General features: G+C 41.6%; 4 protein-coding genes across 9 annotated transcripts; 1 reads left to right on the forward strand and 3 right to left on the reverse strand.

Annotated features, from left to right (window-relative positions):
- The first annotated feature begins 280 nt into the window (after positions 1 to 280).
- Positions 281 to 7,486, forward strand: LOC138205908 (low choriolytic enzyme-like). Its single transcript, XM_069162266.1, has 8 exons — positions 281 to 364; positions 2,955 to 3,167; positions 3,634 to 3,724; positions 4,854 to 5,009; positions 5,456 to 5,573; positions 5,701 to 5,879; positions 6,775 to 6,856; positions 7,357 to 7,486. Exons 1-8 carry the CDS (start codon positions 281 to 283, stop codon positions 7,484 to 7,486), a joined length of 1,053 nt encoding a protein of 350 aa, XP_069018367.1.
- An 846-nt stretch (positions 7,487 to 8,332) lies between these two features.
- Positions 8,333 to 14,430, reverse strand: LOC138206119 (high choriolytic enzyme 1-like). The gene is made up of 8 exons (XM_069162624.1): positions 14,354 to 14,430; positions 13,186 to 13,231; positions 11,234 to 11,386; positions 10,661 to 10,778; positions 9,774 to 9,952; positions 9,363 to 9,444; positions 8,890 to 9,019; positions 8,333 to 8,428 (listed from the first exon to the last, which is right to left on the reverse strand). Exons 1-7 carry the CDS (start codon positions 14,426 to 14,428, stop codon positions 8,893 to 8,895), a joined length of 780 nt encoding a protein of 259 aa, XP_069018725.1. The 5' UTR covers positions 14,429 to 14,430; the 3' UTR covers positions 8,333 to 8,428; positions 8,890 to 8,892.
- A 701-nt stretch (positions 14,431 to 15,131) lies between these two features.
- On the reverse strand, positions 15,132 to 26,849 carry gtse1 (G-2 and S-phase expressed 1). Of its 6 annotated transcripts, none has more exons than XM_069163465.1 (12): positions 26,763 to 26,849; positions 26,471 to 26,531; positions 26,303 to 26,363; positions 23,288 to 23,927; positions 21,655 to 21,816; positions 19,520 to 19,658; positions 18,570 to 18,932; positions 18,087 to 18,135; positions 17,605 to 17,829; positions 17,246 to 17,471; positions 16,884 to 17,000; positions 15,132 to 16,051 (listed from the first exon to the last, which is right to left on the reverse strand). In XM_069163465.1, the coding sequence occupies exons 2-12, from the start codon at positions 26,490 to 26,492 to the stop codon at positions 15,965 to 15,967; spliced, it is 2,091 nt and encodes a 696-aa protein (XP_069019566.1). In that variant the 5' UTR covers positions 26,493 to 26,531; positions 26,763 to 26,849; the 3' UTR covers positions 15,132 to 15,964. The 6 variants fall into 6 exon arrangements, with proteins under 6 accessions (XP_069019566.1, XP_069019564.1, XP_069019567.1 ...); XM_069163463.1 differs by having other exon boundaries at positions 15,132 to 16,054; XM_069163466.1 differs by having other exon boundaries at positions 18,570 to 18,935.
- Positions 26,850 to 29,534: 2,685 nt separating this feature from the next.
- LOC138206465 (plasma membrane calcium-transporting ATPase 1-like) lies at positions 29,535 to 56,149 on the reverse strand. Its single transcript, XM_069163197.1, has 21 exons — positions 55,558 to 56,149; positions 53,480 to 53,771; positions 49,070 to 49,267; positions 47,012 to 47,269; positions 46,021 to 46,146; positions 45,165 to 45,335; positions 44,639 to 44,665; positions 41,076 to 41,219; positions 39,088 to 39,302; positions 38,516 to 38,758; positions 37,678 to 37,919; positions 37,362 to 37,599; positions 36,934 to 37,113; positions 35,731 to 35,818; positions 35,264 to 35,370; positions 34,959 to 35,150; positions 33,411 to 33,624; positions 32,045 to 32,256; positions 31,835 to 31,942; positions 30,937 to 31,125; positions 29,535 to 30,274 (listed from the first exon to the last, which is right to left on the reverse strand). The coding sequence occupies exons 2-21, from the start codon at positions 53,673 to 53,675 to the stop codon at positions 29,909 to 29,911; spliced, it is 3,714 nt and encodes a 1,237-aa protein (XP_069019298.1). The 5' UTR covers positions 53,676 to 53,771; positions 55,558 to 56,149; the 3' UTR covers positions 29,535 to 29,908.
- Positions 56,150 to 56,889: the final 740 nt, after the last annotated feature.

The raw sequence follows: 56,889 nt of genomic DNA on the forward strand, positions 1-56,889 counted from the left end.
AGTTTTAATACCTGGTTTCTGAAAACTCTTTTCAGATTTGGTCCAATTCTTCCAGTTGTAAATTACTGTTGAAGCTTGAAACTTGAGGTGAACTTTTACATCAAGCTCAGTCAGAAGCCAAAGATCTTTAGTTTAACTGTTAAGAACTGATTTCCTTCTTCTGGCTAAATATTGTACAAGTCATGACAGATTAACAGTTTCTTTTTTCTTCAAGTGAAGCAGCTTTGTCTCACAGATGTTTAAAAGTAGATCGTCCAAAAGGCATGATGAAGTTGACACCATGGTGAAAGGCCTCATCACCAAGATGGCCGACAGGAAGGAGATGCAGCAGCTGGTGAAGTGGTGTGCTGAGACAGAGCTGCAGGCAACAAGCAGACCACCATGTAGGGGATGGTGGAGTTTAAGACCCCCCCAACAGCAGCTCTACTTCTGGAGGAGACTGGTTGACCTCTAACGCTGCATCACCCAGAGCGTCCTGCCTCATGCTGATGAAGACTGAATTTATCAAAAATGATAACAAAAAATAAATGAAAAAAAGAAATACAATGTTACTGCTTCATTGCACTGATTCATGTTTATCAAAGCACAGCATTCATCTTCTATGATGTAAGTTAAGAAGCTGGTAATATCACTTGTTTCCTTAAAAATCCAAAGAGTTCCTCTTAAATGTGACCAAAGAGGAATGAAGCCAAACGTTCTACTGCATCTACTCTTGATGATTTCAAAATTAATTCATGTTGTGAACACAAAAGATTTTATCAGAGCAGCTTTAAAGATATTGACCTTTAACAATGTTAAATGAATCCTTAAGATCCCTTTGAACTTATTTTGCGTGAAATAGAAGAACTTGAAATCCTCCCAGAAACCCTGAGGAGCTCTCAGAGGGTTGATGTTGGAGAATCTGGGCAGATTAGACTCAAGGTGAAACTGGAGCAGTTATCCAGAGGTGAGAGAACAATTCAGACTCCGACTCAGAGTCTGAACCTGCATCCTTCAAAGATGGACGTCGTCCTGGTGACAGAGGAGAGAAGTGCCACGAGACAGAAAGGACTGGTAGGAGATACAGCTCAGTCTGGTCTCAGTCACATCTACTGTGGCAGGAAGTGACCCCAGAAAATAAAAAGAATCTGTGTCGATAGTCACGAGTTTAATGATACGATGACAGATGTGAGAAATATTTGCTGCTTTTATATGTAAATATAAAGTAAATGTTTTTGGGTTTTGGAAAATTGGTTGGAAACAAACAAGAACTCTTGACAGATTATAATGATGATATTTTCCACGTTTTAAATGTTTCTTTCTATAAAACATTTAATCTGTCAATCAAGAAAAACATTTGGCAAATTATATCCAGGAACTGAGGACTTTTAATCGCCCCTAAATGTCTCATTACTGACTGTTTGCATATAACAACGTTTGCTCACATTGTAATTTTGGCTGAATTATATTAAAAAAAAAAAAAAAAAAAGATTATCTAGGAAAGTCACCGAATCACCCAACCTTCCACTACTTATTATTAAAACTTCCCTTTTAAAACCTGGAGCTAAATTCAGAGTGATGATCAAACTGTCTCCTGCTGCAGTTAAAAGTATTAGTTGATGGGCGTTTGAGCTGAGCTGGTTTAAAGTGTGTTACAGAAGGCAGAGTGCTAAAGAACATCAAAATCTTTTTCTAATAAGGCTTTTTAAGTCTGCAGTGTTGTTCGAGCCCTTTGGGATGTCCCAGCTCCTCACCGTGGACTACCTCAAACACTCTGACGCTTTGTGAAGGAAATTCCTTTCATCTGCTATCAATCTTCATCAAAATATTTAAACATATAAACATTATAAACATGCAAATATTTGTCCTCCCTTGACCACTGAGGTAATGTTACTCCAAAGTTAATTTTAGGAAGTATTTTATTTTTGCTGAATTAGTTGAGAAGATTGAAGTGTTTGTTCGAGATAATGCTCCAGCCAGAAGTCGTCTACCTTTGCAGTGTAAGAACGACATTTTGCAGTGGGCTGGCTCCTGAATATATAACCGACCACCTTCAACCCTACGAGCCTAAATACAACCCGAGATCCTCTGGTAGGTCGTTCCTGACCGTACCTCCAACTAACCTGAAAACTAAAGGCGGCCGGGCGTTTTCTGTTCAGGCCCCTCAGTACCTGCCAGAGGAGATCAGGGATGCTAACAGTGTCTTCTCTCAAGTCACTCTTTAAAAAAAATCATTTCAGACTTGCCTTTTGTTGACAGCATTTTTATTGATTGACTGTTTTATTATCTGTTATATTTTTGTTGTATTTTATCATAAAATGTTATTAACTGTTAGTTATTGTGTTTTTAAATGTATGCAAAGCGCTTTGTAACTTGTTTTTGAAAAGTACCTCCAGTCTCCAGTGGTTAACTGACAATCCCATCAAACCACTGTATGTTGTTTTTATAGCTGTTCAGGTGGGAGGAGCTTATTGTTGTTGGACTGTGCCAGGCTAACAGTTCCCACTTGTTTCCAGTCTGCATGCTAAGCTGCGCTAGCTGGCTTCCACTGTCACAACCAGCTCTGTGGCCATTTATTCATCAGATCCTCTGGATTGAGGACATGTAAATCATTCTTACATGTTCCCAGACAGTGCAAACTTACCGCAAACAGTTGGAACACTCAGTCAATATCAATATTTACCCCGGACACTATAACACCGCGGCTGCTTTCTTGGATTAGTGAGGTCATAAATCTTCTCAGGGTGGAGTCCAATGTCAGCCAGAAAGACAAGAAAAATGAGCCTTTCTATTATTCAGGTTGGAAATGTAAATATCATCCCTGTTTGCCAGATTAGAGAGGTAGTACTCTGCGTTCTGCTGAAGGTGGACCTCTGACCCGTTTACTGTAAAAGAGGATGGCCAGTTCCTTTTCAGAGCATTTTATTCCCCACTTTCCTGAAGCGAAGAGGTAAGTGTCTGATTCGCCCTGTCAGCTCCCAGTGCAGCTCTACCTGTACCTGTGCTGCTGTTTGTTGGTGTTTGACTGCCAGTGCATTTCAGCCTGCAGGTTGTTTGGTACCATGTCAGTGATGAAGAGCACTCTGAGTCTGCTGGCCCTGCTGGCAGCTTCAGCCTGGACCGAGGCCTTCAGCCGGAGCCTTCAGCTGGGCGAGTGGTCGTCGGGGCTCTCCAGTGACACATCAAAGGCAATGCCACTGGGAGAATTTGAATTTTTCTGAAACTTTTTATGGAACCTCACACCCTTCCTCTGCATAGAGTTTGCTCAGTTGTCACGGGAGTGTCGTTTTTATTTCTCTGATTGCTTTGCGAAGTGATATTGTATTGTTTAAGAATACCAACTAGGCGAGTTTGATGCCGGCTAGACAAATATTAAATAGATACACACAGATTATAGTCTTATCAGGACAACGACATCTATTAATCTAAATATAAAGACTTAATGGGGCATTTTGAGGCTCATGGATACACACCTAACTTCAAATATATAAATTATAAAAGAACATTTTTAGCAGCAGCAGTAGCTGTAACATCAGGGGCCCTGCGACATTTCCAGCCCGTCTAGAACCAAAACCTTTCTGTTCGGATGTCATTGCAACATTTTAGCTTCTTTGCTGGCTAAAAAAAAGAAACAGCGTCACCGTCTGTGTGCAGGGTGAAAAGAGAGCAAGCGGTGGCAGCATCGATGAAGACGAGGAAGACATGACGGTCACGGAGCGGCTGGAGAAAGCCAACAGGAATCTGAGTGAGGCACAGGGGACACATCACACATGAACAACTCACACTGAAGACAAAACCTCTTTCACAGAGTGGGACAAAACAAACAGCTGTTATTCATAGCATGTGCAAGGGCTTCATAGGTGTCCCTGTAATCCACGATGAGTCAGCATGTGTGATACCAGGACCGTGAAACTGAACCAGCTAAATGGAGTCAACGTTATTGTTTACAACTGTGTATTTTCTCCTTTTCTTACATTGGAAAATGTCTTGAAAAGACTCAGTTGAGAAAGATTTTGTGATATTTACATATCTCTTGGAAAGGCTAGGGTTGGAAAAATATTTTTTATCAAATTTGAAATTATCTTGGATGCATATCGTTTTGATTTAGGCTAAACTTTTAATTTTTTTAAAAAGATTTTAAAAGTAAATTAAATTAATTAGACTTGTTTTTCTTATATATTGCATCAGCCAACATTTTCCTGCAGTGTTTTGGGCATTCTTGATTCTTACCAAACACCAAGAGGGTAATTTGATTAGAAATGTGTCAGCAGTAGAGAGTATATAAATGACCTATTACACACTGTTATGAACATGAATTTTATTTTTATTTCTTGCGTTGCGTCTATTTGAATGTGTTTTCTCGATGCACTGCCCTGAGCTCACAGGGCCACTGGAGAATTGACACTTTAAAAAAAAATTAAACCAAGTTGGGGTTACTGGGACAAGAATTCTTAGACTGGGTGACATTGTCACACGGTGTTATCTAGTTAGTTAATAGGTTGAGTGTTATCTAGTTAGTTAATAGGTTGAGGTTTTCTGTATTTGCAAGCTGACGCCATGGTAAGTATGCTGTAGTAGTTATTAACAGTTTGCAATGGATTGCTTTGATACTAAAGAAAATATTACACTGTGATGATTCTCAGTGAAAATCTTGTTTCATTGAGTTCGAGGTGACACCACCGAATATATCACGTCTGCATGATCAGATGTGATTGAGTTATGACACAGAGAAGGAGCGCGATTTTTGACGATACAATTTGGTTTGTGCGTGGTGTCAAACAGACCATAATTGTTTCTGCACTCATCATACACTGTGATTTCTCGTTGGTTTTGCTGTCACTGCTCTTAGTTTTTTTTCCTCACACTCTCTGCAGAACATATCCACGATGGAATCCATGTTCACAGCGACATCGCCGTGTCTCGTCTGCCCACCCTAAGGACTGCGGACCTGTGCGTCCTGCGTGGATGTTTGTGGCCTAAAGCCTCCGATGGCAAAGTGTACATTCCCTACGTCATCGCTGACCACTACTGTAAGCACCTCCAAACATTCCCCTGTAGACAAAGTACGAGATGCTTTTGGTTTATGGCAGCAAGAGGTCGCTGTTGTTCTGATCATTTTTTACATTTTTATACCATTTTGGACCACATGCTATGTAAATATTATTTGTGATTCATTTTCATAAAGTGTTCTTGGCCTTCACATGGTCTTTGTCCTATGTCGGTTTGCACTTCCAGCCAATCACCTGTGGCAGGCACGGTACACAAAGCAGCTGCTTTCAGTATTTCCCATTGATTATTGCTTTATATCAATATATGCCACAGTTTGTGCTTGTAATTTGACCTGCCCCAAGACTCTTTGTTAAAAACTTAAAGTCACCGCTGTTCAAACTGAAATATTGTTTCAATAATCTCTGTGTACACTTGTGTATACTCGGTGTCTCTTTAAGAGTATTCGTCTTTGTGTTTCGACCTTCAGCCGATCAAGAACTGGATCTCATCAAAAGAGCCATCAACTCCTTTTCCTTCTCCACCTGCATCCGCTTCCTTCCCCGCACCGACCAGAGAGACTTTCTCTACATTCAGTCTCTCAGTGGGTACGTTGAACAGTATTTTATTCCCCATGTATCGGTTAGAACTTCAGTGCCTTGCTCAAGGGCACAGTTTAACACAGTTGAAGAGTTATTTTCCGCCTGATGGGTGACTCGTTGGACCTCGCTGCAGATGCTTCTCCCACGTGGGTCATCAAGGTAACAGCCAGACGGTGTCTCTGAAGAGTCAGGGCTGCATTCACTATGGAACAATCCAGCACGAGCTGCTCCACGCCCTGGGCTTCAACCACGAGCACTGCCGCTCCGACAGGGACCAGCACATACGGGTTCTGCTGCAGAACGTCATCACTGGTAGGCTGCACTGATCATTTATGTCAATATGATAGTGTTGAAGCTGAATTGCCTGTTTGTATTTATGGCAGACATCTCAGATGTTTTGTCACACCCTGCTCAGGTGGGTGGATGCTAGCAGGAACAGTGATAATGGAACTAGAGCAGTAAGTAAAAAAAGAATAAACACATTTTTTACAATGATCCCTCAAATGTGATTATCAAACACTGGTAATAGATATTCAGGCAGGATATTTTACAGTTCAGACTTTGTTGTCCAAAATGACACGAGTGCACCGAACATGTAAACTTTCAGTAAGAAAGTAAAAACAAGAATTTTTTTTTTTTTTTTTTTTTTTTACTGGCATCATGTTCTTTGTAAAAATGGTTTTATATTGCTGCATGTTTGACAACATATGTGCCAATACAGATGTATCTGTGATTGGTCAATATGGCTCTGAAAGGAACCAAACAAAGCAGCTGAACGCTTTGGGTCGAGGTGAGTCAGCAGTTATCTGTACCTGCAAGAGACACAGAAACAAGGCACAACCAAAAAGACCAAAGAACTGTAACACAAAGAAACTTCATGTTCTGCCTCTCTCATGGATTTTTTTTTTTTAATTTCTTTTCTTACATTTACATTTTGTGTAACTTTATCCCACCACAACGCAACCAGAGAGAAAGTGTACTGTTGCAGTAATTTGTTGTTTATTGATTCAGACTTTACATACAAAGTTTATGATCAGGTTATAATTTGATGCACTGTTATAAATTATTTGAATTAGCCCCAGCTTTACCTCAATAATAATGTTCCTTACATGTTGTCAGTAATAAATATCCAATCGTATACAGTTATATAGCATCATGTATGGGGCAGAATGCATAAAGTGAATACCTCTCCATTTCTCCACTGCAGGTAGGGAACATAACTTCAGGAAGGTGGACACTCTGAACCGGGGGACTCCTTACGACTACGGCTCCGTCATGCACTACGGCAGGTCAGGAAAACTATGAAGATGTGTTCATGGGTTTTATAATCCAAAAGACTGGACTGACACTTTAGCTGTTTATTTTTGGACCTTTTTCCTTTATGTTTTTGTTTTTACAGCTACATATATCCCAACATCTTTTCAGAAAAGGTTTCTGTTACTTTTTTTTCACTTTTCTGTCACACAACAGTCTGTGTTAGCATGTACCACTAGAACTAAAATTATACACCGGCGTCACATTGATAATTTAGGTTTACTTTAAAGGATAATTCTCGTGATATTCTTTAGTTTTGTAATCGTCAAAAATAACAATACATTAGTCCATTTTGCAATGCTTTCTGTCTTTACCATGTCTTCGGCTTCTACAGTGAGATTTTAAATAATAAGTAAAATATGGAATATCACCGCACTTATACTTTAAGCGCCAAAGTTCTGTTCTCTTTATAAGATTAAAGTTTGTGCGAAGTTTCAATTCAAAATAAGTGCTGTCATCTCGTTACTCCTTCCAGACTGGCTTTTTCCAAAGACAACAACCCCACCATGATGGCTGTTCTCAAACCCAACGCTGTCTTTGGCGTGGCCAAGAAGATGAGCCAGAATGACATCAAGCGCATCAACCTGCTCTACTGCAGGAACTAGCTACACGCTCATTTCTTTGATCGATATCAAACGTATCTAATGTGGTAGAAGGAGAAGATTGTTACGGCCATTGTGGTGGGTTATCACTCTTGGATGAATAGATTTAAAAAAAACACGCAGGTAATTAATTCTGTTCGATAAATCTCATGACAGACGGCTTTATGTAAACATTTTGCTTCATATTTTTCTTCCTTCACAAAAAAAGCTTGAATTTGAATGAGGATTTTTCCTGTTTGCTCAATCAATAAATATGAATTTAAAACATACTAGTTTTGTCTCCTTATTTGAAAACATTGATAGAAAAATGTGGTTTTTACTGTTTGCTTGAGCTCTTCGGTTGTTATTGGAAAAAATTCTGAAGTAAATGTAAGAAAGACACACAACTTCTAAAGCATGATGAAAATATCAATTTGGATTACAGAATTCAACCCCCCCCCCCCCACACACACACACACACCCCAAAATGTATGTGTTGTATGCAGTCTGATTGGATGCACGGCCACCGTGTATGAATTACAACCTTTTGTTTTATTGTGTGGATCATCATTTATCACTTATGTGAAAAAAATGATTTTGGCCCTAATCCCCCCCCCCCCCCCAAAAAAAACAACAAAAAAAACAACAAAAAAAAACAAAAACAAAACATAGTTAGCTAATGTGCGTCATGAAACATAAATTCATCACCAAATAAAAAGGTTATCCTCATACATTAGAAGTGGTCATTTGATGTTGTGTTAATATGTAAAAGATATGCAGCTTTATATTACACAAACTGAAATCAAAAATTCTGAATGCATCAACATTATATGAGATCTATAAGTGTACAAAGAACAAATAAGGCTTCAGTTAACAGCTCCATGAAGGTTTAATGTTAATACAACACTGAAAACAACTGGCCTGATGTTGGAATTGTCACCATGTTGTCAGGACTATAATCATCACCTATTGTAAAAAAAACAAAAAAAAAACACATTCAAAGGTAAGAAAGATACTTTTACATTTTCATATGGGTCACATTAGTTACATATATTTAGCAGCATATGTGTGGCATTAAGACTGTCCTCAAAGCAGCCTATATTGGTCAGAGTAATAATGACAGTGGGAGTCAGGTGAGGTAGTCATAGAGCTACAAAGTCTGTGTAGGGAGGAGGTCAGGGTGGCTGGACGGGTCAACAAAACATTTTAAAACCTCTAACAACTGTTTCAACATTGTGTCTTTAACCACGACTGCTCTATAACCTTAATCACATTCGGTATTATTGTGACCATGACGACGAAGGTCCTCAAATCTACCCAAACCTAACAAAACCATTTGCAGCATCGTCACATCAAGAGGTGAGTTCTTTACATTGGAGGACTTGTTGATAGTATGTTGTATATAAAACGTGTTGCATTTTTCTTACTGTTTAACATTTGTACAGCCTGTTCAGTCTGGTGATGTCATTCTGACTCATCTGGGAGCCCGTGCCGAATTCAACGTTGGCGTTGGGGATGGGCACCATGGTGGGCTTATTGTTCCCGGAGAAGGCATACCTGAAATTAATGCACAGCTTAAATTGCTTTTAGTTTGCGTTAAAGAAGAAAAGTAGAAACTATTGCTTTATTATTTAAAGGGGCAGTTTGTTCTCATACAAAAACAGTTTTGTCATTTGGCACTTATGATGTTATCATGATATTAATAAATATAAAGATAGACCTACCAGATGTACCAGATCTATTTCACAACTAAGGACATTGACTTTGTTTATAAATTTTGTCTCAATAAAAAAAAGTAAAGGTCATTTCCAGAATGAGGAGAGAAAGAAATGAATGAAATCAATCCCTGATGGTCTGAATAAACAAGTTCTAGATAAAAGTGATGGCGGTCTCTCCAAACCTGTGGTACTGCATCACAGAGTTGTAGTCATAGGGGGTGTTCAGGTTCAGAGTGTTGATCTTGTCGAAGGCGTACTCCCAACCTGAGAGGGAGAAAATCACACCAAGGGTCGGAAACCAACTTTTAGTGAGTCGTTTAAGACGATCAAACATTTGATCCATCGTCGTTACGGCTGGATTATGGCTGTTCTGGTCAGTAAGTACCGTGAGAACCGCACAGAGTGATGGATTTGCTAGTGAAGTTCAGGTGTTGGTCATTGATTGATAAGCTCCAGCGGTCTGGATCTTTACGATCAAGATTTTGGATTTGTGCTTGTGTGGTTCAACTTTTATCACGTTCAAATTTGTCATCAGGATTTGGAACAAAGTTTGGATTTATGTAGCAGCGAAGTTGAACGGATCGGGTTCTGACCAGACTGGATGTTCTCCCACAGGATGCGGATGTGCTGGTCCCTGTCGGAGCGACACTGCTCGTGGTTGAAGCCGAGGGCGTGGAGCAGCTCGTGCTGGACGGTGTTGTGGTAGAGGCAGCCCTGACGGCTCAGAGACAACGTCTGGGAGTAACCACGGCGACCGACGTAGGAGTAACAGCTGGGTTCAAAAACAATACTCATTAAAGCAGGCAGGGATGAAAGTTCAGATGACTGTAAGTACTTTTATGACAGATATTTGTTATTTTCATTTCTTGCTGACCTTTAGATTTAGGTTCGAGAGAGCTCAAATTAATACATTTGTTCTGATAATGAAACAGTATCCTTATGTTGTTGTTCCATATCCTCTCTTCGGCTATTGTTAGTTTAAATGAAGGACATTTATTTTATTTTTGTTAAATTGTTGGTATTTGCAGTGAGGAGTGTTACTTGGGATATTTGGTCTTTTTTTTATTTTTTTATTTTATTTTTTTACCTTTAACGTTTGGGAATCTTTGCCTTGTTAAATGCTGAAGGTACACACACACACAAAAAAAAATACATAATTTGGATGACCAGAGATTACTTCTTAGGGGTTAAAGAAATGTTAGAAGAAGGATCCAAAAGGGTTCAAAGACTCTAAATGTGTCTGAATGTGCAAGGGGAAAATTGCATCTAATAAAGCAAAATACATGTAAAGAGCGTTTCCATTTTGAGTTCATGGTGCAGGCATACAAAATTTGGTGATTTGACACGTTGCAGAATGCCACTTTTATCCAAGGGAAATCTAAGTAGATAAATAATGATTTAAGTTAAGTTTAAAAGGGCTAGCGATGCCTAAACACACACACACACACACACACACACACACACACACACACACAGTTACCCGTTGTTGGACTGGATGCTCAGGTAGTCTCTTTGGCTGGTTCTCTGGACGAAGCGAATGCAGGAGACGTCGTGGAATGAGAGGAGGCCGCGCTCGATGATGGAGCGCTCACGAGAAGCTGAGAGGACAAGAAACACGTACACACAATATACACTCACATATCTGAGGATATCTGCAAATGTACACACGTATTAAACATGTGGAGCTCTAGTGTTTTCAGTGCTTGTCCTTATGCTGATATGAATTCATTTTAAGGGTTTTTTCCATGGTAGGACAACAGGATAAATAAAAACAAAATAAAGAGAAAGAGAAAAAGGAAATTAGAGAGGACAACAGTTAAAATAAAAGAAAAAGGGCTGATTTGGAGATATCTAAATAAAAATCTGGACTTGCACTTGTTAAAATTATTTTGAACATTAACTTCTGAGTTACATAATGGCCGAGGGAAATTTAGGTCCCATTTTTATGCCCATAAAGCAAAAAAGAGAATGAAAATATCTTGCTATGTTTCATAACAAATATTTGCAACTCCATTTTTTGTATTTTATTCTTCAATATTGTTCAGTTACTTACAGTAATGTGTGGCAATGCTGTACGGCACGTAGATCCTTCCGTCGGCCGATTTTGGCCACATGCAGCTACTGGAGGTGCATTGATCAGCGTTCCTCTCATTTTCATTGTCGTAAGCAATGTCATCCATGACGAAGGGCTCCTCCTCGGTATGCACTGTCAAAGGAGGACATTTAACGTTCAGTCAGTCACTTCACCGTGCAGCCTACACTGTCGTGTGAAAATTTACCAAACAAGAGAAATAGGATTTTAAAGATAAACTTGCAGGTTGAATTTCAACCTTCACCAAATTCAAACTAAATATTTCTTTGAAAAGATAGATTAAAAGATGTATTGAGGATTTTAGGTTTTACGAGACAGGATATGGAACCGCAGTCTCAGATGCAATTTTTTGTCGCGTCTGATTACATCACAAAGAGGAGTCGTCTCTGAGCACTGAGTAATCAACCCAGTATCATACCAAAGCGTGTGAAACACCCGCCCGTCTAATAGAGAACAGCGTGTCAGAGTTACAGTTTAGTCTCGATAAGGCGTGACAAACCATGTGGTCGGACACAGGAAAAAAAACAAACACATGGTGACATGTAGAGAAACGAAAACGGTGTTGTTATGTTGGGGAGAGTCCTTAAAAGAAATCCACGTTGCTTTCTCCCAGACTCTGATCTCCTGGATGAACAGGACCTGTTTTATCCACTCAACCATCCCAAACTTCCTCCCTCCAAGGACTTCGGCACTTCACGTCAAGGCGAGGCCGACACCCGGACACGCTATCCTGTAGCGCACTGGCAAGTGTATCACACCCTCTGGCGTGCCAGTGCAGTAGATGGTAGTGAGTACAGGCGACTGTGATGAAGTGAGTTGTGTTTTTTTCCCTAGTTCTGCGTTACAATTCCCAATTTTTCATCCTCTGTTTGTTTCCTCACATGAAAGGGAAAAGAGGCCTTTTTCTGTGTCAGCTTGTTTTGTGCAGGTGAAGAGACTTTCTGTTTATTATTAACATAGAAATTAGTATTATATACTTATTATTTCTCCAAATCTCTTGTTTGTTCCTGGTCTTTTCGACACCTAGCAGGCTTATTGTCAAAACTACTGTTATGATCCATATTTTTCTGCTGCCACACTTGACCTGCTTGATTGTGTTCCCTTTTGTGTTCTGTTTTTTGAGGCAGGTGTAAAACTTTGTTACAAAAATGACACTAAATGTTATTGTGGAGCATCCGATATTTAGATATATTATCTTCAAAAATCTGCTTCAGTTTCCGATACATTAGTTGACTGGGTAGTTGACCTGCATGTTTCTTTTTAATGTATTTGTTAAAAGCCCAGTACTGTATGTAATAAAGGTTAAAAAAAAAAAAAAAAAAAAAAAAAAAAAATTACCCTTGCAATGAAGGGCTTTTTTATACTCTCCCCCTTGGTAATATTATTCACAGGGAGGGTGTCTGTTTTCACTCTTATGCAGCTATACATTCCAATGCAGCCCATCAACCCTGACACAACAGGTTCATTACTTTACAGCCTAGATGATGTTAACAGCTGGATATCTGCAACGTTTCTGCATCCAAGTTCAAATAAAACTGAATATATTATTACTGGCCAGCAGCAACGGACACCTAAAGTTGATTCTCTTTAGGAACCAGAAAATAGCAAAAAGTACCATGTCATCAGTTGGCATATATCTTTCATCAAAGGGGAAAGAAAACCCATGAAATAATGTGTTCGGTTGTCTTATGAAAAAAGACAAACACAATTAATTGTATTGAATTGAAAACAGAGAATTTGGGGGAGGAAGCAGTATGGTAAAAAAAAATAAAAAAAAAAATAAAAAAAAGTATTTCTCTTAGAAAAGTGGGTAACGCAGATTCATGAACCAGATGACCAGATCCACCAGATTCTTCTTCTAATAGTACAAACATGCTCCAAAATTAGGATTTAGATGTGTTAAAGTGTCTCACCAACATCCTTGTTGGCCTTCCACAGCAGCTCAGAGACGGAGAGATCCTGGATGAAGGAAATTACATAACTCATTAATATATTAATTTACAAAATAAAAAACGTTAATATCCAAGTGCTATAAGGGTTCTTTATGCCATACATAGTAATAAGCAGAACTTCACTAAAACATATTACTTATTGTCGGATACAAACTGTACATAAGTGCACATAGTGAAGAGAAGAGATTCGCTTGAACTGACTTGGGAGAGTGAGCAGGTGGTGACCTTTCTGATACAGTACTTCAGATAAAGTGGCTGTTTACATAACAGCACTATAGTGACTATTCAGCATTACTTATCAGTTGTGAAAGAATGGAAACTTACTCAATGCAGAAAAAGGGCCCTTGTAACATTAACATAACTTTTATCATTGATTATTAATGCTCATGTTCGCATTTTGCTGCTGTAGCGGGTTGAGATGTATATAATTACATAAATAAAAGAAAAAGCAACGCGTCCCTTAAATTTGAGATGTTTTAATTATGAAATATTTGACATTTCTTGAAAAATGACCAATTATCAATAGTTTCTAATGACTAATTAGTTCATCCACTAATTATTAAAATTCTTCTTGTCAATACTGCGCATAACAAAGTGTCTTCATATGATTTGAATTCAAAAATCTTGTGAAGTAAAACGTAAGTAAAGCCGCTTGATAAATGTAGTCAAGTAAAAATACAATGTTTTCCTTTTGAAATGCAGCACAACTTGAAAATAGCATTAAATGTAGTTACTGTAAAGCACAACCTTACATTTATACTTATTTGTAGTTACCAACAACCTAATGGTATCTTTTGTACTTAAATATTTAACCCTTTGGGTTTCCATACATGTAATATCTTTAGTTGATATTAAATATTATACCAGTATACTTTTATGTGCCACCATTAATTACAATTTTTCTGGAATCTACATATTCCCATCTAACTAAGCACCAGTTCTTTACTTGGGACAAAGATTAGAATTTAAGGTGCAATTACAAACAAGATTAAACAAAGTAAGTTTTAATCAAATGTCACGTAAAAAAAAAAAAAAAAAAAAAAAAAGTGGTAGAAAAGTGAACGTTCATTTCATGTTTATAATGATTTCTGTTGTAGAGTAAACCCACAGACATTACACACGTCCTCACCTTCTCTTCAGCCCAGCAGCCGTCGGAGACCACCAGGAGGATGAATAAACCGAGTGTATACGTGAAGGAAGCCATGTCAGCAGCCTGCAGGTGCACAGTGTTAACAGCTGGATCTCGCTGCAGCTCCTGTTTATATCCATCCATCCATTATCTATACCGGCTTTACCCTGAACAGGGTCACGGGTGGGGTGGGTGGTTGGGGGGGTTGGAAGCCCTCCCGTTTCTAACCTTCAGTATTTCTGCTCACTGGTAAAAAAAAAAAAAATACCACACTGCCTTGACAAGATTGACTCTTCCCACCTTAACTGAAGTAAATTCTGCTCGCAGCAGCACCTGTGAAGTGCGTGAGAGCGTCGGCCCTGAGGACACCTGCTTCATTTGGTTGGGTTTTTGTTATATTTCATACCAATATTACTGGTCATGGTCATCATTCTGAACAGGGAAAAAAAAACCCTGTTTAAATATAAGAAAAAAAGTTATCCGTTATAAAATATTCAGATTTCGGTGGAGACTTTCCCTTTCATTTTCTAAAATACACACTGCACAGTAAAATCAACAAATCTTCTATGGTCATAGTGAGAATAACTCCAGACAGTCTCGAGTCCACCGAAAATGTAAAACAATCTCTTAAAAATAAAGGTATATCAGAGTTCAAATATGAAATGCAATTAAATGTGTGCCAACAGTTAAGTAGTATCCATCATACAACATATTTTAATTTCACTTTCTGACAAAAAAAATCCCATTAAAGTCAGAAGTGTTTGTTACACTGTGACCATCGTTCTGAGTTAAAGTAAAAATGAAAAGACAAAATCTAGATAGTACATGAAGTTTTCTGCAAATTGTTTTTGCTAAGGGACCATCTAAAGTTGGGTTTATAAAGTGTAATTAAAATGATTCACTAATGGCATTGTCAAATAATCCAGTTACGCTTTATAGATCAGTTACAGAGAATTCATGAGAACAACTTTTTGGTTGTTAAATTGTGAAAAGCCCTCGTGGAGGATTTAATACCTACTTTAATTTTACAGGAAGAACAGTGTTGTTATTACAGTCTGACTGACAAATACTAGCTGGACGATTTCTTTTTTTTTTTAATCAGCCGATTTATGGGGGCGTGTCTGTTTGATTGACAGGCCTGCAGTGCAGTCAGGTTACAGCTATCGGTGGGCGGGACATGGTTTGAACAAGGGGAAAAAAAAATAAAAGGGAATTGAATTTTTTTTTTTTAAACACGAGCTGTGGTTCTGCTTCATCAGTTTGGACACATCTATGTCAACCATCCAATCAGAGATCAACATTATGGGACTGCACTGCTGAATCTGTGGAAGACGCTTTCTATCTTGTCACTTTTTAAAAAAATGTGTAAATATTAAGTCTTAAACGCAACACGAGCACGAATGTTTACATTATTGAATTCAACATTTATTCGGCCATTAATAAGAGCAGCGACACGGAGACAAATAAAAACACGGGTGCAGAAAATATTTTCATCATTTAAAACAATACTCTGCCAAAGTAAATACTTTCACTGATAAAACGAAAGCTGTTTCTGAAGACAGAAACCTGCTGAGTCCAGTTAACTGTGGAGATCCAGGTGTTCAGGGGGGGTCAGAAGGACAGGTTGATGAGCGGAGCGTTGGACTCCTTCTTGTCGTCTGGACTCCACTTTATAAGTGGTGAGCTCAAGTCAATCAGCTGCTGGACAACAAAATGAACAAGTTGAAAACATCAGAAAACTCATTTTAAACTTTTTATTTCAATATTCAGACACGTTTAAGATTTACTGTACAAAACATTTTCCTTCAGAAAAGCCAATGAATCTTTTAAAATTCTCAATCAAATCATCTTCAGAAAAAGCTCATACTTAACTGAAAAGCCAAATGTCAATGTATGTGCACTCGATATTTCAACATCACATTTATGGAATTGTGTAAGCTGAATTCAACTATGACCGACTGTAAACCAGCTGCTTACAAAATCCCTACATGGCCTTCAGCGGGTGAATGTGACCTCTATGTTATTCTGCAGTGAAGCTCAACTCAGTGGCAAGAAGAAAACACTTTTACATGAGGAGACTTTAAAGATCTGAACCAGGCAAAAATGAAAGACACGATTCTGATGTGATTCATGGCTCATTTCATATTTATATTGAAGTAAAAAAATTTTTTACTTCCACATTTGTTTTTTTTAGCTGCTCGTTTTTCATGTTAGAAAGTAATGTGGGCAATTATTTTAAATTTTTTTGAAGCTGCCAGCAAAAATCTGCTCCTACTCAGCCAAAGGACCAAAAGTGAGGTCCAATACAGTTCATCTAAAAGTACCATCAATTATCCCCTTAAAATCTATTTAAATAATTGGATTAGTATCTTTGGGAATAGGTAAATTAACTTGATTTTAAAAGGAGGTTAAGGTTGGAAGAACCCTAATTGTATAATAACAGACTCAGATCCATTTACTCTTATGCAGTACTATTAGAATATTATAAACATACCAAGGGTGGTAAGACGCAGGTAAAGGGATCAGTTACCTGAGTGGTGGTGCAGGTCTTACTACTGGTCCGGATCAGGTTGGGGGTGTTAGTCAAGTCGATGAGCAGTTTCTCTTGAGGCTGCGGTGTCGGAGCTGGAAGATCCAGCAGGAGAACCTGAGGAGAGAAAAGAGGGTGATGAAATCTGAAAAATATGATTGAATGGAGGAAGAGGAGGAGCGGAATGAAGCTCTTTCTGACTTTGGATGCAGATTTAGCTGAGAAACTGCTTTATTAACTTACAGGGAAATTCACCATGTGAAAAAATTCTAAAACAAATCTCCTCCAGAGATGGGCAGATAATGAAAAAAAAAAACAGACCAACTTAAAACTTGTGTTTGTGTATTTGTGTGACCTCTGACCTCTGGTGTCTTGCTGTTTTTCTCCTCTGTAGTCTCCAGTTCGATCAGGTTTCTGCTGGGCGTTGAGCTGACCTTACACAGTGCTTCAGGATCCATGCTCTCTGATTGGTCGGGCAGTTCAGTGTTTGTGGGCGGGGCGACAAGGGGCTCCTCCTCCTCCAGACAAAAGGGCTGGATGTCGGGGGCATCGATCTGCTCCTCCTCCTGTGCCTCTTTGGGGACTGGGCTACACAAACAACAGGCAAATGCAACAATAGTCATCATCAACCTGGCAGCAACTAGGAGCTCTGCAGTGGGTCCCGCCCCTCGGAGGTCAGAGCAGCTTTCCTATTGGCTGACTGCAGTTTAAAGCACCTCACCTGCAGCTGTGCTGTTCCCTAACTGAGGAGGGAGTGGGGACAGGCTGAGAGATGGCTGGTGAACTGAAAGTCCGGGTTTTGTTTGTAGGCGTGGGAGCAGGGATGGAGGACACCCTGCGCTTCACCGGGGTGGGGAGGGCGGAGGGGCGCCGAGCCTTCACCTGCAGTGACTTGCCGCTGGCAGCAGAGGGCGTCTGAGGACCCGAAGACGGCTTCTGAGGAAGACTATGAGAGGAAGGTGTTTCCGGATTAAATCACTAATCAGAAAGTAAGGTAGGTAGAATTTAACCCCAACAAAACTGACTTTAGACCAAAGACTGAGGCGGCACAGAAAAACAAGTGAATAAATTCATCAGTATCAGGAAATTGAGGTATTTTATTAAACATTAAAGATGACGGTTTATAACCAACAAACAAATACAGCTGGCTTCAGCATTTAGTGACGGTGGTGTAGTGAAGAAGTGGAGTGTGATGTCATCTACCTGTCAATGCTGCTAGTTGACATCAGCCTCTTCAACAGCTTTGGGACACCTGGAGACGACACACAGGATGAGAGGCGGACGGAGAATCCAATACTCAAACTGAAAACTCGCTTTAGTTTGACCCAAAGGATCAGAAGAGGGTACGAAACTCTCAAACTAAGTTTCTCTTTATTTAACAAAGACCCGCACCGAGGCTCTGTGTCCGCGACAGCTTCATGAATGCGGCCCGACTCATTTGTGTTGCCGCTGCGCCACCATGTGGAGCAGCTGACGGCTGCAGCGGCTTCATTCAAGGTTTCAGGAGCAGAACCCAAGTTTTTTTTAATCTGGAGTTTGGCCTGATGAAAGAATCCAAACTGTGTCACATCTGAACATAAACAACAGTTTTCTGAATAAACTCCAGGTTGGAACACACCGATGTAAAACTGATCTTATGACTGAGCGAACATTAAGTTGACAGCTCTGACATCATCGGCCTCTCACCATCGTTGTGGCGGACTCCTGCGCTGGGTGTCAGTAGAACCAGGGCCTCGGGTTTAGGTTTGGCCTTCAACTTGCTCTGCAGCGAGCCTGACGCAGTGGTGGTGATGGAGCTCTTGCAAGGTTTCTTGGCGGGTGTTGGCTGGAGGGGCGTGGCCTCGGCTCTCTTCAGCGGCGTGGACCTGGGCGCTTTGAGACGCTCCGCCTCGGACAGCCTCTTGGCGTTGGTGGACAGCGAGCGGCGACCCGCGGTGGAGGACGCCGGCTCTGCGGCGGAGTAGACGGTGGAGCGCCGCGGCCGGCTCTGACTGGCCGGTTTGGTGGGGGCGGGGCCAGTGGAGCTGCTCAGGCTCGGGTTCAGTTTACCTGCTAGGAGACCGAACACCTTTACTGCAGCAGGTTCTGATTGGATGATTGAAACAAGGGGTGGCGGGGTAGTTAGCTGACTAGTTCATAGTCAGTTGATTAGTTAACTGTTAATAAGTTTATGGTTGTTGAGTTTACATTTAGTTGCCCAGCAGCAGCTCAGAGTCTGATTACACATCAGATGGAAACTGAGTCAAGTCTGGAATTAATTTAGACATGATTGCAGGTTTGACTTCGGTCAGTTGGTTTTGAGCTTTGCTGTGTTGGTGAGGGAACACATTGGTAACATGTGAAATGTTTTAAAGAACACGTTATATATTTTTTGGTACATAGATTGATGGATAAAAGACCTTTTTTCCACTGCAGATATTTGGACTTGTCACAGGAGGGGAAGCTCAGGTGCTTTAAGTGTCCCAGTAAGTCACGACAGTGAACCAGCAGGCACAAAAGTGGAATACAGCTTTGATTATTCCCACCTGTAATTTTTCCAACCGTGACAAATCAAAGATGTTTGCCATGAAAAAGGTCGATCGTTGTCACTGTGTGCTTGATGCAGGTGCACCGTTGGCTCTTAGCTGTTAGCATACCTTTAGCAGGGGACAGAGACATGCTGGAGTTGAAGCTAGACACGGAGGATGAAGATGAGGACGTGTTCTTCCTCTCAGTCATCCTCCTGCTCTGAAGGGGCGGCGCTTTCATACCCGACAGGTTCCTCAACCCAACAGTCTGTAGGAGAAGATTAACAGTTATTTTTGCATCCTGTAGATGCGATGATATACACTGCGCAAAAAAATAAAAGGAACACTTAAACAACACAGTGTAACTCCAAGTCAATCACACTTCTGGGAAATCAACGTGTCCAGTTAGGAAACAACACTGATTGTGAATCAATTTCACCTGCTGTTGTACAAAGGAAACAGACAACAGGTGGAAATGAGGCAATTATCAAGACAACCCTTTAAAGGAACGGTTCTGCAGGTGGTGAACACAGACCATTTCTCTGTCCTCGTCCTTTCTGGATGATTCTTGGTCACTTTTGCATTTTTCCAGTGTCCTCACCACTAGAGGTAGCATGAGGCGGTGTCGTCAACCCACAGAAGTTGTTCATCCAGGATGGCACATCAACGCACGCTGTGGCAAGAAGGTTTGCTGTGTCTGTCAGCACAGTGTCAAGAGCACGGAGGAGATACCGGGAGACAGGCCGGTCCACCAGGAGACGTGGAGGGGGCTGTAGGAGGACAACAACCCAGCAGCAGGACCGCTATCTGCTCCTTTGTGCAAGGAGGAACAGGAGGAGCGCTGCCAGAGCTCTACAAAATGACCTCCAGCAGGCCACTAATGTGCATGTTTCTGCTCAAACTGTCAGCAACAGACTCCATGAGGGTGGTACGAGGGCCCGACGTCCACAAGTGGGGTCTGTGCTTACAGCCCAACACCGTGCAGGGCGATTGGCAGCTTCTCCGTCGGCGCCCTGTGCTCTTCACGGATGAGAGCAGTTTCACACTGAGCACATGTGACAGACGTGACAGAGTCCGGAGACGCCGTGGAGAACGTTCTGCTGCCTGCAACATCCTCCAGCGTGACCGGTTTGGCGGTGGGTCAGCGATGGTCTGGGGAGGCATTTTTTTGGAGGGCCGCACAGCCCTCCATGTGCTAGCCAGAGTTACCCTGACTGCCATTAGATACCGGGATAAGATCCTCAGACCCATTGTCAGACCATATACTGGTGCAGTGGGCCCTGGGTTCCTTCTGATGCATGACAATGCTCGGCCTCATGTGTCTGGAGTGTGTCAGCAGTTCCTGCATGATGAAGGCATTGATGCTATGGACTGGCCTGCCCGTTCCCCAGACCTGAATCCAATCCAGCACATCTGGGACATCATGTCTCGTTCCATCCACCGACGCCACGTCGCACCACGGACTGTCCAGGAGTTGACTGATGCTTTGATCCAGGTCTGGGAGGAGATCCCTCAGGAGAACATCCGTGGTCTCATCAGGAGCATGCCCGGGCGTTGTCGGGAGTGATACAGGCACGTGGAGGACACACACACTACGGAGCCTCATTTTGACTTGTCTTGAGGAATTTCCACAGAATTTGGATCAGCCTGTGATCTGATTTTTTCACTTTTATTTTGAGTATGATTCTGAATCTAGACCTCCATGGGATAATGATTTTGATTTCCATTGATCATTCTAATGTTATTTTGTTCTCAACACATTCCACTATGTAATGAATAAAGATTTTCAACTGGAATATTTCATTCATTGAGATCTAGGATGTGTTGTTTAAGTGTTCCCTGTATTTTTTTGAGCAGTGTACTTTTAAAAAAAATAAGAATTTTACTAACATCATTTTTCTATCCAGCAATGGCAGCAGCGCCACAGATGGTTATTACTCAATATCACAAATCTATCTGTACTATAATGCAAAGAATATGTGTCTGTCTCGATGAGTGGATTGCTGGGACCCGAGGGTGTGTACTGTTGAATTACTCCAAACTTTCATAAAAGGCGAACGCTTCATTGGCAAGCGGCGTCCTGTGCAGCAGCGTTGGCGAAGAGACCTCAAGGATACACGTAAGCTTCGGTGAGTAAAACTGAAAATAAGCTCGTTTCCAAGACAACTCCAAAGAAGACCCTGAAGGAGCCCTTTGATGCTGTTGCAGTTACTGGAAATGAACAAGCAGGCACTTGAGTGTTGGGGACAAACCCAACCTGTTACCTTGGTGGGCGGAGCCAGTGCACGTTTTCCCAGCAGGCTGGAGTTGATGGAGGAGTCGCTGATGTCGGAGGCCACGCTCGCCGAATCAGAAAGCAGATCTTCATTGGAGTCTGCCCTTCTGGAAAGACGAGAGGACGGGCTCTGCCTCTGACTCCCCACCGACTGAAACAGGAAATAGAAATGTCAGGTGACATCGCCACGTCGTCACTGACCTGTTAAAGCAGTGGACGGTTCCTTGCCCCAGTTCAGGAACCACCACCTCCGGTGAAACACCTGCAGGAGTCCTCCATGTTGGTTTTTTTCCCTGGAAAAGTCCTCGACCCGACTGACAGATTATAACAGCCGTCAGCAGTTTTCTGCAAGTACTTGTGCTATGCTAAGCTAATAGTAGCTACATATTTATTGTGTAAACTTAAAAGTGTCCCCCATCTTTGAATGCGTTCACACACACAAGCAAATAGGCATATTTATTAATAAGACATACAATTAATCATCTCAACTGCACTTTCTTTTATTTCTGCTTTGTTGTAAAGCACAACAGGTTTTTCCAAAGTGTTGTGTAAATAAACACTATGATGATGACTATGTAGATATGTCTGAAAGACTTCGGACCCCTGACATACTGCATTTAGGAAATAGTCTACTTTGGGTGAATAGTCTCACATTATTCCAAATGCATGGACGCAGCAAAGTCGTGTCGCACCAGATGGAGACAAATAACCATGAGGACAAATAACAGAGAATTAGGAGCGTCATGTTCAGATTGTATTCCTTCCATCATTTTGTGCAAAAACTACACAATGAAAGTTGAAACACATTCTTAACACTTAAGTGGGAACATTTTAATGGGGGCATACAGTTTGTCATTCTTAACCTGAATCCTGTTGGGCTTGACTCAATCGCTTCCGTTTAGGCTCCGATTATTTGGTGTTTTCATCGGGTTTAAGAGGGTCGGGGTCTGCGCTGCGCTGCGCTGGAGAAATGAACTGTTTTCGAGAGGGCGGCGTCAGAAATTACCAGATGAGGTCAAATAAAAACAAAAACACAGAGGGCTTTGGTAAAACATGCTTTTGGTAGCATTTCATCAGAAAGCAGCTGCTTTACAACCAACAGTTCAGTTTTCAGACTGGAAGTAAACCTCAGGAGGTCAGTGGAGTACGTGGTCTTTCAATGTGGCTCAGGACGTTCAACCTGCTAAAAGAATGTAACTGTATGCAGCCCAAAGCACCTCTGCATGTGATCCGAGTGCATCTCTGGTGCGTTCACTGCTGTACTTGTGGTTGGATCACCCAAGGTGCATACTAACGTCAGGTGTGAACAGAGCCTAGAGTTTTTCTTAAAAGGTTTTTTTTTTTATCACAACCAAACACTATTCACCGATCAAATATGGAATGAAAGCATTTATTGAACATATGTCGGAGTTTTAAACACATTTGAAGTACAAGTGTACCAAAGACTCACAAGGCTCTGTAAACTCCAGTTCTGAGAAGGACCAGATTAGTCTGATGAGCTCCTATAAGACATCTGTTCAAGGCAGCCACCAGGTGGCGATGCAGAGCCCATCATTATTTGGGTGTTTTGTAGATTGAATGTGTCATTTAAAAAGATTAAAATAATAATAATCCTTTCCTACCTTGCTCGGTGGTTGCAGTCTGCTTTTCTCCACTCTGCTCTTGCTGGCCGAACAGGAAGTTGTCGGGGCGACCGGTTTGCTCGGCAGCACTACGGCGATGCCGGGCACCGCTTTCCCACGCAGCGCCATCCTGGACTGAACCTTGGCCCTGGCCAAAGGGCTGGAAGTGCTGAGTCTGGCCGTGGAAGTGGGCCGACCGGATGGTGCTGCGGGGGCAGCGGGGCGGGTGGATGCCGCTGCTTTGGAGTTGCTCCTTGTCAGCAGGTGGCGCTGCACAGCAGGCGGCAGTTGCTTCATGGGACTGTCCTGCACACAGAAGGTCTGTCTTTTGACTGGGCTAAGCGCTCTGGCGGTCTGACCCAGCACACTTAGTTTGCTATCAGCGTCCTGAGCAAACTCCTCCCTCTCGGTCGGGGGGTCAGAGGGCGCGTCGGTGGCGTCGGCATCTCCGCTGCTCTGCAGCTGATTGGCTAACTTGAGGGCTTCCTGACACACAGCCTCCAGCTGATCTCCAGTCAGCGGACTCCAGCTCCCCCGCACACCACGACCGCCCTCCGGACAAGACGGCGCGCCAACAGAAGCACACCTCTCTTTATGGCTGATGGGACCCACAAACACCTCATCTTCATCACCGCTGGAACTGCAGAGCACAGACAGACATCATCATCATCATCATCATCAGTGACGGCACGGCTGAGAGGAACTCAAACAGCTCACAGCAGTGATGATTCACAAGAGTGACACGAAGAAGTCGACCCCACTTCACACCTCAATCTTTTAATAATGTAAAAGAAAAAGATGAAAGCAAAAGGGGCAAAATGCTGTTCGAACATAGATGTGAAATTCAGCAGCAACATTAAGGCATCTTATCATCTCAAAGTAGCTTGAATTAGAGATCTAATGCCTGAACAACCACAACCAACTGTCTGGTCTTCCCAAATAGACCATTAGATGACTCCAGCTCATTCTGTATTTCTCAACCATTACTCTCTTGTTTGTTTACACACAATTTAAAGCATTTCTTCATGTCTATTTATCTACCTAACAAATATTATTTTATTCTCTCTTAACTGACTTTGTCCCGTCTTTTTGCTCATTGTTTTTCAATGTCTTCAAATAATTTATTTGTTCCTGCAAAGCACTTTGTTCTGTTAATGAGCAGCTTTTAACTTTGCCTATTAGTTTCTATGCAATGCAGTACCAGAAAGTGACCAGCAGATGTCGCCGTCGGATCGTTAATTTTCTAATTCCACAATCCTGCTTTCATGAAGAGACCTGATACTTCACGCTAAATAATGTTGCAATCTAAACTTTTCTCCCACCCGAAGATGGATATTAACAGCATTTTCAAATGTATTTCAAGTCATTTTTAAGCAAACATTCAGTTAGCAGGACGTTTGTTCTTCAGGTATACTTTCTAAGTGCCATTACAGCTCAGAAAAAGCTCCACCAAATGATAAGATGCGTCTCAAATCTATTCTACCTACAAACTGTACAAAGTATGTAGAAATATTTTTTTTTGTAGTAAGTATAGACAGAATAAAATGCCAAGATACTTTGTACAAACAGATAATAATTAATTATGCATGGCAACAGACTACAAAACCACCTCCACGAAGCCACAAACATGTATTCCCAGATTTTAATCATCGGGGGTTTGGTGTGAACCGACCTGGTTTATGTTGGTGCCCCATCGGACACCTCAGCACTCATTGGTGCTTTGGGAATAAATCATAGGATCCTGTTTTTTCCTGTAACTCAGGTTTCATCATCAAAAAAAGGTTGTGTGTGATCTGTTCCTGTATTTTCACATCCTCAGCCTGCAACAAGCAGCACAGTCTGGAAACACTACATTTAACAGTTGGGTCTGCCTGAAGAAAACCTTCCGTTATCCTTGGCAGAATATAGATACCTACGATTTTTTTTTTTTTTTAATTGCTATGACGCGCTAATGCGCAAGTCATCAATCTCAGGGCATCACAAGGAGTGCGGAGGTCACAGACCAGGTTGGCAAAGCTTCTTTGAAAAGGGACGTTTTCCTGTTTTAGTCTGTATTAAAACATGTGGTTTTTCAACAGGCCTATAAAATACACAAGTATTCCAGGGTTTATCTGAAGCTTGTCAACCGATCAGCCACAACATTAAAATCACCTGTCGAGTACAGTCTGGTCCGCCTCCTGCCACCAAATCAGCTGACACGTCGAAAAAGATAAGTTTAAAGGCTCGTGTCCACTTTCAGTGCTTTCGGTGGCGGACGGGGTGAGATCAGCGTGGGCTTTCTGACCGTGTGCTCCGACACCTGTCGATCATGGCCAGCATTAAGGTTTTCAGCTGCAGTAGCTCTTCTGTGGGGTCAAACAACACCTTTTTGCCCACTACGTGTATCAGTCCTGGGCACCAACGACCCTGCCACCAGTTGGGTGTCCCTTCTCGGACCACATTAGGTAGGTTGTAACCACTGCGCACAGAGAACACCCCACAACACCTGTGGTTTTGGAGAGGCTCTGACCCACGAATCAAGTCATCCTCATTTGGCCCTTGTCAAAGCCACTCAGATCCTTATGGTGGCCCCTTTTTTTTTTTTTTTTTTTTCCCTGACTCCAGCACATCAACTTCAAGAACTGACTGTTCACTTGCTGCCTAAAACACAATTTCACCCATTGACAGGTACCAATATGAGGACAAAATCCAGACTATACTGGCTGACTGGTGTGCATCTTCACAGTGTTGCTGAGCAACAGTGGAGGGATGTACAAAACATCCATTCTTGTCTCAAGTGAACTTTGTCAAATTGAGGACCTGACTTGTGTTTGTAACTTTTCTCCAGTGAACACACCACAACAAATACAAAATAAACACCTGCCGAGAGGAAGTGGAGATTCTGGTACTTGGACTTTAGTAAATAAATGAAAGGGAAACTGAAGAACTATAAATCCTTCACAGCAGTGATAGTGAAACGTCGAGGTGTCTTTCTGCAGCACCTGAAACAACACGAACACAAACACAGTTTCTTACCTCGCCGGCGACAGAGAAACGTCGAAGTCAAACTTCTCATCTCGCAGGAGGAACAGATCATCTGAGACACAAACCACAGCTGATCAGATCATCTGAGACACAAACCACAGCTGATCAAACCGTTCTTACAAATCCGTCCAGAGCTGGTGACTGAGGCTGTAAACTTACCGCCGTCAGCTCGACCGTCCATCGCGATGTTTGTTTCACACCGGCAGCTTCACATCAGGGTCTGACATGAAACCACAATGAAGATATTTCACACCAAGACTTGACCAACAGCGGAGAGACTGACTTTCTAAACTCTGACGTTACCGTCATGCTAACGTTAGCATGCGTGAAGCTAAATCAAATGGTAAACTAATGACCCTTAAACTGTTCGTTTACGCGTTAATTTGGGGCTTACATGGCAACTCACGAGACTCTCACACAGTCTCCGTTTAATTAAAGTAAAAATACAAACCTCTGAGTCCTTTGGAAAACTCACAAATCCTTTCTGCTCCGCATTCAAACTGCGACACGAACACAAAACCTCACAATTCAAATCTGCTGCGCTGCTGGTCACGTGACTCAAAGCTCACAGCCATTGGTCGAAAGTGTTTACGGAAACATCGCGATGAGTTGTGGGGGTTGGAGTCTGTTCAAATCAATACCAGTTTCGCTTTTTTTCTTGAATGGGCTACCTTTAAATTCTACTTATAAAAAGGCAGATGTGAATGCAGCCTGTAAAGTGTGACCAACATCATGCAGCCACTTGAAAGGTGATGCGTTTCCAACTCTTCCACAACTACATCGATCATCAAATGTGTTCATGGTTACTTTGATCCTGGGATCACAATAATTAATGCATCTTCACACAGCCGCCCCAAATAGAGAAAAAAACAAAAACAGGATGGATAGTTGAAATAGCTGAAAGGATTTGTGTGGGAGATTTGCTGGCATCTAGTGGTGGGGTTGCAGATTGCAAACCAACTGAATGACGTGTGCCTTCACCTATTCAGGACTGCGTCCTCACTGGCAGCATGTCTAATGAGTGTTTGATTTGTTTGTAATGGACTACAGTAGAAACATGGCATTGCAACATGATATAGATATGATAAGATATGAAACAAGTTATTACTGGAAACATAATAAAAACACAATTATGAATATTGTTTTCCATTTCTGCCTATACATCCCTATGATGACTACTTGAAAAGCAATGCATTCATTGCTAACATTAAAAGTAATTAAACAAGTTACCTAAAAGTGAATAATAGCTAAGATTAATGGATAAATCCAGCTGGACTTCGATTTATTTGATAAGGTAACCAAACTCATCTGAAAACTTTAAATTCAAATGTGCAAAAAAAAAGATACTCTAACAATATTCCCCAAGAGCAAGCAGTACTGAGCCGGTGATTTTATTTGAGACCACTTTTAAATGATTAATAGTGTTTTAAAAAAAAACAACGAAAAACAGATTTAAAATCGGTTCTAATGACCACATGACAACAGGCTGGGTGACTCATCGATACATGTGGTTTTCTATCAGGACCAGTAAGTCAGACAAAAAAAAACCCCAACTCACTCATCGACATTAAAATGGTCACTGGTTGACTCGCGCTATTCACCACGAGGGAGAGCTGTTAGGCGGCTTTATTGGCTCTTGTTCATCACTGAAGTCAAACCGACAGCATATGGGTACAGTATGTTCACGGTCACTTTCACTCTGGATTTCATACAAGTGCGTCCATAAACACTGTTTTCAGTTCTAAAAGACGTTCGTCCAACCTCTGTGCCAACTCCATGACCTTGTTAGCTGATATGAAATATTAAAAATATCAAAAAATACTTAAAATAAAGATTTGACTCTATTCTTCCTTTTTATAGACATTTTCTCTCTCTCTCTGAATATTATGGTATTAAAATGTTTGAACAGTTTTCCTTGTAAAATGACAAAATGTCTTTGTTTGATCACAGATTTTTGTAATTGCACTATATGATTTTTTTTTTTTAACTATACAGAGATGACAATCTAATTCTAGAAACAGTTTTTTGTTCAGTAAATCACATTTATCCCTAAAATGTGTTCTTTAAATATTGAACAAGTTATTACTATCTTATAAGAAAAAAAAAGGCAAAACTATGACTTGAGTTTACATTAAATTGAAACTTTATCCTGACAATAACTAGAATTATCGCTGTGTGATTGTAAGCCTCTGACAACCAGTCAAATTGCAGTTAACATCAATATCTGTCCAGACTTATATATGTGTCATGGTTCTGGTCTGTTTGTCTCTGTTAAGCCTGGTTTGCAACCCACCGGAGGTCCTATTAGACATTTGTGTGAAATTTTGTCACAAGTGTATTAAATCTTGTGTTATGGCCAAAAATGTGTTTCGGCCACTGAAATCTAATCCGTTCATCCTCAAGTTCAAGTCAACGTTTGTACCAAATTTAACAAAGTTCTCCTCAGGCTTTCCTAAGAGCGAGATGAATGGGACAGACGTGAGGTCACGGTGACCTTTGACCTCCAAAATCAAATCAGTCTATCCTTAAAGCCAAGCAAATGTTTGCGCTAAATTTGAAGACGTTCCATTGAGGCATTCACGAGAACGGCACGGACAACCCGAAAACAAAATACAATAAAAGGCTGACTTTTTTTCAGAATACAATTTTTTTTCTCGTATTTTTTTGCAATTATGAAATCACACAATGTAATATTTTTAAACTTTTCTTCATGAAATTACAACTTGACTTTATTTTCTTGTAAAATGATGAGCTTTTTCGAGGGAGTTTCCATTTTATTCTGAAAATATCAGTTTTGTTCTTCATAAAATTACAACTGTATATGTAATTTGAGGAATATTTATTGATTTTATTTTGTACTGCCTGTTTATCAGATCCTTTAATGTTACAGTGTGAATGATTCCAGACACAGCCAGTGTGATCTGCAACTGGACAGCTGTCTGTGGATCTGTTAAAAAGTGTTTGAGTCAAGCCTCAAACTGAGGCTCTATAATGTCGTCATTTCATCATGAAGGATATTTTTTTCTTCACCCTGTGGAGGATGTCTTGAGTTATTTTAGACTTTTCATATATTTGTTGCAGCATTTGTTCTTCTGTCTGATGTGAAGCTGCATCACAAACATCTTCATCTGGAAGTTCTTCGAACATTTAATAACATCTTTTCAAAGAACAACACTGAACTAAAACATTTTTTAAAAAAAATACTAGAATAAAATCCTCTAAACATTTCAGTCACAGAACCGACACATAACTGGCCTGAACTCGTCACCATTAAAACGAGCTGACTACGTGAGTATTTACACATCAGAAACTGATTATTTATCAAACAACTCACAAACATTCTTCTCCTAAACAACAACTGAAGAGTTCATGTCTATTCAAGAAGGAAACATCAGCCTGTGTGAGCCAGCGTTGCTCACACAGACGGAAAACCACGAACACATCTGGAAACACTTCTGCTTCCTGGATCCTAAAGACCAGCAGGTGAACCCCTGACGAGAACCAATTAGACGAGTCTCTTTTCAAAATGTTTTTTTCAGAACTCTTGTCGAAACAAACCATAGTAACAGGGAAGTGGTCGGGATTGGGGGCGGGGCTTCAGAGTGATGTCTCCAGGCTGTGCAGGGGGCTGCTTGGACAGGGGGGCAGTCCTGCAGAGTTGGGCGGGATCATACCGGACCTGGGAATGTCCCTGTGCAGCAGGTTGTTGTGCTGGTTGGGTGAGGACGGGAGAGGCTGCATGTTGGACAGTCCGGTCAGCGGCGGAGGGATGTTGATGGAGTTTCTTTTGGTGGGGGGTTCGTCCTCGCCCTCGTTCTCGTCAATCAGGGGGATCTGAGGTTCGGAGTCCTCGATGTTGAACTCGGGGTGGTTCATGAAGTTGTGGATGGAGCTGCGGGACTCGGGCGTCTCCAGACCTTCGTAGGGAGACACGCTGTCTCTGAAGGCGTTCACCACACGAATCTGAGAGACGAGAGGGACGCGGTTAGCTTCAGCAGTTGAAGGGTGTTAAAGGAAAATTCTGTTTTTCAATTCTGGAGTTTTTCAACCTGGGTCTTAATCTCAACTTCAGTCCACTCTGACAGCGGATTTGTACCTCAATCGTACAGAGACTACGATTTAATTCTGGAAACAGTAAATGTTTGAGCTTTTTCTAAGGAGAGGGGATGAGGGCTGGAGGGGGAACACTCCTGTCTGAGACATGGAGTACTGATAATGTTTTATCCACAAATTTTCTGGGTTATGTTGCAGGTTTTCCGCTGGTTTTCTACCTTCATGCTCTTTCCTGTTTTCTCTTCTGTTGATTCAGTCCTTCATTTGTTATCTGTGGTTCTAACTCAGCCACCAAAGTAAAAAAAAGACTGATGATCATCCTTTTTTAGTTTCTATTCTGTTGTTTCTTTAGCATGATCTGTGAGCAGATGAACAGTTTGGCTAGAAGTAAATCTCGCTGCAGTCAGTTCAGCGGTTACTTTCTTTGTGTAAAGACAAATGTTTAAAATGATGATGTTTTGTTTCCTGAATCTTTACCACTGAATCCAAATTTAAAAAGACCCACAGTGAGACTGGACATTGTTGTGTTAACATCAACCAGGTGGAGTTTTCCTTTCGGTGTGAAACCAAACCTGTGTCTGGATGCGGTTGAGGCCGCGGCACCAGAGGACATGTCCCCTCCTCAGCTCCATCTCAGCGTGGTCGATCTCATCCTGGTCCTTCATCTCCTCCAGCTCTTCCTCGGGGATCTCATCCCGCTGCGTGCCGTGACCCGCCGTTCTCAGGAACTTCAGCCAGCTGGTGGGGACGCTGGACACCAGCTGAGAAAGGACAGACACGACATCCCTGTCAGACACGCCAGCAGCACCATCACTCCCTTTTCTCTCTGAATTTCCTGTCTACTATCTGCTCTGAAAATAAAGTTGATCTGTCAAACAAACCCTGTGTTCCAGATGTTGCACTTGTGTTCCAGATGTTGTACTTGTGTTGCAGATGTTGTACTTGTGTACAAACACTCACTATTCTGAGTGTATCAATGCGTCAAGTACAGAAACATCAGAACACTACAAGTATCAGGATGATGCACTCAAAACGGTCCTAAAAAGAAGTGTGAAAATCTGAACACTTTGCACCCTACACGATCGCCATCTTGGCTACGTAGAGGAATATAGAATTTTCAAATGAAGGCGTCTACTGAAGCTGCAGCTGTTCCTGAACACTAAAGTGTTTCTTTTTCACTGCTGCTGCTGGACAGAAGAATCAGTGTGTTTATTGAGTGTGTTAAATAGAAGATACAAAAACATGTTGATTTCTGGGTAAAATAATTAAAGCTGCAGATATTTTGGAGGGCGATGTGTTCACATGTTGAGGTTATTTCCGGTCAGTGCAGAACAGCAGTGTGCGATTTGAAACAACACTACTCTGTAGAAATTCCTGCACTACACAAGTAAGAGTCCAAATATGTAAGAGCACTATTTGTTAGTGTATTGAGGGAAGTATGTCATCTGGAAGACAGCAATAATCTCTCACCTGTCCCCACAGGAGGCTGCCGATGCCCAGGAAGATGCACCACAGCCATTGGTCAATTGTGAGGCCCACACAGCTGAACGGCTTACCGCCAAACTGCACGATAAAGAACTGCAGGAAGGACAGAGCGACAACGTTATAGAAAGACTCTCTTCTTATTCAACCAAGTCAATCTGAGCGCCTGCGACAACTTCTTTGCCGCTCAAGAGTCACCTGTGCGACTAATGTTCCGAAGATGATGGAGCAGAAGATGGGGTTTCTGTAGACGCCCTCGAAGACGTTCCTCTCTCCGTGGATCTTGCGGGCATTGAACTCATTAAAGATCTGCATGAGGACAAACGTGTTGAATATGATGGTGTAGTGCTCGGAGGGCGGGGCGTGGAGGGGGGCGTTCCTGCCACTGTCGACGTCGAATATCTTCTCGCCTGTAAGAGGGGGGGACACAGATTACTCTTCGTCTGCTCCTTTTCAAACAGTTTAGTTACATATTTGATTTTTTTTTTTACATTTTGGTGATGAACAATTCTGATTTTGGTGATGACTGTGAGAGGACGCTGTCCCTGAGTGCTTGATAATAACTGATTTCTATATCAACTTTGAGTGAGTACATGTGGATCCTTAGAGGATGACTGATACCTGTGACTGTAGATTGTTATATGGAGTCATCGTGTCTAGACTGGCCTCTATTTTGTCACTAACTAACTTTAATACTATCTGCTGGATTTCAAGATGTGTGGTATTTAGTTGGTCTCGCAACTTTAAACGGAAGTAAAAAAATAATGTTGATCAGCCTCCAAAGTTTCGTGAGTTCTTCCTTGGCCCATGCCGCACCCCTCCACCAAGTTTCCTGAAAATCGGGCCGTTCTATAAAATTCTATAATCCTGCCGACAAACACTCAGACAAACAAACAGCACCAGAAACAAATTTCCTTTGGAATGATAATGGAACAACTGATTTATTGTTGATGAAATTTAAGAATAAGAATTCATGATTAATTACTACATTGCAGTATGTGTAGACATTTGTGATTTTTTTTTTTTGCACAAATTAACTGGTTTCGGGAGATTTGTTCAAACTATATTAATCCAACTTAAACCATGTAGAAAATCATTAAAATCCCCTTAATTTTTGGAAACATCTTTATTGACCAAGTATGTTTAGATACGTGAACATAGATATAATATTATTTTGTACATGTACATAGGTTAAAAAATAGTGCAAAGATGTGCTGAAAATAATGAATGCATAATGTAAGGTTATTCTATATACATACAGCAGCTGGTTTTGTGCAGTATATGAATACATATGTACGGTTGCATCTTGCTTAGACTTACAAACTACAACTTTTATAACATGAAAAGCAGGTGAAGTGCGCCCCCTGCTCCTGGTGAAAGGGATTACACTAGTAAAAGAACTGGCAGTAACCAGAGGAGGGTTAAATACATATGGATGACTCACTGACCTCCCCGAATCTCTACTCTCATTATCTTCATTTTTATTTCAGTTCATCTGATATATCATAATGTGGATCGGCGCTCTGTATGTTTCAGGTCATTAAGCTGTGGTGCGTTCACTGACCGATGAAGAGGAGAAGGAAGATTGTGGTCAGCTGGTAGATGGCGTGTCCCAGAATGTTCTTCATCATGGTGCGGGAGATGAGCGGCTTGTTGCGGCCATACGGGTTCCTGAGCAGCAGCGCATCAGTTGGCGGCTCGGTGGCGAGGGCCAGCGAAGCGAAGGTGTCCATGATGAGGTTGACCCATAACATCTGCACAGCTTTCAGAGGAGAGTCCTGGAAACACACACACACACACACACACACACACACACACACACACACACACACACACACACACACACACACACACACACACACACACACACACACACACACACACACAATCTACGGTTAGTATGCGGGAAGGTACACATTTAAAAGCAGTATTTGAATCTGGATCTTCTGAACTTAGATCTTGATGTCACTCAGGAAGGTTTTTGGAAGTGATTCTCTTCGTCACTTCACTTGACTTTTGAGAGGTGACACTGCTCACTGTTATGTGATTTAAGTTATCTGTCATGTTGTTTTCAGGTCAGTTTAATTGCTACCAACTGCGGCCTGTACACTCCTGAAAAGAAGATTTCTAATGTAAGAGACGAGTAGGGTGCAGACCAGGGGTCAATTTTAGGGCCCTTGTTGTTTGTAGTTTACATTAGTGACACAGCTAATTCTTCTATATTAACATCTCTAATTTGGCAGCTGTGACTGACAAAATGTCCTCCAGCAAGACACTGAAACACCAAGTTATTCCTTCGTCAATAGCTCAGCTGCTTTTGTTATGCGAGTACAATGGCATGAAAGGCATTTAAAAAAGTACTTCTCTATATTTTTATATATCTATATATTTCTCTATAATATCGAAGTTTAACAAATTTGAAATTTGAACACTCCAAAATGAACCTAATGTGCCTCAACAGCACAGTAATGGTGTCAACAAAAGGACCTCATGTCATCAGCAAAAGCTATGACTAATTCTAAACTGATAGGTGCATGAAAGTTTCCACATGACATTAATCCTCTGTTTTGGCCCTCAGTCAGAACTACTGTAAAAGTGCATTTTCCAACATGAAATTGTTGTAATCTGCTAAAAAAAAACCCAATGTGTTCAAAATGGCTGGAAGCCTGAAAACAAAACAGAGGACAGTTTCTTCTTTGCTGGTTTTCTGTGGCTGGCTGACTCATTTGACCTCCATGCAGGCCTATTAGGAAGAGAGTTTTAATGCGGATGGAACCATTTATAGAATGCCTGGTGTGGATTTTGCATGAAAGCTTCATTTCAGGACTTTGTTTTGTTCTTTTTTCAACTCAATTCTATTCGTCCAAAAAAACTAAGCAGAAATGCGTGAATCCTTAAATCTGATGACTGAGCCTCTAAGCCAGGAACCACGCGGTGTTCTGGTTGAGGTCATGGAAACATCCCTTAATGCAAATGAGCTTCAGCATGAATCAAATCTCCTCTCACAGAGTCCTCGTGGTCTGTTGGACCTGACAGTTAGACTGACAAGTTTAATGTTATTTTCATCCTCCTGCAACTGGAGGAGATGCAGATGTTTTCTGGAGGCTCTGACCTGAGTGATGCAGGCTCCGGTGAAGGCCACGGTGACAGCGACCACGTTGACGGTGAGCTGGAACTGCAGGAACTTGGAGATGCTGTCGTAGACGTTCCTGCCCCACATGACTGCCTTAACGATGCTGCTGAAGTTGTCGTCCGTCAGGATGATGTCAGACGCCTCCTTTGCTACATCCGTCCCCGCGATGCCCTGCAGATCACAGCGTGGAGGCCTCGCTTACATAAACCTGACATTATTCTCGACAAAAATACATGTTACAAATGTAACAAAATGCATTTGATGACACCAGCGACAATAGTTACCATGGCAAATCCAACATCTGCTTTCTTGAGGGCGGGACCATCATTTGTTCCGTCTCCCGTTACTGCAACAACCTGCCTCCGTTCCAGCACCGTGCTGTCGATGATACCTGAGAAGACAATGGACAGCTGAGACACACTCAGGTGCCACGTGAGGGTCTACTGTTCATCTTAATTAGGACCACCTTTAAGCTCAGCTTAAAACTTTAACTTCCACTCCAGGCTGCCTCTGAATTTGTACATATGCTTACATTTTATTATATATATATATATATATATATATATATGTATATATATCATCTTTTCTAAAGTTCTCTTTCTACTCACTTCAAAGATGTGTATGTGATGTGCAATGACACCTTGTGCATGAATTTCCCTGAAATGAATCAACCTTGTCTCAGTCCGGTCTATCCAACCACACTGCCTGCTGCCCCGCCCACCCTCTGTGACCTGCTTAAGACACGTCTAACCTTTGACCAAAGTGTGTTTGTCCGTCGGAGATGATCTGGCGAGGACTCTCAGCTTGGGCCAAATCTTATCAATGCGCTCCTGCTCGATCTGCAGCGAGATGGAGAAGACATGAGTGAGACGTTTTAGGTGCAAAACATTCATTCAAATCAGTTTATCAGTCTGATATTTAAACTTTTATTTTTTTCAAAGTGATGCCTTAAAGTCCATGACTCTCAACACTCTCATGATGTCCAGCCGCTCACCCGTCTGCCACGCAATGACAGTGACCATCAATGAACACCGTATAAGAGTTCAGCATCGTCACGTTTCTGTTTTCCATACTGTCACTTCACTGTGATGTTTGTGCATCACTATACAGAACGATGTACAGGTATGTGCAGAGTTTTGCTTTCACATTCACCAGCTGATCCCTTTGGATCACTCAAGTGCTCTGTGTCAATAGATCAGACCGATGAATTACATCATCCAGAGACGGCTCTCATCACCACGCCGCTTTCTAGGGGAAAACAATCCCACGTACTGCATCGATGGTGAACCAGAGGAAGTTGAGACTTTTCTCTAAAGTTCTGTTTTAAAACCTACCAGTTTAAATAATAACGTTGTGCCAGAGAGTTGCTGTGTGGTTAGTTGCACCAACAGTCATGTGAAAACGCTGATCTCCATTTTTTTCACTCAACATGTCCTAAAAACAGATCCTGACAGAAGGGCTTTATGGCACCACTCTATACAAGGGAAGCCACCGGGACGCTGTGGGTGATAATGTAGCTCGATCAGTTGTCAGAGCACAGCGCTCATGTTTGCTGGAGTACTATTTGTAGAGCAGCACTGAAAAGTAAAATATTTCGGGAGTAATTTGCTCCCCTGGAGACCCAATAAAATAAAATTAGATGTCCTCAGAGGAACCCTCTGACCACTAAGTTGGGTTATAACACCAGCTTGATGCTGGCCTGAAGGGACTGAAGAGGGACCGAATTAAACTTCTCTAACTAGCTATCTGTTTTATGGCAAGCAACGTGCACATACATTTAGTTAACATTCTGTTTTTGGGTCATTTATAAGCTAATTTACATCTGGTGGTTTGGTTTCGTACCGCTATTTTACATTAAAGTCGAAGGCGAGGGCTTGTTTTCCCCCAAAGGGGGCGGAGACGTGCTGCAAGCCAAAGCTCCCGGATGTGCCGGTGTGATCTATGTCTGCCTGACCTCGCCCAGCTCGTTGCGGATCCGTTGGTTGAACTCTTTGCCCTCCATACACAGGAAGTCGTCTCCAGGCTGCAGGATGCCACATTTGGTGGCGATGGCGCGGGCGGTGTTGATGTTGTCTCCGGTCACCATGCGAACGGTGATCCCAGCCCGCTGGCACTTTCTGATGGCTTCTGGTACCTGATGGGAGCAACGAAAGAAAAAGAAAAAAAACAGGCAGAGAGTGATACATGCTGGGGTTTATGGAGCGTTCTGAAAAGATGACAGAACAGTGAACAAATAAAGGTAAAATAACAAATGAAGCTGATGATGCTCTGATCACAGCTGCACAAACTTAGTGGAGTTATTTACAAAGAAAAGTTTGTTTCATTTCTGTGGTTGGCCGGTTGCCTCCACATTGCCTCAGTATGAAGATGGAGGTGACGTACCTCAGGTCGTACAGGGTCCTCAATGCCAACCACGGCGATGCACGTGAGGCCAGAGAGGATGTGAGCCTCGTTGTCCCAGTCCGGCTCTCCCTCGGTGGTGGGAAACTCCCTGTAGGCCAGGCAGATGGTCCTCAGTCCCTCGGACGCCATCGCCTCAATCACCTTCTTCACCAGGTCATCCCGGTCCCGATTTTTGAAGGGTTTGACCATGCCGCCGGTCGTCATGATCTTACAGCACCTGAAACCACACGGCAGAGTCACGTGATCATCATCTGACCGAGCGCAGAGCTGTGCGAACAGAAAGCAGTGAACCTACTTCTTCAGCAGGATCTCGGAGGCCCCCTTGCTGAACATTCGGTAGCTGCCGTCGTCGTTCTTTAGCACAGTGCTCATGGACTTCCTCACAGAGTTGAAGGTGTAGACCTTGAACAGTTTCTCCTCTGGGATTTCGTTGCGGGTGGTCTGGTAGTCTCGATGCAGGTCGAGGGTGAATCCCAGTAAGGCACATTCAGTCTTGTTTCCCACCTGGCGGGGCAGCCCGCCTTCCCTCTCTGGAGTCTGCAGGAAGCAGCAGCAGACAGGAGGATAAGTTTTTGTTTTTCCAAGACAAATCAGCTTCTTCACATCATGTGGAAATTAAACTTGCAATAACATCAATACAACAGCATCAGAACTTTCAACAAACCTTTCCAGCTCGTGATCATTTATAGTCAGATAATTCTCCCCGGCTGCCCCTTGTCAAATTTTGTATGTATCATGACCAACTTAGTATTAAGGTGGTAAAACTTACATGAGAGAAAAATGGGTCTGAAATTTTTCTGTAGCAATAATGTTTTGTATTTCTTCTGTATTTATCATATAATTTGCTACTCAGATCTGTAGGGTAACTTTAGACCAATTGATGATAAATTGAAAATTATTCCTAGAGAATTGACAAAAAAATGGGAACTGATGAAAAGTACTTGTTGGTGTTCTTTAACTCTTCTATCTGAACCTGTTTGTCTCCTCTGTGCTCTGCTCTGTGCAGCGGATCCAGAACGAAGTGATCCAATTGGTCCTGAGCTGCGGTGGCAGCTCTGCAAAACAAGCCCTGCCCTGTCAGCCAAACGCTTAAATCAGTGCATCCTGAATGACTGTCTATTTTTAAAGCTCACCATAATCTTGGAGGTGTAGGCGCAATTGACCCCGATGCCCAAGATGAGCAGGTCCAGGATCGTGGCAGGGATAAGGTCTGGCTCTGGCACCTTGTTGTAGTGGTGACCAGCAAAGTAGGCCTGCACCACCGTCATGCGATTCATAGTCAGCGTGCCCGTCTTATCGGAGCAGATGGCTGTGGCGTTGCCCATTGTCTCACAGGCGTCCAGGTGGCGGACCAGGTTGTTGTCCTTCATCATTTTCTGGTACAAGAGAAAAGAAGCGTTACCTCAGTCTGAGTTTTTTATTGTGACTCTACTAAATACATGAACTATGTTTGATCCAGGATTATCTGCTCCGTTATAACTTTCCTAGCAGTGCTCAGTGAACACTGTAAAAAAAAAAACATTAAAAAAGATATAACAAGTATTCAACATATAGAAGTGGTAATATGCTACTTTTGATTACTCAAAACTAATTTCAACTTTTAAGAAATTATAAAATCTCATGTTTCCAGGCTGAGATGCTGCACAAGTCTGTAATTAAATAGTGTTCAGGTTAGCAGAGTGTTTAACACTCTATACAAACCAACCTTGACTGAATAGGCCAAGGAGATGGTGACGGCCAGAGGGAGACCTTCAGGCACGGCCACCACCAGCACGGTCACACCGATGATGAAGAACTTGACCAGAAACTGCACGTAGATGGGCACGCACTCGGGGATCAAGACAACGCCCTGAACCCAGAAGATATCGATCAGGAAGCGAGTGATGAGGATGATGACGGTGAGAGTCGACATGAACAGACCTGAAGACACGGACGGAAGAAAGAGACAGAGCTCAAATTCAGCTGTTAACCTGATGGTAAGCACATCACATGTCGCAAACAGAAGTTAAAAAAAATAATCATAAAATAGCTTTTTTATTATTTTAGATATAGCCAATTACTGGATTGCTTGATACTCTTGCATTGTGTCTATTCTCTATTACATCACATTAGCCAGAATAATTCATATCTTTTGTATAATCCATGGTCACAAATGCAATTTTTGTTTCTAATGTCTGCACCAATTCAACTTTACATTCTCCTTACACACTCTCTCCCACACTCTTACATTTTTAATCCTTCTTAAGTATTAATACCTGTGCATTTATGCCAATTTATCATCAAGAGCAACTATTGCAATTTCATTACTCCAATCACAACATTTTGATACTAAAATTATGAATGTGTGTTGTGGGCTCACAATAAAGGTCCTTGTATCCTTGAATACACAGCTACGAAACATTTCTTAGTCAGTCCTATACAATAATGTAGGTTTACAGAATTAAAGGAGGATATCTTTGATTTATCTAATGTGCAACGATGACGTCACAAATGCTCCGGAGGCTGTAGTCACCTCTCCATGTAGCAAATGGGCTCTTTGTTTCCACTGTCTAATTCAAACAGTAATCCCTTTTAACTGCGTGTGCGCAGATGGGTAGTGCTGGGTGTCGTTCAAAACCTACATTGTTACCTAAACAATATCTTTTGCATAACTCATTTTATAAAATCTATTTTAACAAAAAGAATATTACTTTACACACTAACCCAATTCACAGATCTCCCCTAAATGCCTCACATGCAAGGTATCTCGAGATGCTACAATTTACTAATGTTCTCAAATTGCCTCACATTTAAGCTATTAGTAGCTCAGATACGTATGTGGCCAAAACTTAGTAGAGCCTGCGTATAGTTAGACACCATATTGGCTCACTGATGTTGATGATATTTACTGCTGCGTAAGCTTAGCAGAAGTCATGCGTTTCAAAACAAAACTTATTAGTATGGATGTAGCCGGCATAAATTTGGTACATTTGGAATGACACATAATTTTTTGATATTACACAGTATGAAAGAAGTTCGGTGGGTGCCATAAAAGTATCAAAGCACCACAGGTGGGTAATAGTCATTATTTCTGTACAGTCACCCAGTCTTTGTCTACTAAAATAATACAAATGTCCCACTCAAATTAGATTACATCACCTTTGACAGAGATTTTCATACATTTTCTTGGGAAAATCATAAATCTACACAGTGATTCACTTGATCTAAGATTCATGAATTGCAGGTGAAATCTGTTGGCTGCACAAAGCCCTATTTTCTGCCAAAAAGCACAACGCTTCGCAATGTTTGCTGCAACACCCAACAAGGTGAGGCGACTCGAGAACTCTCCTAAATATTCAGAGGCTTTGGTGTGTTTCATTGTCATTTCATAGGTTAATACAAGTGATACAATTTTACTCTTAGTGATAAAAATAGTACCACATTTTTAATACCGATTTCCTACTTTAAGATGCTTCATAAATCAGGTCCAACAAGATCAGCGAACATCATAAAGCAAGCAGTATTCAGATATGCGGAGACAGGATATTGTAAAGTTTTGATCGAGGTCCACCATATATGGACACTTCCCCTTTATACTACAGTAGGAGAGGAGTACAGTACATGTGGCCTTCACCCAGCAGGGAGGGGGTGCTTGGCCCTCAGTTCATCTCTCCATCACTGTGACAGTCACTGTGTCAGACTCTCTGTTTGTACCTGCTTTGCCGATCTGCACCGCCAGTTTGGTGAGCTTTCCCTGGAGGACAGATTTCTCCTTCTTTTGTAGGTTTTTCTTCTTTCTGTCTGCATCGTCCTCATTGAGCGGCTGCATTTCCACAGTCGGTTCTTCCTTGTTTTTTCCTACAAAGGACAAAGGAAGTAAGTAAAACATTCAGGTGTTTGAACAGAAATCATCAAAGCTGCAGCTGCAAACCAGTTTTATGTATCAAGGTTTCCCAAACATTCTCAAATAAAAGGCAGAACTTAAATAATTGCTGAGTCTTGACTTACAGACAGGTATTGAAAAATTGTTGAAACAATTATTTTTACTTTACAAACTGCTGCCAACACTTCCTGCAGAAGTTTGGCTTTAAAGGCCAACCAGGAAATGAATGAGTTGCTCCACTTGAGACACTTGAAGGTTTTTGATGTAAAACATCAGAAGGTGTTGAGTTACACCAACGCCAATCTAGCAGTAATTAAACAGACAATGTCAATATGACTGGACCATATTGGCATGGTCTAGAGGGCTTTTAGTTTGAAACAAGGACTTTGAATTTGAAATAGATACTGAACGAAGAATTCGTCTTTCTCTCTCTCTCTCTCACTCACTCACTCACTCACTCACTCACTCACTCACTCAGTGACAGACGTTTGTCGAAACAGGGCGGATTCTGCTGAAAAGACTGGAATTATTAGTGAGAGGGAACATTAGTGTGAAAACGAGAGAATGTTTTAAGCAGAGTAATTTCTCATTTCATGATTCTTGTTGTACTGATAAATAACTGCTATAAAACTTACATTACTAGCCTGGCATGGCATAATGTAATTATCAAGGAAAAATGAAGCCGGGAGCAACCACCTGGTGGAGCCAGGCTAGTACATTACAAGGAAGTCCTTACAACAGCAATTGAAATGGAGTTTGCATCAGATCAGAAAACAGAAGGATGCTAAGAATGATTGTGTATGCTTGTAAACCAAGAGATATCCAAAGTAAGGGGCTTCAAAAACAGCCTGGGTGCTTCTGCAGTTGAGCTATGCAAAAGCCAAAAAACACCTGTCCTATCATACACTATGGTATACTATAATTTACTACATGAACAGCAGGGCCTAAGGACTGTTAGGAGTGTTAGTATGCAGATCATACTGTTCACAGAAATGGAATAGACATGTCAAGAACTAAAAATCATGAGTGCTCGTCATTATCAAAAGTACAGCTGTAATAGTTAACGGTGAGCTGTTGGAGTGAGACATGAAGAGCATTGCTGTGATGCTGTGAGTCGACACGAAGGTGGTCGAATAAAACTCCCAGTTAATCTAAAAACTCATACAGACTTTACCATCTTTAAAAAATGGATTTTAAATAACCAGAATAATTTTGTATGTAATATTGTAATGTTCTTTCTGTTAAGTGTATCATGTTGTGTGAGTATGTGACTGTGTACGCCTGCGGGGGTGAGTGTTGGTCAATGTGTAGTAGAATGTAATGTTAGTTTTTTTAACTTTACCAGGAACTGCAGATGGAAATCAGTCGTAGCTAAATCTGTGACCGAGCATCTCCTCTCTTTTTTATGATTAATGTTTTCTGTGCATGGTCCCTACTAAAAATAAACTTAAATTTAAACTAATCCCATGTTGGCTTAAATAGATCATGAGAGTCAGAGCAGACCTCCAAACAAACTGATTCACAAACCAACTAACTAACCAGACTACACCACTCCCCCTTCCAACAGTAACAACAAACCGCTTTACAAACAGTCAATTGATGCTGCTCTGTGACAGAGTGGGGGTATCTGTAGGTGTGTTTGTGTGTGTGTGTGTGTGTGTGTGTGTGTGTGTGTGTGTGTGTGTGTGTGTGTGTGTGTGTGTGTGTGTGTGTGTGTGTGTGTGTGTATGCGAGCGTGCTGATCCCATCTCAGTAATAAGGTTATTAGTGGACAGGCAGGCAGCAGCAGCAGGCAGTGGAAGAAAGCAGCTGCCGAGCTTAAGGCCGATAATCTGCTTGGTCTTAATCACTATCAATGGAGTCAGGAGCACCTGCTGCTCAGACCACAGGGACACACACTGGACGATGCGGGACCCCAAGGACCAAGGAGGACCAGCCACTGACCAGGACAGACATGAGTAGACCCCATGGGGGGCAGGACTCCAAGTCAGAACCATCTCTTAAACCAACGTATTAAGTTTTTGGTGTGACTGATCGAGGTGACCTGCATTACATGGCGTCCAGCCCATAATGTAATGGCTTACAAGACACTGGATAGCAACAGCAAACATGATGGTGTTCCAAATGGTGACGTACAAACACTGCACATGATCTACTTTACAGAGGTCCTGTTCTGAAGGACACATTTCAAATGTTCATTTTCAACTAAGCAAAAGTCTTCTCATCAAACATTCAACTCAAGATGCAGTCCAACTAATTATAATCAGAATCTTTAATTGAGCTGTTAGATGGTATAACATGTGAGTCTGGACATATTCATTTTAGCACAATAACACCAAGCTCCAAGTCACTTGTCCGGCTGAACTCTGCAGTCCAAACACTGAAGAATGGCGGGACACAGTACACTGCGTTTCCATTCGGGACAAAAGAGTTTCTGTTTACAACCTAACTGGGCTCAGAAATCCTGTCTAGTCCTCACAACTTCATGCATTATTCTAACTTTTTTTTAGAATATAAGTAGTACACTTCTCAGATCTGAAAGATATGAGTGACTCATATCTATGGATGAGCTGATCCCATTTTTTCTCTCATCTGATTTAAGTTCTCCTCTTTTATTTTCTTTAAAATGTGTATACCTCACTGTGTAGAACTGAGGGTGGGTCATTGTTACACAAGGTCACATGAGTTAGGGGAACACTGTGGAGGTAAAGAAATCAGTCCAAGAAAGACCAAATGTTACAATGATAACGACAACGAAACTGTAATTTGGCTGTCGTGTCACTTTAACCATGGATCGGTCACGTCATGGCCGAAACACGATCTGCTGAGTGCTGATATGGGACTGTGGATTTCCTGCTCATGTCGTCTACCATCACCACTGATTGATGAGAAATGTGTGCTGGGGTAATTATCTGTCCACAGTCTGCAGACATCTTGTAGACTTTAAATCACGACATGTGACCTTGAGTCTTTGACCGTCACAAACTTCACTGACGTCACGCGTGTTTGACCCAGAGTTCTGGGTTCAGTCAAAGAATCAAAATCAGGAGGAGAAAACAGCTCTCCACACATTCCACTGACAAATGACAGCCTGTTGGTTTCTCTAGTTCCATTAAGCACTCCCAGAGCACGGTGAGATATAACCGCACATACTGCCAAAGTGACACATGAATAAAAACATGAACAGGAAGGCTGCTGATGATCTACAGCTCGGTACTGAGAGTAAACCACCAGAGTCCACAGTGACCCGGTACAGCTGTGAATCAACCTCAGCTAGCTGATGGACAGATGAGCTGAAGCTGCTGCAGTTCAACACAATCTTCACACCCACTCAGGCACACACTAAGTCACAGTGATGACATGTGACAGTCAGAAGCAGTGATGCGCTGCCTACCTTTCTTGCCTCTGTCTTCTTTTTTACCTGTGAAGGGGAAACATTTGATAGTTTTAGCTGCTGAGTGAACCAATAATAAAGAATTAAAAGAGCAAAAACAGGTACATAAATAATCAATGTCAGCCCATAATTTTTGTCTCAGAAACAAACAAAAATGATTGGATTGATTTTCATGAAGTTTAGATTAATTGCGGTAATTTTGATGCCCCAACTTTTTATTCAACACCATTACTGGTCAGCAGTGGGTGTCTATGTGCTAGCAGCCATACGAGCATTTTATTGCTGGCGTTTTGTTCCAAAAAAACAACCTACATGTGATTACCAGTAAAAGATTAGAACGGTCATATCTTAATGTGATCCCCAGCTTCTTCAGCCCACACTGGGGCTTGTCATTTGGATGAGTGTGTACGTGAACAAGAGGTAAAAAGAGCTTTGGATAAAATCACTTCATAAACAAAATTCACTTAATAAAACAGAATTGTCTCCAATGATGAACAATGAAACAAATCTGTCCGTCTGAACGTACTTTTCTTGTCCTTTTTCTCTTTGTTTTTGCGCTCTTCTTTCTTCTTTTCTTTCTTCTCCTCACCGTCACCTTCTTCACTAGAACCGAGCAGCGTGAAGATGATTCCAGTCTGAGAGTTCACACCTACGGCGGTGACCAACATTTTGCCAGAGCCCTCCATCACATGGGTACCTGGGAGAGACAGTGAGAGAGAGACGAGGGTGAGGATATGACAGAGGGATATGATACCTGACAATTACTGTAACATCTCAGGCTTTTGACCAGGTTTCTGAACATACCCCAGGACTTTGTGCTCTTTTCTGTGCGCTTTCTGCAACAAACAGACTACTTGATTGGCAAAGTTGTTTGGAAAGAGGAGGAAGAGGATTCGACTGGGCCACAGAGCACAGCCCAACGAGCCAACGATGAACAAGTAAGTCAGTGCAGTCGATGTGTCTGTCTGCAGACACATTGGGTCGAAGTGACCGCTGCATGTGTGACTGTAAAGCCTGGAGCAGGTAACATGCAGATTACAGGTTACATTAGAGTTCTGGTCTGACTGGAGACCTCTCGAAGTGATTTTTAAACAATAATTTACTATTAATGTTACTCCCTAACATTAGTACTAATACTGTTACTCCCTAGAATTGACTGGTTTTTGAGTCGCTATAAGAAGACTGGAATTTCTTTCTTTTTGGTTTAAAGCTGTAAAAAGAGGTTTTAAAGTTCAGTCTGTAGGTGTGAACACCAGAGAGATGGATCAGATTTAACGGTGGAAAAGATAGCTGCAAAAATTGTCTGGTAAGAGCTGACAACGACAGCACGGGTCACTCTGAACTCGGCAGTAATTTGATGTGAGCGGAGCAGAGCGACGCACCTGACAGCAGCATGGGATCTTTGTCCAGAGTCTTCTTGACATGATCAGACTCTCCGGTCAAAGAGCTCTCGTCGATCTTCAGATCGTTGCCCTGAATCAGGACGCCGTCGGTGGGGAGGAGGTCACCTGGAACAACAACGCATGGAGGTAACAGCTGCCCGCACCTCGTCGGTTTATTATGGCATCATCATCGTCACATCATCAGTCTGTCACATGACAGCTGGAGAAAGGGAGGTAACTGATGCAGCGAGAGATACAGTCTCTTTATCATCAGAAAGAAAATGACAATATTGCAGTTTTTTTGGTTTTTTTTAACCTTAAACTGTTTTAAAATGTGAACTGTCCATCGCCACATGCACAACGTTGCTCTCTGCAGGGATACTATAGGAATTTTATGTCAACAGTTAGATTCTGATATTTACATTAATATGTAAAGAAGACAAGTTAGTCATGGAAAACAGCATATTCACCACCAGCAGGTGTTACACAAACTTGATCTTTATAAAGATGTGGATGTTTACACCTGTTGTTAATCCAGTCATGAGCAGCATTATGATACACATGGCTAAAGGCTGCACTAACAAATAAATCTCCTATGTTTGACTGGTGCAATCTCATTTTGTAACACGTTACTTTGAGCTGAAGAACAAGCAACACACATTCAACTTAACACACAAACTTAAAGATGGATTTACAAAAAGGTGTTGTACTGACACTTCCCTCTGATGAATAAATATAATCGTGTTTTTCTACACCAAAATAATGATTTAAATAAGGAACATAATCAAAGAATAAAACAAAATTATGTATCTAAATGTAAACTTTCAGAATTTAACAGTTTACTCTCAGTTTTTGAAATGAACTAATTTGAGTTAATACCAGCAAAGTACTGAGGTTTGATATCTAGCTCTAATCTTCATTCGAGGTGAAGCGGTAAACTTGACTTTGAACAGGCCCACTATAAATCAGTGCATACTTTTCGTTCACTCACCGTATTTGACCTGTGCAATGTCGCCGACGACGATCTCGGACACTTTGATCTGGACCACCTGCCCCCCTCGCACCACCGTGAACTTCTGCTCCTGCTCGATGCGGTTCTGGAGGCCGCGGAACTGCTTCTCTTTGCTCCAGTCATTGAAGGCCGTCACCAGCACCACGCACACCACCGACAGGAGGATGGCAGCGCCCTCGATCCAGCCGGCCTCCGCCTCACTCTCATCATCCACGCCGCCAGCTGCTATGCCGCAGTCTGAGTGGGAGACAACACAGGCTAGAGTTTTACTTTTTCTGAACCTGTATCAGTGTTACTTTCTGTGCGTGCTGCCCTGTTTCTATACAGGAAGTGACCTCTGACTTTTCTCCAGAAGAGGATTCAGTCTCCTGAGGATATGTCTCCTTTGTAAAAGACACGCCACACTGCTGCTGTGAAGCAAGAACCTCAGTTAATTTAAAAATGGGTTGAGTAATGACTCAAATGACATGACTCCTGCCAGGTCAGCTGAAAAATCTGTTCCATGCTCTTCTGGATTTAACAAGCTGGCTCCTTGACAAAAAAAAGAAAAGAATCTGTGTTTTAAAGTGGAACTAGACTAGACAAAGCTGTTTTATAAAAACCTGCATGTTACGAGAAATACAACAAAGTGTTGTGACATAAGTTGCAATGTCAAACCCAGCAGGACTTTTCAGGTTTTTATCAGAAATGGTCTCTGAAGGAGGCTGCACAGAAAGTTCAGAGTGAATTTGGGGGAAATACAAGCTTGTTAGAAGATGATGATGATGCAAGCTGACAGATAAACCTGGTACAACCTTACAAATACAGATGAAAGCTGTGTTGCTGTCTCCATGTGTTCAATGATCAAAGAGTCAAATTCTGCAGATGTGTTGGCTCATTCTGCACTTGAATGACACTGATCAGTTAAAACAGGGTTTATGCAGTCATCACAGACAAGTAACTTATTAGCAATTAGAATTATTTATATATATAAAAAAATACAGTTCATTTTTTACATATTTGGCACCCTATCCTTCATATGGTAAAGTTCAAACACCAAGCCAACATCCGAAAGGGTCAAATCATGTCAACAAGCTCTCCTTCTAGAAGCTTCGCCCATCCAGAGTCAGCGGCAGCCTGGCTTTGTTGAACTGACCTCTTTATCAGGGTTGGCGTTGGGTGATTTTGGTGTAGCGGCCAAACCGCTTTACTCCATCTTCATCACGCCCATCACATGACGTGCAGCGGCCCACAAAGCCTTCTTCCCGTGCACGATCATAGGAAAAGGGTCGACTTGAAAACTCACAATACATTTTTCTGAGTGTCTCAACCTCACATCATGATGTGTGAACTTTTTATAATGTTTATAAGTTTTTTTTTTTAAATGTTTTTATAATCGTAATTTGATCCATACAGTCCACCTTTGAAAAGTTTAATGAGCCATATGATGATTTCAGTTTATCATATTTATGTGTACAGGTAGCTAACGCACATACTATGGACCGCCAAACACAGACACATGACAAAGACATATGTTTTTGGTGTATGCACTATTGAGCAACTTTCTGGGGCTGAATGAGGCCCTCTCTTTTAACGTGGTACCCAGTTCTCTTCAATACATGTGTGACAATCGGAGAAGAATCTGTGACATTTGTCTCATCTAAACAGGTCCAACTCAAGTGGACCCGTATTATATGCATGACTCCAGTGGGAAACTTAACAATGATGAACATGTATGATGACAGTAAAGGCACTAAAACTTGAGTCTATGAGCTGACATGTAAGGCAGGTAATCCAGACTGTAGTGTTACTCTGCAGAGGCAATGGATGACAACATTTTTCACATTCTAAACAAGAAGCTAATTAAAAGAAACAATATTAATACTTAAAAGTTTTACATGTATTTGGCACACTGTCTTTCACGTGGCTTGGTGCACCACCTGACAGCTCCACTACTGTCTCAACATTGTGTCGCTGGAAACAGCTCATCACTATTCTACTAATGTAAAGGTTTAAATTTGAACAAACAGAGCGACTATAATAAAAAGAGAAACTCACTCAGTCTGTTAGCATCTGGCGGACTGTAGAAAGAAAGGCCGAGTGAAATGATGGCTGCCACCTCCAGGATGATGAGCGTCACATCCTGCAGGGCTTCCCACACTAACTGCACAAAGGTTTTTGGCTTTTTAGGGGGGATGGTGTTCTGTCCAAACTCCTCTTTCCTTCGGTTGATGTCCTCTGAGTTTCCATCTAAACCTACAGCAGGAGACACAAAAACAGCATCAATCCACGTGTCCCCCTGTGAGCCCGAAGTACACCATCAAACTGAGTTTACATTCAATCTAACATCTGTTGATCCGAGACATTCCTGATCCGGCTTACATGTTTTAAACTCTGATAAACACATTCATGAGAGATTTAATATTTGTATATGTTGACAAATATAAATATTATTCTCACACTTGCAGAATGAATTTGAGCCAAATATTTTAATGATATTGGACCCTATTTAACCCCACAAACCCTCCAGTGGCTCAAACTTAATTAGGTGTATTCAAACATCTATATAGAGAGACACTCAGGATAAAAGTTTTTTTTACTAGATTTAAAGAAATCAAAAAAATGTAAATGTTTAGAATTGACAAATCTGTTATTTTGTGATGGTTAGAAAACCTTATGAGATCAAATGTGTCATTACAATGTGCCACATTTTCTGATTTGTCTCAAACACACACTCTTGTCTTAGTTTTTTTAAGCACCACACAGTCGCTCCAGCTCACTAATGATGATCTGAACCTCCACACACTTCTTATGCACTTTCAAAAAGAAGTCGAGCTGAAGGATGTGAAGTGGTTTTACCATTAAGATCGAACACACAGCTTTTACAGATAGCCAAAAATATATATACGGACAAAACTGCCTGCTTTCAATGAAGAGATCACGTAACGGATGAAAGCTGCTTTTATCCCAAAATGATCCATGATGTTGGTGCATGTCCTCAGTGTGAGGGCTACATCTGTGTCCCTTCAGTGCTGCTTTCACCCTGCATCTGAACTCACTAAGCTTGTCGTGTGTGTACACCACCTTCTTTGTACTAACCACCAAAATGCAGTCAAGAGACAACATGGAACAAATCCAGTCAGTTATTAGTCAGATCCCTCAGTGGAAACATGAACATACGCAGCAGTTCTTCTGAGAGCAGTCGGAAGCCAGATTAACCTGTTAGCAGAATCCAAAGCAAAATGAAGCAGTTGGGGGGCCACGCTGTATCGAAATTCCACATGCTTCACTTTTTCATCCGTGTTGAGGAGATCAAACCTCTGAGGACTGAGGTCTGAAAGTTTTTGTTTTAAAGTCAAATTGCAGTGGATGATTAGAGACAGATTTCAAAGAGATCAATCTGAATTTAAAGTGTATTCACTGAGCAGGCCATGTGATGTACTCCAGTGGTGGTGGGGTGGATTGTTAATATGCAGCACTGTCCATGTGACCCACTGCATGTCCTCTATAAATCCAGCCTATTGATCTCCTCTTTAACACAAACTATAATAAACTAGCAAGCTGTGTGACCAGATAGTCATGACACCAAAACACCAAAAGTAATGTCAAGAAACATTTTGGAAGGTACTGTGTGCAACTCCTACAATTGCCAAGCACTAATTTAGATAAACAGTGAATGAGAATAGCTCGTCACCAAGTGAGTTAATGGGGTCACTGGGAATGCATTGCAGTTTAAGATTAAGATACAATGCTGTTTAGGATTAAGTCACAATGTAGTTTAGGATTAGGCTACGTACGTGTGTTGCATCGAAATTAATTTGAAGAAATGACATTATTTCCAATCGTTTGAGCTTGATTTTTCCACATGCGACACATGGTTTATCCCTGATGGTGATTGTGCCTCTGCAGTTATTAGTGTGATGTTGTTTGGGAGCAGAATGGAGCAGAACGGTTTCCCTGTGGAGCAGTAGGACATGTCAGGACACGCTCAGATCCTTAAAAGACACTGCAGCTGCTGCACAGCTGCACAGCTGCAGCTGACTCGGTCAGTCTGAAACAGGTATTTAAACCAGCACCGGTCTTTGTATTGTTTGAAAACTCAGCGAACAGAACACTGCATTCTCTGTACTTTCAGGTGAATGGGATTACACTGAAAGTTAATGTATTTTCCCCAGCTGTCGCCACAGAGACACACACAGAAGTAAAGCCGAGTAATGGATTTTTCCAGTGATTTCAAGCTGCTGCTGACATTTTACTTCTCTCTCTATCAGCAGGAGCCAAAACACTGAAGGTGTATACTTAGAGCGCGCAAGACGGACCGACTGGATGAATTAATGATGAGGATGAAAATGTCAAAGGGCAGACGTATGACACGCAGTCCACTAAAACAGACTGGATCTACTGTATGTGGGTCGGTTTGCAGGTCAGGTTTTATAGAAATTAAATGAAACGATAGAAGGAATGGAATCAACCTAAAAACAGGTAGACAGTTAAAACAAATAATCAGCTTCTGACTTGTAATAAAGACAACAAAGAAACAGAAGGTTTTAAATCAAAATGAAGCTTAAAGTTCTGTCTAAACCTGCAGTCATGGTCGAAACATGCAGTCTCAGTTTAGCATTAAAATCAAAACGCCAATGATGACTATTGACTCACTGAAAACACAATGGTCTCATGCCAGTGCTCATTTTCAAAGTTCCAATAAAAAAATCTGTATGGAGCTTCTATCTCACTGTGTTGTTTAAACTCCAGTCTGTAAAAGTTGTTGTTCACGAGATGTAACGTCAGTCCAGTCAATTTGTCTCCAAGGCAGATTGGACAGATGCATCAGACAGAATGAAAGTCTGTCTGTTCCATGAGACTAAACAAGCTAAAAACTGGTATCGTATTACACACGGTAATGACATTAAAGCAACTGATAACACAAGGACAGGCTTTTACAACGACATTAACAAAAACACTGCATTAAACATATATCAATGACATCTGTCTGATAGTCAATCCTTTTAATCAGGTCACTGTCAGCACCGACACCGATCCCCAGTTAAAGCGAACCTGGGATTTTTTTTACAGTGTGCCCAGAAGTTTCCACTCAGCTCCTTGTTGCTTGTCTGCTGAATGACTTCAGTCAAACGTCATTTTGGTTGGACCACATCACATCACTGAAATGGCCTCAGAAACAACAAGAACGTTAGTTTTGTCCTGAATCCTGAATCTTGAATTATTCTCAAAATTAGATGCAATTATTATAAACTAGAACACAATGTGTTCATCTCATATTGTCCTGAAGCTGACCGAGAGCTGAACGGGATCAACAGAGGCCTCCGGTCACAGTCGACTTTGACCATCACAGAGTTAACAGTACCTCAAGCCAGATTAAAGTACAGAATGAACCTAACATGTCTTCTGCTGGTTTAACGATGTCCATGCCGGGGGCACAGGTCTGTGACTCACTGGTAAAGAGGGCTACAACAGCATCACATAAAAATCATATGCTAAAGTTGGGCAAAATACAATTTGTTTATTTTTTTGGGAAGACAATACAACCGCTGCAAAAAGCAGGCTGTAAAATGAGCCATTTTTCAAATGTTAATGTACTTTTTATTCCAATTAATAAAAAAATAAAAAAAACATTAGCAATTAACGTGCAAAGTTTAGGCACTGAGTAACCCCTCTTTTCATTTTCACTTCCTTAACTGACTGCAACTCATCTGCATCCAGAATTTGCTGCTGTTTAGTAGAATTCAGCCCTCCCTCTATCCGTGCAGTGTTTCCTCTGCTAAAATATTTCCTCCCACCAAGTAATAGTTTTGTTCTTTTCATTTAACGCTGCACCAAACGTACCTTTAATGTGGCCCGAGAACACAGTGAGATATGCAGTCATATTTTGCCATGAGCTCTTGCTCCTTCAGATCGTGTCTTAACTTCCACAGTTCCCCTTAAATGACATTTCTTACTGGCAATTCAGACAGTTGAAATTGCAAGCTGGAAGCACTCTGATCACTTTTTAGCCTGCCGTGCTCTGCTCTGTGGGCTGAAGAGTCAGACTTCTCATCAGCTGACCAAATTAATATTCTTAACCTGTAAAGTTTGTCAGTTTAACCCTAACGAGTTCTGAGACTTGAGTTCTGCTTTTTGCAAATGCCATGATTGCTGTTTTTTTAGTTAAACATTTAAAAAAAAAAAAAAAAAAAAGTGTTTTTTTTAAAATGTCTTTTCATATCAAAATCTAAAATGCATGTAGTATGCTCAGGGGGGCCCGAAACTTTTGCATCCGGCGGACTGCAGTAGCTCTGACTGAGAACACCAACAGTGGAGCGTCACCTGGCCTGTGGCTGTGAGCTATGAGGTTTAGTTTTAGATTCACATCTGTGGTGAAGTGATGCTCCAGCTGGCAGTCAACCCAGCTGCTTTAGAAAGGACACTAAGGACACCAAGCAAACACAGAAGCAAACTTTCAGGTCATACCTCCGACAGGTGATGTCCTCAGTCTGGTGCACAGTCCATTAACGTCTCCATAACACTCCTGGATCCTGGTTATCGCCTCCGCTCCTCTAAGTTCCATGAGCGAGCGCAGCTCCTGCAGTGAGCAGCTGAACTCGCTCTCGTGGTTGTCCTCGGCGCGTCGGCCATGTTTGGACCCACGAAAAGAGTTGTTGGCCATGTCTCCGTCCTCAGGGACTCGACAGAGGCCCTCCAAAAAAACACAGACTCAATGGTAGGCCTGAGGTGCAGATCTGGCCTGTCGGGGACTCTGTGACTGTGGAGGGATAGAGAGACCAGGTCATGTCAGAGGCATCATGGGAGAACAAACAAGTAACCGTAGGAAGGTGTGGGATTGGACAGGACATTCAAGTTTTTGGTATTATTTCTGAGAATGTAAGAGGTTTATACTTCAAAATTATTTAAATTTCATAGTGTATATCAAAAAATGCAATGTCAATAAAACAAGAAACAAAAGATTACTTATTTTCCGGAGTAACTTTTCTTGGATTGTTGAGGGTTTGAAACAGCATGTGGATCGTGATACACAGAACGATTGGATTTACAGAAAATACAACTAAAATGAAATACATTTCATGTGAAATGATAATCTGAAATTGTCATTTGCGGGTGGTTAGTGAAAGAAATTCTGTGTTTTGTGCTGGTCGACTCCTGGCTGTCTAACAGACTTCATAACCAGACTTCACAATATTGCAGCAAAATCAATATACTACATCATGAAAATGCAAATTTCAGCAAAATTATGAATAAACACTTTCAAAGCAATATAATCACAGTGTTCCTCTGGCATGCATTGCACCAGTTATCATTCATTTAAACAAAACAATGTTTTTAGAAAAATAAGATAATAAAATCATATCATGATCTGGTTCAGCTTAAAGCAACAGTCATATGCCACTCAGACTATTTAGCAACCACCTAGAAGGGAGGGGCAATTTAACAACAAAATTAAATTGTAAAAAAATCAGCAACTTATGTGGTTTAATGAGCTTTTGATAGCTGAAAAACTCAAAACTCCCTCCTGAAACACTGAAAGTGAAAATTAACTATTCTATAATTCATATCATTCTGGACAAATAAACCAACTCAGCAGGGCAACAGCAGGGCAGAAGTAAACATTAAATGAAAGCAAGATACAAAAAAATTTAAAAAAAGATGAAAAAGTCTCTGTGCTAGGCAGGAGGAGAATAGAAAAAGAACATGAAAATACCATGTGAAGTTTTGAATCTCAAGATCATACTCCATATATAGCTTCCTCCTTATTTCATCGTCTTGGCTCATCCCCAGTAGAAAAAGGTTATATGAAGGAAAAGCTTTGAATCAGCCATGTTACTGTGAAGGAAGACAGCTGAGATCTGAAGTGAACTGATCCGATTTCCACCCGTTCTCCACTCGCAGTGAACGAAACCTGACTGAGTCTGAATACATAACTGCGTGTGTGTGGAGTTTTGTGCCTGCTCGTGTGTGAACTGAAAGCCTTTATATTTGTTCCTCACAGGTTGCGACCTCTGTGCCTTCCGCTGTAATCTGTGTCAATCAGTCAGCCCAGGCTTAATCTGAGCGAGGGAGAAGCAGCCTGTTTAAGGCTGAAGGAGAAAAAGAGAAGAGCTCCTGAGAGTAGAGGAGGATAAACGGAAGTCATGACGGTTAAATTAATGGATAAAGCTTTGCTGTGCTGCTGTACAGAGTTAGAGCTTCATTAGTGAGTCTAATCAATAACTAAAACCCATATAGATTCAGCTTTCACAGCATGAAACATACAAGGGCAGCCAATCTTAATGCTGGAGAAGCTGCAACAAGGGCATTTGGAATTTTACTGGAGAAATTCTCTGATGATCTGTTACTAATCAACTAATTACTGCAGCGGTACATAAAACACGCAAAGGATTACTGTGTGAAAGAGGTTAAAAAAAACCCTCAGTAGGCGTCTCTCCACACTGTGGAAACACATTCAGCCTTCAGAGACACTATTCAGGGCCAATGATTTAAAAACATGTTCACTTCATTACTGCAGCACAGAGAAGAAGAAAGGCTTTACTTACAGAAACTTCCCCCATCGCCTCCTGTTAGCAACAGGTATTAGTGGCAGTCCGATTACTCTGAGCAGCGTCACACTCACAGCTCCAGAAACAGCCCATAACACAGCCACAGCTCCTCAGCCGGCACTCTACACATCTGCACCAAGACCACAATTTAGTCCCCAAACTAGCCCCTTGTTTAGAAATTCAGTTTGACCTTCAGCAAAACTCACAGTCACAAGCAGCGCTCCATCGGAGGAAAAAACAGGAGCTGGCTAAATGATTATCTGAGGAAAGCCTCGCTTAATCTAATTAGACAATCTGTGGCTTCAGTGAGCCCAGAGAGACTGCTGCTGCTGCAGCTCCTCCTACTGAGAGAGACACACCAGTGGCTACGCACACCATGTCTTCACCTGCTGCTGCTGCAGCTTCTCATGCTGAAATAAACATATCAGGTCCAAACAGACCTGAGGAAAAGATGTAAAACTGATCAGGTGGTCAGAATGTACAAATAGAAAGCAAAGCCCAGAAACACCTGAATAACAAGCAGAAAAAAAAAACCTAACAACTAGGTAGTACACCCTAGCAACCACCGAGAAACAGCCCAGCAACCAGCTACAAGTACCATCTATCCCGTCTGACTGCATTAGTGGTTGTTCACTACAGTTGTTGTCATTTGTTTCACAGACACACACTACCTCACAAAAGCCCCCCCCCCCCCGAGTAGCAGTGATGCAAGCTGACGTCAGGTGGCACACACACACACGTGACACCCAAACACACACAGGTGGATTAAAGCACATAGAGACACAGCGGGATTAACTGAATGCACACACACGGCGGTATCACTCTTTCACATTTGTATTATAGTATTTTTGCATTGAGCTAGCATGACCTTTGACCCCAGCCACTCCACACACACATCAGTAGTTTAGGGACTCATTTAGGAACTGCTCACACACCTCACAAATTCACCCGTCTATCAAAACTGTGAGTTCCTGCTGCCACAAAACCGTGACTGATAAAAAAAATTATTTCAGTACATACTTCACTGCACATAATAACTCAGATCTGAAGGGGATTAAGAAATAAACTGTCATCATTCAAATGGATTTATTTTATAATGCATTTCATTAAGGTGACTGAGGTCTGTGAAATAAACTTGTTGATAAATTTACTCTGGGTGAATTGGTTTAGTCGTAATGGAACATGTTGACCTGGGATCAGCTGCACAGTGAGTGAGTGTGTGTGTGTGTGTGTGTGTGTGTGTGTGTGTGTGTGTGTGTGTGTGTGTGTGCTGCCACTCAGTGGTCATATATATTCAATATACTGGAAACAGCACATCTAAGGCAGAGA

The sequence above is a fragment of the Embiotoca jacksoni genome, unplaced genomic scaffold (assembly GCF_022577435.1).
Source record: "Embiotoca jacksoni isolate LCO1_2020_lvr unplaced genomic scaffold, fEmbJac1.0.p SCAF_3, whole genome shotgun sequence".
Lineage (NCBI taxonomy): Eukaryota > Metazoa > Chordata > Actinopteri > Embiotocidae > Embiotoca > Embiotoca jacksoni.

Coding starts and splice junctions, on each gene's coding strand:
- LOC138205908 (XM_069162266.1), top strand. CDS start 281: ATGGTGAAAGGCCTCATCACCAAGATGGCCGACAGGAAGGAGATGCAG. Junction 5,880..6,774: donor GCTGCAGAACGTCATCACTG/GTAGGCTGCACT, acceptor TCTCCACTGCAG/GTAGGGAACATAACTTCAGG. Junction 6,857..7,356: donor TCCGTCATGCACTACGGCAG/GTCAGGAAAACT, acceptor TACTCCTTCCAG/ACTGGCTTTTTCCAAAGACA.
- LOC138206119 (XM_069162624.1), bottom strand. CDS start 14,428: ATGGCTTCCTTCACGTATACACTCGGTTTATTCATCCTCCTGGTGGTC. Junction 10,779..11,233: donor CAGCATTGCCACACATTACT/GTAAGTAACTGA, acceptor TTGTCCTCTCAG/CTTCTCGTGAGCGCTCCATC. Junction 9,953..10,660: donor AGCATCCAGTCCAACAACGG/GTAACTGTGTGT, acceptor TTTTGAACCCAG/CTGTTACTCCTACGTCGGTC.
- gtse1 (XM_069163461.1), bottom strand. CDS start 26,492: ATGGACGGTCGAGCTGACGGCG. Junction 19,659..21,654: donor CACTGGCTCCGCCCACCAAG/GTAACAGGTTGG, acceptor CTTCTCCTACAG/ACTGTTGGGTTGAGGAACCT. Junction 17,001..17,245: donor AAAACAGCAAGACACCAGAG/GTCAGAGGTCAC, acceptor TTCTCTCCTCAG/GTTCTCCTGCTGGATCTTCC.
- LOC138206465 (XM_069163197.1), bottom strand. CDS start 53,675: ATGGCCAACAACTCTTTTCGTGGGTCCAAACATGGCCGACGCGCCGAG. Junction 47,270..49,069: donor GCCAGATGCTAACAGACTGA/GTGAGTTTCTCT, acceptor TCTCCCACTCAG/ACTGCGGCATAGCAGCTGGC. Junction 33,625..34,958: donor CCGGAGCCTGCATCACTCAG/GTCAGAGCCTCC, acceptor GTGTGTTTCCAG/GACTCTCCTCTGAAAGCTGT.